Source organism: Coregonus lavaretus (assembly GCF_964263955.1).
Source record: "Coregonus lavaretus genome assembly, chromosome: 27".
In the NCBI taxonomy this organism is placed as follows: domain Eukaryota; kingdom Metazoa; phylum Chordata; class Actinopteri; order Salmoniformes; family Salmonidae; genus Coregonus; species Coregonus lavaretus.
This window is the reverse complement of record NC_140014.1, coordinates 33,930,144-34,002,232: the sequence shown is the minus strand read 5'-3', so window position 1 is coordinate 34,002,232 and position 72,089 is coordinate 33,930,144. Positions and strand designations below refer to the sequence as shown.

The 72,089-nt window shown below is 45.3% G+C and overlaps 1 protein-coding gene across 1 annotated transcript; it reads right to left on the bottom strand.

The window, feature by feature from the left end:
- Nucleotides 1-59,315: 59,315 nt before the first annotated feature.
- Nucleotides 59,316-68,731, bottom strand: LOC311102670 (dapper homolog 1-like; the record flags this gene model as incomplete). The annotated part of the gene is made up of 4 exons (XM_084144033.1): nucleotides 59,316-62,050; nucleotides 63,367-63,522; nucleotides 65,763-65,892; nucleotides 68,387-68,731. The coding sequence occupies 4 exons, from the start codon at nucleotides 68,729-68,731 to the stop codon at nucleotides 60,009-60,011; spliced, it is 2,673 nt and encodes an 890-aa protein (XP_084000159.1). The 3' UTR covers nucleotides 59,316-60,008.
- Between the last annotated feature and the right edge of the window lie 3,358 nt (nucleotides 68,732-72,089).

Genomic DNA, 72,089 nt, shown 5'->3' with positions numbered 1-72,089 from the left:
ACAGACAGTACATACATAAGTGTGTTGTAAAATATTTTTGAATATTGTTTTTATACTCAGAACACACAAATACACGGTAACAAATATATTTCATTTTTCCCACAAAAACAATGTACATAGTGTACATCCCATTCCCAACCAACACAAAGTTGCACATACAGTGGTCTACATACAAAACAGAATAATTTAATGTATATAGTTACAGTAAAAAAAAGAAAAAAGAAAAAAAAAGAAAACTATGCTGCATCCTCTCTTCTGTTGCGGTCTGGCCACAGCACCTCATCCACATCACAAGCAATGTTTTCCCTGGCCAAGCAGCGGGGGAAATATCGCCTAGCATGGCAATTCCAGCCATGAAAAGCATCAGCTGCTATATCTCCACATACGTCTTCCATAGCTTGGAGAAGAGGTATACGCGTTTGTGGATTTCGGTCATACACTTTCCATCTCCAGGCAGAAAAAAATTCCTCAATAGGATTGAGGAATGGAGAATATGGAAGGCGATAAACAACTAAAAAGCGTGGATGGGCAGTGAACAAGTTACGAACCAGAGCAGCCCTGTGGAAACCTACGTTGTCCCAAATGACAACGTACCTGAGCTGCTCTGGGCCATCTACCTGATCTGGTGGAATGAGTGTGTTGTGTAGGGTGTCCAGGAATGTGATCAGATGGGCGGTGTTGTAGGGGCCAAGGGTAGCATGGTGATGGATGACGCCGTGGTGGGTAAGCGCTGTTCCCTCCGCGCTGGCCAGCGACTTGAACAATGGCACGCTAGCCGATGATATTCCTTCCCCTCTTTCGTCTTTTTGTGAGGTTGAATCCAACCTCATCAATGAAGATGAACTGGTGCTCCACTGCAGCCACCTCTAGCTCAAGGACTCTCTGAAACACACATTTTACATTTTAGTCATTTAGCAGACGCTCTTATCCAGAGCGACTTACAGTTAGTGAGTGCATACATTATAATTTTTTAGAATTGTTTTTTTATTTGTATTTTTTTATACTGGCCCCCCGTGGGAATCGAACCCACAACCCTGGCGTTGCAAACGCCATGCTCTACCAACTGAGCTACCTCCCTGCCAGCCATTCCCTCCCCTACCCTGGACGACGCTGAGCCAATTGTGCGCCGCCCCATGGGTCTCCCGGTCGCGGCCGGCTACGACAGAGCCTGGATTCGAACCAGGATCTCTAGTGGCACAGCTAGCACTGCGATGCAGTGCCTTAGACCACTGCGCCACTCGGGAGACAGTGACAATATCAGAGTTAGACATGGAGTGGTCACTATTGTGAAGCACAATCATTATGATTACAATACTGAAATATGTATAATTTATACAGTGTTGAGAGTATGCATCAATTGTGGGATTGTATAGGACTCACTTGCACATAGTTATATTGCAATTCTTTGACTCTTTCTGAATTGCGTTCAAATGGCACCCTGTAGACCTGCTTCATCCTGAGATTATTTATGCGCAAGACATGGTCCAGTGTTGATAAGCTTACCCTGTTTTCTATTATTTTTCTTTGTATTTGCCGTAATGTTATGGCGTTATTTTCTAGGAACATTTTCATGATTTCAGTTTCCTGTTCAGGAGACAGAACACGTTCCCGACCACCTTGTGTTGGTAATCTTTCAGTTCTGCCAAACAAATAGTAAAATGCTGTAAATACAAAGTAGAAATACATTTCCCAAATACTTGAAACATACTTTATTTTTACAGTCCTACAGAACAGTCCACATGCAATACTGTACTACTGTACTCATTGAGTACTGTATTGATATGCAGTACTGCAATTTTCTAGTGAGAGTAGATTTCTTACCTATTCTCATTTCGGAATGTCCGGATGATGGATGCTACAGTGTACCTGCTCAAATTTGGCTGTACTCTTTGCCCAGCCTCCCTCATTGTTAGACCATGGTTGACCACATGATCAACCAAAGTGGCTCGGATCTCATCAGAGATTACGGTCCTTGGCCTTCCTCGTCCGCGTCCTTGTCCTCCCCGTCCTCCTCCTCTTACTCTCACTCCTCTGGCTCTGCCTCTGTTTCCAATGTTGGCATCCATTGCTCCAAAACAGAAGAGCTCACCTGTTGCCCTGTTATGCAAAAGCTCTGATTGCTAATTGTAAAACTGTGTGACGGGTGTCTGCCCATGTGATGAGTCAGTGTGCATATTTGAATGGCAGTGTGTTCATTGTGAAAACAAGAGATTTTCTGCATGAAAATTGTGCCAAATGCAAAGATTTGTGTGTAGTGTTTTGAAAAAGGTGTGTTGTAGAACTGCAATTTGAGTGTAAAGCAGGAATTGTGCTTGTAGTTTAGCAGAATTGGTTCAGGGGGTTGGTGCATGAGTTACATGTTGTGGTCATTGTGTCTCAAGTACCAGTATTTGTGTGTAAACAATTGAGAAAAACTGTAATGTGTCAGTGTAAAACATAAATGGGGGTTGTTGTAGTTGATGGTTTGTGTGCATCCATCTCCTCTACTGCCCCACTAAGACAGTACTTATGAACATATTAGGGGGATGAGATCGCCTCAAAAGTCCAGAAAGGAGCAATCTGTGATTGGTACATCCATTTTTGGACTTTTAAATTAAGGATATATACCCATTGATTCTTGAACAATATAACTTACTGTATATATGCCTCATTAGCTTAGTTCAACTGTTGTACCCCATTAAAAACACATAGAAGCTTGTAATGCAATATAAGCTTGTATAATATACGCTAAATGTAATTGTAAACAAACACTGTATAGTCTTAAAACATCATTGATGGTCAGTCCTTGAATCCATAGCTCTGTCCATGAATTTGAGAGTGGTTTCATCCCTCAGCTGTTTACCAAAACCTCTCAGTTTTTGTACCAACTGCAGATTACCCCTTTAAGCAGCTAGAATAGATGCTCAATTGCACTGATATGAATGTGTCAGTTTGAGTGGATGTTGAACCCCAGGGCACAGAGGATGGCTGGAATTACTGGGCCTGTGTCCGAAATGGCACCTTATATAGCACATTACTTTTGACAAGGGATAGGGCTCTGGTCAAAAGTAGTGCACTTTATAGGGAACAGGGTGCCATTGAGGACGCAGCCTAGGGCTCTATTACAGATGGCTGGAATTACACTAGCTCTAATTAGAGTCAGGACCCCATGCAGGTTAATCAGCTATCAGCTACACGGTGCACTTAATCTTCATATGAAACTGAATTAATCAGGAAATATCCTCATATCCTAATACCTCTAGTCCTGTCTGGCTGTGTGTTCACTCCCATTCACTCAAATTACAACCAAATCCCCCATACCCCTCCAGGACATTGGGAGTAGCAGACTTCAATTCAAATAGTATTACAAAAAACTTTAAGGATTTGCTCTAGCCTGCCTGAAGGGCCAGAGAGACGGGGCTTGCAGTTTAGCGACTATTCTATTGTTCTATTGAGCTAGGTATTCTCCATCAAGCACAGGTAATGTATTCAAAATGATTTCAAATAATATTTGAACCCACAGGAAAACAGTCCCTGGGAGATAGAAAGACTGATTTACAGAGTGGAAAGTTTATAACGCGTCATATTGTCCTGTCTAATCATCCCAAATTAAAAGAATTTGCCCTGAACATCAGCTTTTCTCCCCCGTCTGGGAAAGAGAATGCACTCTGATAAGAGAGGATAGGAGGAGGAGAGGAGAGAGGAGGAGGAAAGAGGAGGAGGAGAGAGGAGGGGGAGAGAGGAGGAGGAAAGAGGAGGTGAGAGAGGAGGAGGAGAGAGGAGGGGGAGAAAAGGAGGAGGAGAGAGGAGGGGGAGAGAGGAGGGGGAGAGAGGAGGAGGAGAGAGGAGGAGGTGAGAGGAGGAGGAGAGAGGAGGAGGTGAGAGGATGAGGAGAGAGGAGGGGGAGAAAAGGAGCAGAGGAGGAGGGGAAGGAGAGAATTATCATGCACACATGGTTCTATGTCTGTCTTCTTGACTTCCTCTCCTGCAGGCAGCAATCACTGTCATCATCTTTCCCTTGCGGCTGTGTGTGTGTGTGTGTGTGTGTGTGTGTGTGTGTGTGTGTGTGTGTGTGTGAATGCACGTGCTATCACTCCCCATCTTTATGTGTTTTGGAGCCGAGCCCAATGATCCCTACCTGTCTAAAAACCCAGTCTGTCTGTCGTATTCACAGTCATTACAACAGTCAAATCAACCTCTCGGGCTAATTTCTGAGCGTCGTTAATATAGAGTGACTTAAAAGCCTGTACTGCTCCAGGACTAAGAGTATTTAAAGCTACTGAGCAGCGCAGCACATTTGATATATCCATTAATCTCTCAGTGCTGTTGTGTAAGGCTGTCTGTAAGGTTGGGTTTGAACTCTCCCCAGACACGTGTGTGTGTGTGTTTTTGGTTTTACTATCCTTGTGGGGACCAGAAGTTTTCACAAGGATAGTAAAACAAGGGAAATTGGGGACATTTCACAGGTACCCACAAGGAAAAAGGCTATTTTAAGTTTAAGGGTTACAGTGAGGGAAAAAAGTATTTGATCCCCTGCTGATTTTGTACGTTTGATCACTGACAAAGAAATTATCAGTCTATAATTTTAATGGTAGGTTTATTTGAACAGTGAGAGACAGAATAACAACAAAAAAATCCAGAAAAACGCATGTCAAAAATGTTATGAATTGATTTGATTTTAATGAGGGAAATAAGTATTTGACCCCTCTGCAAAACATGACTTAGTACTTGGTGGCAAAACCCTTGTTGGCAATCACAGAGGTCAGACGTTTCTTGTAGTTGGCCACCAAGTTTGCACACATCTCAGGAGGGATTTTGTCCCACTCCTCTTTGCAGATCTTCTCCAAGTCATTAAGGTTTCGAGGCTGACGTTTGGCAACTCGAACCTTAAGCTCCCTCCACAGATTTTCTATGGGATTAAGGTCTGGAGACTGGCTAGGCCACTCCAGGACCTTAATGTGCTTCTTCTTGAGCCACTCCTTTGTTGCCTTGGCCGTGTGTTTTGGGTCATTGTCATGCTGGAATACCCATCCACGACCCATTTTCAATGCCCTGGCTGAAGGAAGGAGGTTCTCACCCAAGATTTGACGGTACATGGCCCTGTCCATCGTCCCTTTGATGCGGTGAAGTTGTCCTGTCCCCTTAGCAGAAAAACACCCCCAAAGCATAATATTTCCAACTCCATGTTTTACGGTGGGGATGGTGTTCTTGGGGTCATAGGCAGCATTCTTCCTCCTCCAAACACGGCGAGTTGAGTTGATGCCAAAGAGCTCCATTTTGGTCTCATCTGACCACAACACTTTCACCCAGTTCTCCTCTGAATCATTCAGATGTTTATTGGCAAACTTCAGACGGCATGTATATGTGCTTTCTTGAACAGGGGGACCTTGCGGGCGATGCAGGATTTCAGTCCTTCACGGCGTAGTGTGTTACCAATTGTTTTCTTGGTGACTATGGTCCCAGCTGCCTTGAGATCATTGACAAGATCCTCCCGTGTAGTTCTGGGCTGATTACTCACCGTTCTCATGATCAACGTTAGGTGGTTGGTAGCTGCTGTACTTAATTTCGGCTACTGATTGCAGTCTGCCAGTTTGGCTTTATACATAGCTTGGGCTTTGTCGAGTAAGGCTTAAACTATGTATTTAGATTGTAGTTAGGTACTATAGGTAGGCATCGTGGGCTGTATATTATTAAGTAGTATAGGTAGGCATCGTGGGCTGTTGTGGGTAGCTGTTGTGTAGTTATTGTAGGTTACTTTTGTATTCGGCGGTGCCGGATGTAGCACGAAGCTAGCTAGCTAACTCACCTCCTGGATTAGCTGGCGAGTAGCTATTAGCAACGGTAGCAACTAAAAACAATATCCTTTTAGCCAGCTACATTCGTTCGCAGCGACGCCGTTTTTCAAACAAAGTCAACACAGTAGCCATTGCTAGCCAGCCAACACTACCAGCAGGCTGTACTGTGGTAGCTAAATACAATATCTTTGTGCTAGCTACCCAACGTTTAATCATTGCTGCGTTATGAAAGGTAAGCTCGGCTTCTTATATGGTGTTGAGTTAAGCTTAAACCATGTATTTAGATTGTAGGTAGGTATTGTAGTTTGGTATTATAGGTAGCTTACTCAGGTAGTTATTGAAGGTTATTGTAGGTAATTATTGTAGGTAAGGACTGTATTCGGCGGACTCCGGCGAAGCACGAGGCTAGCCTACCCACTACTTGGACCAACAAAGCTAGCTAGCTAGCTAGCTAGCGGGTAGCTACTGGTAACTTTTTGCAACTGTGGTTAATTGTTTCCAATGTTATTTCATGCTTAAGAGTACCTGTGATTGAGCCAGCTAGCTGCTACCATTCAGCTGTTTTTCTAACCTCATCCGAGGCATTAACGTTAGGTGGTTGGTAGCTGCTGTACTTAATTACAGCTACTGATAACAGTCTGCTGTAGTTTACAACAATTCTAATTTCTAAAGTGGAAGTTGGGAGAGTTTTACTCGGGTGGTTCAGTGAAACACTTATAGTTTCTGAGGTGGAAGTTGGGAGAGTTATATATATATATATATATATTTTTTTTTTTTGGTGAGGGAGGCCTGCTCTCTCCTTTCCCTGATGTTTAGTTCATTTCATCCCGATCTCCTCTGCATTATTGTAGCCATCTGCTGCAGCCTGTCAACTATGCCTCTGCCTATCCCTGTTCTCTCCTCTCCGCACAGGCTACACAAACGCCTCACACCGCGTGGCTGCTGCCTCTCTAACCTGGTGGTCCCTGCACGCACCACACACCTGGAGTTCCAGGTCTCAGGCAGCCTCTGGAACTGCCGTTCTGCCGCCAACAAGGCTGACTTCATCCCAGCCTATGCTACCCTCCAGTCCCTCGACTTCCTGGCACTGACGGAAACATGGATTACCACTGAAAACACTGCTACTCCTACTGCTCTCTCCTCGTCTGACCATGTGTTCTCGCATACCCCGAGAGCATCTGGTCAGAGGGGTGGTGGCACAGGAATCCTCATCTCTCCCAAGTGGTCATTCTCAATTTTTCCCCTAACCCATCTGTCTATCTCCTCATTTGAATTCCACGCTGTCACAGTCACTAGCCCATTTAAGCTTAATATCCTTGTCATCTATCGCCCTCCAGGTTCCCTTGGAGAGTTCATCAATGAGCTTGACGCCTTGATAAGTTCCTTTCCTGAGGATGGCTCACCCTTCACAGTTTTGGGGGATTTCAACCTCCCCGCGTCTACATTTGACTCATTTCTCTCTGCCTCCTTCTTTCCACTCCTCTCCTCTTTTGACCTCACCCTCTCACCATCCCCCCCCACTCACAAGGCAGGCAATACGCTTGACTTCATCTTTACTAGATGTTGCTCTTCTACTAATCTCACTGCAACTCCCCTCCATGTCTCCGACCACTACTTTGTATCCTTTTCTCTCTCGCTCTCCTCCAACACTACTCACTCTGCCCCTACACAGATGGTAACGCGCCGCCGCAACCTTCGCTCTCTCTCTCCCACTACTCTCTCCTCTTCCATCCTATCATCTCTTCCCTCTGCTCAATCCTTCTCCCTCCAATCTCCTGATTCTGCCTCCTCAACCCTCCTCTCCTCCCTTTCTGCATCCTTTGACTCCCTGTGTCCCCTATCCTCCCGGCCGGCTCGGTCCTCCCCTCCAGCTCTGTGGCTTGATGACTCATTGCGAGCTCACAGAACAGAGCTTCGGGCAGCTGAGCGGAAATGGAAGAAAACTAAACTCCCTGCCGACCTGGCATCCTTTCACTCCCTCCTCTCTACATTTTCTTCATCTGTTTCTGCTGCTAAGGCCACTTTCTACCACTCTAAATTCCAAGCATCTGCCTCTAACCCTAGGAAGCTCTTTGCCACATTCTCCTCACTGCTGAATCCTCCCCCCCCCCCCTCTCTGTGGATGACTTTGTCAACCACTTTGAAAAGAAGGTTGACGACATCCGATCCTCGTTTGTTAAGTCTAATGACACTGCTGGTCCTGCTCACACTGCCCTACCCTATGCTTTGACTTCTTTCTCCCCTCTCTCTCCAGATAAAATCTTGTGACTAGTGACTGCAGGCCGCCCAACAACCTGCCCGCTTGACCCCATCCCCTCCTCTCTTCTCCAGACCATCTCCGGTGACCTTCTCCCCTACCTCACCTCGCTGATCAACTCATCCTTGACCGCTGGCCATGTCCCTTCCGTCTTCAAGAGAGCGAGAGTTGCACCCCTTCTCAAAAAACCAACACTCGATCCCACTGATGTCAACAACTACAGACCAGTATCCCTTCTTTCTTTTCTTTCCAAAACTATTGAGCGTGCCGTCTTTAGCCAACTCTCTTGCTATCTCTCTCAGAATGACCTTCTTGATCCAAACCAGTCAGGTTTCAGGACTGGTCATTCAACTGAGACTGCTCTTCTCTGTGTCACGGAGGCTCTCCGCACTGCTAAAGCTAACTCTCTCTCCTCTGCTCTTGTCCTTCTAGACCTGTCTGCTGCCTTTGATACAGTGAACCATCAGATCCTCCTCTCCACCCTCTCCGAGCTGGGCATCTCCGGCGCGGCTCACTCCTGGATTGCGTCCTACCTGACCGGTCGCTCCTACCAAGTGGCGTGGCGAGAAGCTGTCTCCGCACCACGTGCTCTCACCACTGGTGTCCCCCAGGGCTCAGTTCTAGGCCCTCTCCTTTTCTCCCTATACACCAAGTCACTTGGCTCTGTCATATCCTCACATGGCCTCTCCTATCATTGCTACGCAGACGACACACAACTAATCTTCTCCTTTCCCCCTTCTGATAACCAGGTGGCGAATCGCATCTCTGCATGTCTGGCCGACATATCAGTATGGATGACGGATCACCACCTCAAGCTGAACCCTGGCAAGACGGAGCTGCTCTTCCTCCCGGAGAAGGACTGCCCGTTCCATGATCTCGCCATCACGGTTGACAACTCCGTTGTGTCCTCCTCCCAGAGTGCGAAGAGCCTTGGCGTGACCCTGGACAACACCCTGTCGTTCTCCGCCAACATCAAGGCGGTGACCCGATCCTGCAGGTTCATGCTCTACAACATTCGGAGAGTACGACCCTGCCTTACACAGGAAGCGGCACAGGTCCTAATCCAGGCACTTGTCATCTCCCGTCTGGATTACTGCAACTCGCTGTTGGCTGGGCTCCCTGCCTGTGCCATTAAACCCCTACAACTCATCCAGAATGCCGCAGCCCGTCTGGTGTTCAACCTTCCCAAGTTCTCTCACGTCACCCCCCTCCTCCGCACACTCCACTGGCTTCCAGTTGAAGCTCGCATCCGTTACAAGACCATGGTGCTTGCCTATGGAGCAGTGAGGGGAACGGCACCTCCGTACCTTCAGGCTCTGATCAGTCCCTACACCCAGGCGAGGGCATTGCGTTCATCCACCTCTGGCCTGCTGGCTCCCCTTCCTCTGCGGAAGCATAGTTCCCGCTCAGCCCAGTCAAAGCTGTTCGCTGCTCTGGCACCCCAATGGTGGAACAAGCTCCCTCACGACGCCAGGACAGCGGAGTCACTCACCACCTTCCGGAGACATTTGAAACCCCACCTCTTTAAGGAACACTTGGGATAGGATAAAGTAATCCTTCTACCCCCCCCCCCCCCCCCCCCAAAAAAAAAAAAAAAAAAAAAAAAAGTACAATTGTAAAGTGGTTATCCCACTGGCTATAGGGTGAATGCACCAATTTGTAGTCGCTCTGGATAAGAGCGTCTGCTAAATGACGTAAATGTGCCCTTGAGCAAGGCACTTAACCCTAATTGCTCCTTTAAGTCGCTCTGGATAAGAGCGTCTGCTAAATGACTAAAATGTAAATGTAAATAATTGCAACTCCACGAGGTGAGATCTTGCATGGAGCCCCAGGCTGAAGTAGATTGACATTATTTTGTGTTTCTTCCATTTGCGAATAATCGCACCAACTGTTGTCACCTTCTCACCAAGCTGCTTGGCGATGGTTTTGTAGCCCATTCCAGCCTTGTGTAGGTCTACAATCTTGTCCCTGACATCCTTGGAGAGCTCTTTGGTCTTGGCCATGGTGGAGAGTTTGGAATCTGATTGATTGATTGCTTCTGTGGACAGGTGTCTTTTATACAGGTAACAAGCTGAGATTAGGAGCACTCCCTTTAAGAGTGTGCTCCTAATCTCAGCTCGTTACCTGTATAAAAGACACCTGGGAGCCAGAAATCTTTCTGATTGAGAGGGGGTCAAATACTTATTTCCCTCATTAAAATGCAAATCAATTTATAACATTTTTGACATGCGTTTTTCTGGATTTTTGTTGTTGTTATTCTGTCTCTCACTGTTCAAATAAACCATTAATATAAAAAAAATTATAGACTGATCATTTCTTTGTCAGTGTTCAAACGTACAAAATCAGCAGGGGATCAAATAATTTTTTCCCTCACTGTAGGTTTAGGGTTAGGGTTACAATTAGGGTTAGAATTAGGGTTAGGGTTAGCTTTAGGGTTAGGGGTTAGGGAAAATAGAATTTTGAATGGGAAAAAAGTGTTTGTTCCCCAAAAGGATAGTAAAACAAAAGTATGTGTGCGCGTGTTCTCTAAAACAATGTTGGAGGTGGCTTATGGTAGAGAAATTAACAAAACATTATCTGGCAACTGCTTTGGTGGACATTCCTGCAGTCAGCATGCCAATTGCACGCTCCCTCAAAACTTGAGACATCTGTGGCATTGTGTTGTGTGACAAAACTGCACATTTTAGAGTGGCCTTTTATTGTCCCCAGCACAACGTGCACCTGTGTAATGATCATGGTGTTTAATCAGCTTCTTGAAATGCCACACATGTCAGGTGGATGGATTATCTTGGCAATGGAGAAATGCTCACTTACCAGGATGGGTAACACTTCACTTGACACCCAGCGTCATAACACTTTATGACACGGTCATAACCATGTCATGATATGTCATAACAGCTGACATAACCTGTGATAATATGGTCATAACACTGTCATGACACATACAGTATCAGTCAAAAGTTTGGACACACCTACTCATTTAAGGGTTTTTCTTTTTTGTTACTATTTTCTACATTCTAGAATAACAGTGAAGACAACAAAACTATGAAATAACACATATATGTAAGGAATACTCATGGAGAAAAAGGTGTAGATTCATGCGCAGAGCACGGCAGGTGTTTATTTCGCCTTTGCAGAAGGCAGGAATCGTGGTCACAGGCAGGCAATGGTCATACACAGGTAGGCAAACAGGCAGGAGAATCAAAACTAGGACTGAAGGCTATAACTGGTTCTCACAAACGAGCTAGGAAAAGGCTTAGTAGAGTCAAAACGAACAATACCTCACAAGGCACAAACAAAATGAACTGAACTAAATAAGGAGCTGATGAGACCAGTATCTCTATTTGCACATCATCTTTTGCACATCTATCATTCCAGTGTTAATACTAATTGTAATTATTTTGCACTATGGCCTATTTATTGCCTTACCTCCATAACTTGCTACATTTGCACACACTGTATATATATTTTCTGTGGTATTTTTGACTTTATGTTTTGTTTTACCCCATATGTAACTCTGTGTTGTTGTTGTTTTTATCGCACTGCTTTGCTTTATCTTGGCCAGGTCGCAGTTGTAAATGAGAACTTGTTCTCAACTGGCTAAAAAATAAAAAATAAAATAACACAGGTGAAATCAATGAAGAAAAATTAAAGACAGGGCTACGTTCAAGAACACAAGGTTGACTAAGAAAATAAATACAGAACCTTACAATATGGAATCATGTAGTAATCCAAAAAGTGTTAAACAAATCAAAATATATGTTATATTTGAGATTCTTCAAAGTAGCCACTCTTTGCCTAGATGACAGCTTTGCACACTATTGGCATTCTCTCAACCAGCTTCATGAGGTAGTCACCTGGAATGCATTTCAATTAACAGCTGTGCCTTGTTAAAAGTTAATTTGTGGAATTTATTTCCTTCTTAATGCATTTGAGCCAATCAGTTGTGTTGGGGTGGTATACAGAAGATAGCCCTATTTGGTAAAATACCAAGTCCATATTATGGCAAGAACAGCTCAAATAAGCAAATAGAAACGACAGTCCATCAGTCAATACGGAACATTTCAAGAAATGTGAAAGTTCCTTCAAGTGCAGTCGCAAAAACCATCAAGCGTTATGATGAAACTAGCTCTCATGAGGACCGCCACAGGAAAGGAAGACCCAGAGTCACCTCTGCTGCTGAGGATAAGTTCATTAGAGTTACCAGCCTCAGAAATTGCAGCCCAAATAAATGCTTCACAGAGATCAAGTAACAGACACATCTCTACATCAACTGTTCAGAGGGGACTATGTGAATCAGACCTTCATGGTCGAATTGCTGCAAAGAAACCACTACTAAAGGACACCAATAAGAAGAAGAAACCTGCTTGGGCCAAGAAACACGAGCAATGGATATTAGACCAGTGGAAATGTGTCCTTTGGTCTGGAGTCCAAATTTGAGATTTTTGGTTCCAACCGTTTTTGTGAGACGCGGTGTGGGTGAACGGATGATCTCCGCATGTGTAGTTCCCACCGTAAAGCATGGAGGAGGAGGTGTTATGGTGTGGGGGTCCTTTGCTGGTGACACTGTCTGTGATTTATTTAGAATTCAAGGCACACTTAACCAGCATGGCTACCACAGCATTCTGCAGCGATACGCCATCCCATCTGGTTTGGGCTTAGTGTGACTATCATTTGTTTTTCAACAAGACAATGACCCAACACACCTCCAGGCTGTGTAAGGGCTAGTGACGGAGTGCTGCATCAGATGACCTGGCCTCCACAATCCCCCGACCTCAACCCAATTGAGATGGTTTGGGATGAGTCGGACGGCAGAGTGAAGGAAAAGCAGCCAACAAGTGCTCAGCATATGTGGGAACTCCTTCAAGACTGTTGGAAAAGCATTCCAGGTGAAGCTGGTTGAGAGAATGCCAAGGGTGTGCAAAGCTGTCATCATGGCAAAGGGTGGCTATTTGAAGAATCTCAAATATAAAATATATTTTGATTTGTTTAACACTTTTTTGGTTACTACATGATTCCACATGTGTTATTTCATAGTTTTGATGTCTTCACTATTATTCTACAATGTAAAAAAGTATTTACAAAAATAAAAAAACTTGAATGAGTAGGTGTGTCCAAACCTTTGACTGGTCCTGTATGTCACAACAGGTGTAAATATATGGGTCATGACAGTGTTATGATCATATTATGACAGGTTATGACAAGTTATATCAGCTGTTATGACATTTATGACATGGTTATGACCGTGTTATGACGCTGGGTTTCAAGTAAGGTGTTACCCAGGGATGTAAACAAATATGTGCATTTTTTAAAAGTGCGTATGGAACATTTCTTTACATGTTGCGTTTATATATTTTTGTGTGTGTAAGTATGTGAGGGTTGGTCTGGGGTCTGGGGTTCACATTGACTTCCTTTTGAGGCTTTGCTTTTGTTTTTGTTTTGGGTGGCAGAGAGAGATAAGAAGACCTGGGTTGATTATTAGCAGGGTCAGTAACCTAACCTCTGCCTGCTGGTTATCCTGCTCCATCTAAGCAACCCTCACAGCCCCTCCATGGTAATAATCCAAGAGGTTATTAGTTCAAGGGTTTTTATATCAAAACCATTTGACTTGTCTCAGCCATGCAACTCTGATCACCCTCTTTCATTCTCATGACAGGCTGGTTGTGTCACAGCTGTACTCTGTTGGTCTGTTGTTCAGCTGAAAATGAGTCCAACAGGTTCTCTCTAATTTCTCTTCATATCTAACCACCAGACCAGTGCCCCAAATATTTTTAGCAGCCAATGTGTATGATCTCATACAAGACTTTGGCAATGGGTAGACCTCCTTTGATGGATCTCTTTCCAAGGGGCAGAGTTGGGGTCAGTCAGAGGACAGGGTGAGTTCCTCTGTGATTGAGTAATCTGTCTACCTGTCCTTTTCCCAACTACCAAATACAGCCATCAACCAATAATATTCCCTCTGTAGTAATGCTCCTCATTTCATATGTCTTATGGGTAACACTATTAACAGTAACATCCCACTAGGCACAGACGTCAGTTCAACGTAATTCTGTGACTCGGTACCGGTACCCCCTGTATATAGCCTCGTTATTGTTATTTTATTGTGTTACTTTTTATTTTATTTGGTCAATAGTTTCTTAACTATATTTCTTGAACTGCATTGTTGGTTAAGGGCTTGTAAGTAAGCATTTCATGGTAAGGTCTACATCTGTTGTATTCGGCGCATGTGACAAATACAATTTTATTTTACTCTACATTGTTACGTTCTCCCCTCGGGTGTAGTTCGTCTGAGGAGGAGACGTAAATGCCCGTGCCTACGCACACAATGTAAACTAGATGGATGGGGAAGAAATGTGGGGTGTAACTAACTAAAATAACCAGACACAACAACCAGAACTCAATGTTAGCCCTCGGGGGACATTTAGTAAGATACTAAACAAAATAATACATAACACCCATAAAGAAACAATTATAAAACAAAGACCAATCAAACAAACCAGGGAAGGTAAGAGAAGGGAATGTTTGGGAATGTTTGGGAACTGGGTCCAAGTAATGAAAATAAACAAATGTCCCTCCTCTTCCACACACCTAATCCTTCCTAACACACTCTAAGCCTTCACCAGCTCTCCTACAGTAAGGGAAAAAAGTATTTGATCCCCTGCTGATTTTGTACGTTTGTCCACTGACAAAGAAATGATCAGTCTATAATTTTAATGGTAGGTTTATTTGAACAATGAGAGAAAGAATAACAACAACAAAAATCCAGAAAAACGCATGTCAAAAATGTTATAAATTGATTTGCATTTTAATGAGGGAAATAAGTATTTGACCCCCTCTCAATCAGAAAGATTTCTGGCTCCCAGGTGTCTTTTATACAGGTAATGAGCTGAGATTAGGAGCACACTCTTAAAGGGAGTGCTCCTAATCTCAGCTTGTTACCTGTATAAAAGACACCTGTCCACAGAAGCAATCAATCAGATTCCAAACTCTCCACCATGGCCAAGACCAAAGAGCTCTCCAAGGATGTCAGGGACAAGATTGTAGACCTACACAAGGCTGGAATGGGCTACAAGACTATCGCCAAGCAGCTTGGTGAGAAGGTGACAACAGTTGGTGTGATTATTCGCAAATGGAAGAAACACAAAATAACTGTCAATCTCCCTCGGCCTGGGGCTCCATGCAAGATCTCACCTCGTGGAGTTGCAATGATCATGAGAACGGTGAGGAATCAGCCCAGAACTACACGGGAGGATCTTGTCAATGATCTCAAGGCAGCTGGGACCATAGTCACCAAGAAAACAATTGGTAACACACTACGCCGTGAAGGACTGAAATCCTGCATCGCCCAAAAGGTCCCCCTGCTCAAGAAAGCACATATACATGCCCGTCTGAAGTTTGCCTTGGGGGTGTTTTTCTGCTAAGGGCCAGGACAACTTCACTGCATCAAAGGGACGATGGACTGGGCCATGTACCGTCAAATCTTGGGTGAGAACCTCCTTCCCTCAGCCAGGGCATTGAAAATGGGTCGTGGATGGGTATTCCAGCATGACAATGACCCAAAACACACGGCCAAGGCAACAAAGGAGTGGCTCAAGAAAAAGCACATTAAGGTCCTGGAGTGGCCTAGCCAGTCTCCAGACATTAATCCCATAGAAAATCTGTGGAAGGAGCTGAAGGTTTGAGTTGCCAAACGTCAGCCTCGAAACCTTAATGACTTGGAGAAGATCTGCAAAGAGTGGGACAAAATCCCTCCTGAGATGTGTGCAAACCTGGTGGCCAACTACAAGAAACGTCTGACCTCTGATTGCCAACAAGGGTTTTGCCACCAAGTACTAAGTCATATTTTGCAGAGGGGTCAAATACTTATTTCCCTCATTAAAATGCAAATCAATTTATAACATTTTTGACATGTGTTTTTCTGGATTTTTTAGTTGTTATTCTGTCCCTCACTGTTTAAATAAACCTACCATTAAAATTATAGACATTTCTTTGTCAGTGGGCAAATGTACAAAATCAGCAGGGGATCAAATACTTTTTTCCCTCACTGTACCTGTTACCACAAATACAGGGGTGACACCCGCCCGGCTAACCTAGTGTGTAAAACAATGGGTTATCTACGTGTGAATGTACACCCATGGGCAGAACTACCTTTCCCTTCTCCAGGACCCAGGTAGGGTGGAATACAGCAGGAGGACAGGCTGGAACACAAACAAAGTTAAATCAAAATAACCAAATCCTCAGCCAAATAACCAAACAAAAAGTGCCCCCTCTCTCTCTCTCTAGCTCACACTGCAAACAGTTTATATACTCTAGTCAATCAGTCACTCAACCACAGCTGCCAGGACTCCGGACCGAAGCCACGCCCACCATCGTCAGCCGCAACTCAGCACACCTGTAATAACCAGAACACACAAACAGAACAACCACTCTGAACGACACACACACACTACAAAGGAAGATTGGGAGAAATAAAAAATGTCACACGTACACGCCCCCCCCCCCCCCCCCCCCCAAAAAAAAGAGTAAACCCCTGGGTTTATGATAAGAACATTACATTACATTTATATATATATTTTTTATAATACCAAGTACTTACTTCCAACACATCCCCCCATAGTTGTCAACCCCCCGTTCTATTATTTTACTCTGTACTGGCAGAAACTGTCAGGGGTTACAAAAGCAGACACCTCAGAGGCACGAGGGGTTAAAGGCACCTGCCAATAACCTTTTAACAAGTCAAGCTTAGTAACATAAGCAGCCGATCCAATGGCGTCTATACAGTCGTCCATGCGAGGTAAAGGGAATGAGTCAGGTATAGTAACATTATTCACTTTTCTATAGTCAGTGCAAAACCTTTGAGTCCCGTCAGGCTTTGGAATCAGCAGACAGGGGGGAACTCCAAGGACTGCCACTGGGGATTGCCATCTCATTTTCCACTAAATAAGTTACCTCTTTCTTCATCACTCCCCTCTTGGTTGAATTGACGCGATAAGGGTGCTGTTTGATTGGAGCAGCATCACCTACATTTATATCATGTTTCAACACATTTGTACAACTGGGAACATCCTTAAAGAGACTCGGAAAATCAGAGATTAGTAATCCAATATCAGCCCTCTGCTGATCATTCAAGTGCAACAAATGGGATTGGAGAGACGCTACCATCTCCAAATTACATAAACGAGCACACTGCTCAGGAGTATTTTGCATCACCAAACCGTCCTCATCATTTACGCTGACTCCTGGGTGAGTAACCATGCTTACAGAAGCAACAGAGGATACAACAGGATTTTCACTGGTACATTTACATTTACATCATTTAGCAGATGCTCTTACCCAGAGCGACTTACAAATTGGTAATGGGGGATTCGATACCAACTCTAACATGATAGGCTTTAATCATGTTAATGTGACATAACAAATGGGCGTCTACGGTCTGGCGTTTTGATAACATAATCAGTATCACTGAGTTTTCGGTCCACCACATATGGGCCAGAGAAACTGGAAGAGAGACACGAGCTGGGTACCGGCAACAACACCAAGACTTGGTCACCTGGTTGAAAAGAACGAGACACTGTTTTTACATCAAAGTGACGTTTCATTTTCTTTTGTGTGGAAGACAGATTTTCTCTGGCTACAGCACATGCATCATGCAACCGCTCCTGGACTTGGCTAACATAGTCTAGTATATTAGTAGAGGACCCAACTGAATCATCAGCCATAATTTGCTCTTTCAGTACCTTGAGAGGCCCTCTCACTGTGTGACCAAAGATTAGCTCAGCTGGGCTAAACTAAAGAGACTCTTGTACGGTCTCCCGAATAGCAAACAGCACGTACATCACCCCCTCATCCCAATCTTTTTCTGTGTCCAAACAGTATTTACGCAACATGGCTTTTAGCGTCTGATGCCAACGTTCCAGCGCACCCTGACTCTCCGGGTGGTAAGCGCTTGACATCTGATGGGAGACTGACAAGGACTTCAACACACTTCAAACAATCTCGATGTAAAATTAGTGCCTTGATCCGTCTGTACGATTTTTGGAAATACAAAGATAGAGAAATACTTAATCAACGCCTTCACAATTGCCTTACTGGTGATTTTACGCATAGGAATCGCCTCTGGGTACCTTGTAGCAGTGCACATTATTGATAACAAGAATTGATTACCCGACTTAGTCCTGGGTAATGGACCAACACAATCGATTATTACTTTCTCAAACGGCTCTCCCATGACCGGAATCGGGCAGAGAGGAGCTGGGGAAATTACCTGGTTAGGCTTCCCCACCGCTTGGCACGTACTAAATGTGCGGCAATAACGAGCCACATCCTGTTTCATTCCCAGCCAGAAGAAATGACGGAGGATTTGATCGTAGGTCACCCCTAGATGACCAGACCAGGGAATATCATGAGTTAGGGACAACACCTTCGTCTGAAACGTGGCAGGAACTACAATCTGGAAAACGAAACTCCAATCATTTTCTAGGTCAGCACGGGGAGTCCATTTTCTCATCAAAACACCCTTCTCAAGGAAATACGTCACACCTTTCCTTTTTGCCTCCCTCAAAGGTAACATGGAGGAAAAACATTTGGCCAAGCCCACATCCTCTTTCTGGGCAGCTATTAGCTTCTCCCAAGTAACTGGCAACCTTAAACAGTCCACCGAGGAAGCCATTGTCTTGTCTTTATTACCATCATCATAATCAGAACTCACTGGGAACACAGGAGTAGAACACTGGATATCTTCCCCATTCAACATAGGTGCATGGTCATGGGAGAGCCGTTTGAGAAAGTAATAATCGATTGTGTTGGTCCATTACCCAGGACTAAGTCGGGTAATCAATTCTTGTTAACGATAATGTGCACTGCTTCAAGGTACCCAGAGGCGATTCCTATGCGTAAAATCACCAGCAAGGCAATTGTGAAGGTGCTGATTAAGTATTTCTCTACCTTTGTATTTCCAAAAATCGTACAGATGGATCAAGGCACTAATTTTACATTGAGATTGTTTGGAAGTGTGTTGAAGTCCTTGTCAGTCTCCCATCAGATGTCAAGCGCTTACCACCCGGAGAGTCAGGGTGCGCTGGAACGTTGGCATCAGACGCTAAAAGCCATGTTGCGTAAATACTGTATGGACACAGAAAAATAATTGATCAACTGTTGTAGCCCCAATGACTAGGTTACTCAGTCCTTCAGTGTTCTTTGAGTGGACCGCTGAGTATCCATCTGCCTTTGACTCTGTAAAAGCACTATTGTGTATTTCTCCTGTTCTTTCTGCCCTTAATTTCAAGAAACCATTTAAATTGGAGGTGGATGCCAGTTCAGTGGGTGCAGGTGCTGTACTATTACAGGAACACGATGGTCTAGATCACCCAGTTTGTTAATTCTCTCGCAAATTCAACAGCTGTCAGTCACGTTATTCCACTATCGAACAGGAGACTCTGGCGCTGTTGTTTGCCTTACAATTCTTTGAGGTTTATGTTGGCTCCAGTGTGTTGCCTGTTGAGGTGTATACAGACCACAACCCTTTCATTTTTTTGCGCCGCGTGTACAACCACAACCAACGTCTTATGCGTTGGGCGTTGGTTATACAGGGTTATAATTGAGAAATTCATCATATATAAAGGGTGCAGAAAACGTGGTTGCGGATGCTCTGTCACGTGCCTAGTTCAGAGGAAAACAATAAAATAATAGGACAGGGGCTGACAACTATGGGGGGATGTGTTGGAAGTAAGTACTTGGTATTATAAAAAATATAAATATATAAATGTAATGTTCTTATCATAAACCCAGGGGTTTACTCTTTTTTTGGGGGGGGGGGGGGGGGGGGTGTTACGTGTGACATGTTTTTCTTTCTCCCAATCTTCCTTTGTAGTGTGTGTGTGTGTGGTTCAGAGTGGTTGTTCTGTTTGTGTGTTCTGGTTATTACAGGTGTGCTGAGTTGCGGCTGACGATGGTGGGCGTGGCTTCGGTCCGGAGTCCTGGCAGCTGTGGTTGAGTGACTGATTGACTAGAGTATATAAACTGTTTGCAGTGTGAGCTTAACAGAGAGAGGGGGCACTTTTTGTTTGGCTGTTTGTCTGAGGAGTTGGTTATTGGTTGTTTTGATTTAACTTTGTTTGTGTTCCAGCCTGTCCTCCTGCTGTATTCCACCCTACCTGGGTCCTGGAGAAGGGAAAGGTAGTTCTGCCCATGGGTGTACATTCACACATAGATAATCCACTGTTTTATACACTAGGTTAGCCGGGCGGGATGTCACCCCTGTATTTGTGGTAACAGGTAGGAGAGCTGGTTCAGGCTTAGAGTGTGTTAGGAAGGATTAGGTGTGTAGAAGAGGAGGGACCTTTTGTTTATTTTCATTACTTGGACCCCGTTCCCAAACATTCCCTTCTCTTACCATCCCTGGTTTGTTTGATTGGTCTTTGTTTTATTACTGTTTCTTTATGGGTGTTGTATATGTTGTTCAGTACCTTGCTAAACGTCCCAGAGGGCTAACATTGAGTTCTGGTTGTTGTCTGGTTATTTTAGTTAGTTACACCCCACATTTCTTCCCCATCCGTCTAGTTTACATTGTGTGCGTAGGCACGGGCATTTACGTCTCCTCCTCAGACGAACTACACCCGAGGGGAGAACGTAACAGCATCACATAGAATTTTTAGGTTTAAATTATGTGGAAACAACGTTGATTCAACCAGTTTTTTGCCCAGTGGGATACTATCGGTTCAGTTTTTTATGACTATTGAAATGTTTTAAAGTCATGTCCCCCTTAGGATATACATGCATTATTTTAACTAATAAAATAATGGTATTCAACAAAATATGCATATTTTGCCATCCCTACAGTATAAGGTGTGAATGGTACATTGGGAAAGAGGGGGGTGGATGGAACATGAAGTCCATACAGGATTTGTGTGTGCGTGTGTGTGCATTAGCAAGCTAGCCAGTCCAGATGGCAAGGCAGACCTAGAGTACCTGTCTCCACAAGCAAAACAGGGACAGGGAGAGATGTTTCTGCCTGTCTGCACTGCTGTAAGGGGAAAATGCTTTCATGCATATTTGATGTTCCTCTTACCTAGGAGTTAATTAAGGAGATCTGTTTTTGGCTCCTTGGCAAGCTCTGACAGGCCTCCCAGTCAACGTTGCATGATGATATCTCCCATTCCAGGCAGCCGGATGTGATGGGCAGATCTGCTGCTCCCAGTCCATACAGTGTGATGCTGCCCCCTAGACAGTGGGATCCTTGATGCCTACCAGACAGTGTGATCCTTGATGCCTACCAGGCAGTGTGATCCTTGATGCCTACCAGGCAGTGTGATCCTTGATGCCTACCAGGCAGTGTGATCCTTGATGCCGACCAGGCAGTGTGATCCTTGATGCCTACCAGGCAGTGTGATCCTTGATGCCGACCAGGCAGTGTGTTCCTTGATGCCGACCAGGCAGTGTGATCCTTGATGCCGACCAGGCAGTGTGATCCTTGATGCCTACCAGACAGTGTGATCCTTGATGCCTACCAGGCAGTGTGATCCTTGATGCCTACCAGGCAGTGTGATCCTTGATGCCGACCAGGCAGTGTGATCCTTGATGCCTACCAGGCAGTGTGATCCTTGATGCCGACCAGGCAGTGTGTTCCTTGATGCCGACCAGGCAGTGTGATCCTTGATGCCGACCAGGCAGTGTGATCCTTGATGCCTACCAGGCAGTGTGATCATTGATGCCTACCAGGCAGTGTGTTCCTTGATGCCTACCAGACAGTGTGATCATTGATGCTGACCAGGCATTGTGGTGTAATGATGCCTCCCAGGCAGAATGATGTGATAGGCAGATCAGCTGCTTTGGCACAAAAAAAGATGATATAAAAAAAGATATGACTCAATAATAGTACCTCTCCATTTGTCATGGTCTGTTTTGTCATGGCGGCATGCGATGGACAGCTAAGATGGGTGGGTAGTGATTGAGAAGATTGAGCGACTGGCTGTCTAAAACCAATAATCAGTAACAAATGTATGCACTCACTAACTGTATGTCGCTCTGGATAAGAGCGTCTGCTAAATGACTCAAATGTAAAATGAAACAATGTGATGGTTCGTGTCACGACTTCCTCCGAAGCTGCCTCCTCTCCTTGTTCGGGCAGGCTTCAGTGTTCCTCGTCACCGGCCTTCTAGCCACTACCACTCCTCTTCTCATTATTTCATTGGTTTTGTGTTGTTTTTTGAACACACCTGGTTCATATCCCCTCATCAGTCCCTGTATAAGTATTCCCTCTGCCCCCATGTCTTTGTGTGTGATTGTTTCCATGTGGAGGCGTCGATAGCTCGGTGAAGCTCTATGTACTTTATCGCCGGGATATTCACCCGTGTGTTTAGTTTTCCCCAGTGCGCCGTTAAAGTCGCACTGTAGTTGTTTTACGCATTGCTGCGAACCGCTGTATTGGCCGAATAAACCATTATTCTGTGATTTACACCTCCTGCACCTGACTCCGTCCAAATCACCTGCTACAGAATCACACTCCCAACAGCATAGCGTCAGCAGGAGCGGGGAATATGCCTGGAGTCGTTGAGTGGGTCCGGGAGCATTCCAACATGTTAGCCAGCTTGGGCGAAGCGAGGACCAGACCCTGCTGAACCAGCTGAGCGACCGAATCCAGCCACCCACACACCAGCACCCAGAGGTATTCACCTGTCTCGACCGAGGGAATACGACAGGACAGCGGCCTGCCGCCAGGGTTTCCTCCAGCAGCTGGACCTCTATTTCAACACCATCAGCCCTGCTCCATCGGATCGGGAGAAGGTGTCCGCCCTCGTCTCCTGCCTCTCAGGGAAAGCCCTGGAGTGGGCCAACGCGGTCTGGAGTGAAGGAGGAGACGCGTTGGACAACTACGGAGAGTTCACTCGCCTCTTCCGGGCAGTCTTCGTTCATCCCCCCAAAGAAAGAGGCGGGTGAGCGTCTGGTCCATCTGAGGCAGGGGACGAGGACCGCGCAAGACTTTGCCCTGGAGTTTAGAACCCTAGCGGCTGGGTCCGGGTGGAACGAGCGGGCCCTCATCGACCACTTCTGATGCAGCCTGCGTGAGGACGTCCGTAGGGAGCTAGCCTGCCGCCATATCACGTTGACCTTCAACCAACTGGTGGACATGGCCATCCGGTTGGACAACCTGCTGGCTTCGAGAGTACGTCCTGGAAGGGGCCTGCCCGTTTCACCCCCCTTCAACCCAGATCATGTTCTGATGGAGCTGGGTGGTGCAGCGTTCCGGGAGAACGGAGGACGACGGATCCAGTGTCACTCTTGTGGCAAGAGAGGACATTCTGCTGCACAATGTCGTCAGAGTTCTTCTGGTTCTGGAGGGGGCAGGGGCACTCTCGCGTCACCCCAGGTAGCGCAAACCCACACTTGTTCAGAGCCCTCTGCTGCGCATTTCACCATCCACGTCCACTTCCCTGATTATACGGTAGTTCCCAGTGTAAGGCGCTGGTAGATTCAGGCGCAGCTGGGAACTTTATGGACAGGTCTTTAGCTCTTAGTCTATGTATTCCATTGGTTCCCCTGTCTATTCCATTACCCATCAAAGCACTTGACAATCAACCATTAGGGTCAGGTTTTGTTAGGGAGGTTGCAACACCAGTCACTATGATTACGCAGGAGACCCATAGTGAGCAAATCACCTTTCACATTATTGAGTCCCCTGATTTCCCTTTTGTGTTGGGCCTTCCCTGGCTAGCACTACACGACCCCACATTTACATGGCCACAGAGGGTTCTCACGGGGTGGTCGCGAGAATGTCAGGGTAGGTGTCTAGCTGTTTCCGTTGGTGCGACCACGGTGGAAAGTCCAGACACTACCTCCACTGTGCGCATTCCCCCCGAATACCTCAATTTGGCGCCCTTGTATTGATTACCGTGCACTTAATCAAACTGCCATTCGCTATAGTTACCCTCTACCCCTAATTTCCTCTGTTATCGAATCAATGCATGGGGTGCGCTTCTTCACGAAATTAGATCAGATCTCAGGAATGCGTACAACCTGGTGCATGTCTGGGAAGGGGACGAATAGAAGACAGCATTTAGCACAGCCACGCGGCATTATGAATACCTGGTGATGCCGTACGGGTTGATGAATGCTCCATCTGTCTTCCAGTCCTTTGTGAACGAGGTGTTTCGAGACATGCTTGGTCGCGGTGTGGTGGTATACATCGATGACATCCTGGTGTTTTCTGCTACATGCGCGGATCATGTGTCCCTAGTTCCAGAGCGCTTGGCCTGTTGGAGCATGACCTGTATGCCAAGGCTGAAAAAAACAATCTGTCGCCTTCCTCGGATACCACATCACCATCTCAGCTGTGGAAATGGAGGGAGACCGCATTTCAGCCGTGCATAATTGGCCGACTCCAACCACGGTAAAAGGAGGTGCAGCGCTTCATTGGCTTTGCCAATTACTATCGGAGGTTTATCCAGGGCTTTGGCAAGATTGCAGCCCCCATCACCTCTCTGTTGAAGGGTGGGCCATCCCGGCTCCGCTGGTCTGCTGAAGCTGACAGGGCTTTCAGTAACCTGAGGGCTCTGTTCACCTCAGCCCCGGTACTGGCCCATCCCGATCCATTATACCGTTCGTAGTGGAGGTGGACGCTTCAGAGATAGGGGTAGGCGCTGTCTAATCCCAATGCTCGGGTACGCCACCCAAGCTCCGCCCCTGTCCCTTCTTCTCTAAGAAGCTCAGCCCAGCGGAGCAGAACTATGTTGGTGATCGGGAGCTGTTGGCTTTAGTCAGAGCCCTGACAGCGTGGAGGCACTGGCTCGAGGGGGCGAAACACCCTTTCCTCGTCTGGACTGACCACCATAACCTGGAGTACATCTGGTCAGCGAGGAGGCTGAACCCTCGCCAGGCCAGGTGGGCCTTGTTATTCACCCGGTTTGATTTCACGCTATCCTATATACCAGGCACGAAGAATGTGAAGGCAGAAGCACTGTCACGGCTGTACGACACAGAGGAGAGGCCCATTGACAACACCCCTATACTCCTGGCCTCCTGCATTGTGGTGCCGGTGGTGTGGGCGTAGGACGCGGACATAGAGCGGGTGTTACGCACTCCAGCCATCTCCACCTCAGTGTCCCGCTGGGCTTCGGTACGTGCTGTCTAGTGTCCGTGATTGTCTTATCTGGTCTTGTCTCCTCTGGTCACCCAGGCATCGGCCGTACAGTGCGCTGCCTGACCGGGAAGTACTGGTGGCCTACCTTGGCTAAGGATGTGAGGCTAAGGACATGTATGCCTCCTCCTGCTCGGTGTGCGCCCAGAGTAAGGCACCTAGGCACCTTCCAGCGGGTAAGTTACAACCCTTACCAGTACCACAACAGCCATTGTCCCACTTATCCATTGATTTCCTAACTGTTCTTCCCCTCTCTCAGGGTAACACCACCATCCTGGTTGTTGTGGACCACTTCTCTAAAGCCTGCCGACTCCTTCCTCTGCCCGGTCTCCTCACGGCCCTGCAAACTGCGGAAGCCCTGTTTACTCACGTCTTCCGGCACTACGTGGTGCCAGAGGACATAGTGTCTGACCGGGGTCCCCAGTTTACGTCCAGGGTCTGGAAGGCATTCATGGAACGTCTGGGGGTCTCGGTCAGCCTGACCTCTGGGTTTCACCCCAAATCTAATGGGCAGGTGGAACGGGTGAATCAGGATGTGGGTAGGTTCCTGCGGTCCTACTGCCAGGACCGGCCGGGGGAGTGGTCGGTGTTCTTGCCATGGGCCGAATATGCCCAGAACTCTCTCCGCCACTCCTCCACTAACCTGTCACCTTTTCAATGTGTTTTAGGTTATCAGCCGGTCCTGGCACCATGGCATCAGAGCCAGACCGAAGCTCCTGCGGTGGACAACTCGTTTCGTCTAGTTAAAGATCATATCATCACCACCTTACCCGACACCCTAGACCCTAGACTCTCTTATTCAGAGGGGTTGGGTTAAATGCGGAAGACAAATTTCGGTTGAATGCATTCAGTTGTGTAACTGACTAGGTATCCCTTTTTCCTTTCACTTCAATTGGCATACCGCCCCAACAGATCTACAGATGACGCAATAGCCAATCGCACTGCACACTGCCCTTTCCCAGCTGGACGACGAATACCTATGTAAGACTACTGTTCATCGACTACAGCTCAGCCTTCAACACCATAGTGCCCGCCAAGCTCACCACTAAGCTCAGGCCCTGGGTCTGAACCTCCTCCCTGTGCAACTGGGTACTGGACTTCCTGACAGGCCGACCCCAGATGGTGAAGATAGGCAACAACACTTCCTCTACGCAGTGGAGAGGCTCTAAAGCTTCAAGTTTATTGGTGTGCACATCACTGACAACCTGAAATGGTCCAATCACACAGACAGTGTGGTCAAGAAGGCGCAACAGCTCCTCTTCAACCTCAGGAGGCTGAAGAAATGTGGCTTGGCCCCTAAGACCCTCACAAACTTCTACAAATGAACTATGGAGAGCATCTTGTCGGGTTGTATCACCGCCTGGAACGGCAATTGCACCGCCCGCAATCGCAGGGCTTTTCAGAGGGTGGTGCTGTCAGCCCAACGCATCTCTGGGGGCACACTGCCTGCCCTCCAGGACATCTACTGCAACCGGTTTCACAGGAAGGCCAAGAAGATCATCAAGGACCTCAGCCACCTGAGCCATGGCCTGTTCACCCCGCTACCATCTAGAAGGCGGAGACAGTACAGCTGCATCAAAGCTGGGACTGAGAGACTGAAAAACTTCTATCTCCAGGCCATCAGACTGTTAAATAGTCACTACTAGCCGGCCTCCGCCCAATACCCTGCCCTGAACTTTAGTCACTGTTACTAGCCGGCTACCACCCAGTACTCAACCCTGCACCTTAGAGACTGCTGCCCTATGTACATAGTCATTGAACACTGGTCACTTATATAAAGTTTACATTCTGTTTTACCCACTTCATATGTACTCAGTGGCACAACACTAAACAATACATAAATTGCACTATAACGGTGACAAACGGTGCCCACAAACTGTTAGGGCCTACATAAAGCTGTCCCAACAGCAGAGCTTTCGTTTCAGCACCATGGAGTGAATCCTCACCACCGCTACACCTGGCTATCAGCGGAGACTTGTCTGGCAGTGAAACAGTTCATTCAGCCTCATTTACTGCCTTTTAAAAAAACATAGCTGATATGGCTGACTTGCTTAAACAAATGTGGTTTCTACTGATGTACAAACTATGGCATAAGGGAACAATGAGCGGATAAGAGGCAATCCATCATTTCGATTAAGACATTAATGAGCAAGCTAATACGGACGTAGTCAATATAACTATTTGTTCAGCACTTTTGAAATGTACAGCGACAGAATTCAGAACATGAGCAGTTCTTACAGTGTTCTCCCTGTACACCAAGTCAGAACCGTAGGATAAATAAAGGGGGCATATAAGCAGACAATGAAAGCTCTTACAATATTTGATGATTACATTTCTCTAAAATAGGCTATAGGCTACATGTGCACCACCAAGTCAGAACAGTAGGCTACATTATGAGGGGAAAAGGGACCAAATTATTAGGGTGAGGCACATGGGCTACTAACAGCTTACTACACAACATACACTTAGTATTACTTTCTTAGCTACATTATAGATATCTCCCTGGCATATTACATCATTTATGCAGCAGCATATAATACATTTTTGGACTCACCGCTGTCCTCACTTGAACAGGAAAGTGGCGCGGCGGTTCTTCTTGTAGTCAAATTTTGTCATGAAACTTTGTCATCAAAGTCTGGCATTCTCTGGATTTTATGGTGCTTTCAAGACAACTGGGAAAAAAGAGATTGATATGTGACACGTATTAATGCCCAAATAACATGCAAAACAGGCAAAAACATATGTATAAATATATATATATATATATAAATATATATATATATATACATATATATATTTGTTTGCTAAACCCTGAATGATGGTTCGCCACTGTATGTACTGTATATACTGTATTGTAGTCAAGGCTCATCCTATATAACTACTGATGTACACACCTTTTCTATTCATATACTGTCCATAATGTCTATACACACCTCATACATGTATATATTTATATTCCAGACTCTGACATTGCTCATCCTGATATTTCTTAATTGCTTACTTTACATTTTTATGGATGTGTGTGTATTGTTAGGTATTACTGCACTGTTGGAGCTAAAAACACGAGCATTTCACGGCACCTGCGCTAAGGTAAAGGGAAAGGGGGATACCTAGTCAGTTGTACAACTGAATGCATTCAACTGAAATGTGTCTTCCGCATTTAACCCAACGCCTCTGAATCAGAGAGGTGCTGAGGGCTGCCTTAATCGACATCCACGTCTTCGGCGCCCGGGGAACAGTGGGTTAACTGCCTTACTCAGGGGCAGAACCACAGATTTCTACCTTGTCAGCTCGGGGATTTGATCTTTCGGTTACATTTACATTTACATTTTAGTCATTTAGCAGACGCTCTTATCCAGAGCGACTTACAGTTAGTGAGTGCATACATTTTTTTTATTTTTTATTTTTGGTTACTGACCCAACACTCCTACCCGCCAGGCACATCTGCAAAATATGTCTACGCGACCAATACAATTTTATTTGATATGCGCACACGCATGCGTACACTCACACAGGGGTGGGGAGGTGGGGGGATCCTGTCACCCTCCTCTCCTCTCCAAAAATAGAGATGAAGCCCCATTCAGAATGTAACTGTTCAGAAAATTGTTCAGTGCACAGGTCAACATGAACCTAGCTGTTGGTTTAGTGTCTTTGCTGTTGAAGCTGACACTGCTGTTGTCATTGAGGGGATGTTGTGGGGGTTCTGTTTGGGCAAACAGTGGGGAGGGTGGGTGTGGTGGGTTGGAGAGAGAGAAATGGAGGTGAGGGAAGAGAACCTCCACTCAATTCCCATCGGGAATCACACTGCCCAGCAAACCCAAAGTCAGAACAATTTACCTCCACTTGGCACAAATTCCTCTCTGGAAGTCAGTTCACTGCCTTTTCCCCTTTTCCACAATCAGCCGTCACAGACTAAACAGTCTCGGATAGAGGACATAGGCCATTAGCCTAATTCAAGTGATTTAACATGCTAGCTCCACTCCACCATCTGGGATTTGGGAACGGTTCAGGGAGTGTAAGCAGCACTGTGTTATTAGCAGCTAATCCATCTAATCTCCCTTCGTTCCGAATCTGGTTTCATAACCCACAGATTGCATGGGCAAGATTGCACAGATAGGCAGACCAGGCAGACCAGGCGGCCGGGAGGGAAGAGAGGGAGGCAGACAGACAGGGCAGGCCTGGGTCATATTCATTAGGGCACACCGTAGCAAAACTTTTTGCAATGGAAAGCGATAACAAGCGCTTCTTATTGGCCAAGAGTCCGTCCCTGTTTCAGTCAATTATATTTCATTTGGTGCCTATGAATATGACCCAGGGCAGTCAGGGGATGTATCGAGATTTCCTTCCAGGACCTGGAAAATGAATCCCAGACCTGGTGGCTTCCAACGTACGACAACGTGTTCCGGTTCCCATCAATATCCAGAAACTTCGCACAGCCATTGAAGAGGAGTGGTACAACATTGCGCAGGCCACAATCAAAAGCCTGATCAACTCTATGCGAAGGACGTGTCGTGCTGCATGAGGCAAATGGTGGTCACACCAGATACTGACTGGTTTTCTGATCCACGCCCCTACCTTTTTTAAGGTATCTGTGACCAACAGATGCATATCTCTGTATTACCAGTCATGTGAAATCCATAGATTAGGGCCTAATGAATTTATTTCAATTGACTGATTTCCTTATATGAACTGTAACTCAGTAAAATCTTTGAAATTGTTGCATGTTGCATGTATATTTTTGTTCAGTGTACTTTGTCCCTCGCGGTCAAAGACCTGGGGTTTATTCATTAGGCACCAAATGGGGAGGGACTACCCCAGGGAGGGAGTACCTGGACCAATAAGAAACGCTCATTTTCGTTTTTCCATTGCAAAACGTCTTCCGTTGCACACCCTAATGAATACGATCAGACCCAGGCGATGCAAATTAAAAATAAACAAAAACCCTGACTGTGAAAAAACACTCTTATCATACACATTTAATCAGTCAATGGGGAAATGAAAGTGTACTCTCTACACTGAGAAACATTATTTGAATGACTTTATATGGACCCAGTTCAATATCAATAATACATTTCTTCACTTCATAACCCTCTTGTGTAAAGGGATTTTCCACATAGGCTCACAGCATAAAAAGTTGGATGAAAGTTTAAGAGAATACTTTAGGGTCCCTCAATCTCAACTTCTTCTCCAGATCTCTGGAAGGTTTCCAACAAGAGTTGTAAAAACTGTTTAAGTGTGGAGCGCCCAAGAAATGCAACAGTGACTCTCATGAGTAGCCAAACCTTTCCTGGCCACTTCAAAGCCGCTCAGTATCTGATCTCTGCTTCTTCACTCATACTCACTGTTTTGCCTCGACAAAGCAACCTTTTCATCATAACCCAACCCCAAACCTCTGCAAATCGCACCAATAAAGAATGAACTACATTCAGAAATGGGCTAGGCAGGCTAGCCTAACGGTTAGAGAGGCGAGCCAGCAAGCGAGAGAGTTGCCAGTTTGAATCTGAGGGTTGCTGGTATCAAATCTTAGATGTCATTGCGTGCCGTTGTGCCCTTGAGCAAGGCACGTAACCCTCCAAAACAACAGCGCCCCGTGCGCCCAGTGTGGCAGCCCCCCGCACATCTCCAAAACCTGTATGTGTGTCTTTCGGGGGGGGATTGATCCCCTCGAAGGGAAAACATCTTTGATATTCTTAAAGGCCCAGTGCAGTCAAAAGCGTGAGTATACCAACTACTACCATATCCCGTTCAAAGGCACTTTTTTGTCTTGCCCATTCACCCTCTGAATGGCACACATACACAATCCATGTCTCAATTGTCTCAAGGCTTAAAATCCTTCTTTAACCTGTCTCTTCCCCTTCATCTACACTGGATTTAACAAGTGACATCAATAAGGGATCATTGTTTTCACCTGGATTCACCTGGTCAGTCTATCATGGAAAGAGCAGGTGTTCTTAATGTTTTGAATACTCAGTGTACATTTCCACACTATGAGGTTGGAATAATACTGTGAAATTGTGAAAATTATGATAATGCCCTTTTAGTGTAAGAGCTGTTTGAAAAGACCACTTGAAATTTCAGCCTGTTTTGGTAGGTGGGATGGAGTTTTGGCCTGCCTGGTAACATCACCATGTGATAAATGAGTTAATAGACAAATATGAAAGAACGTTCCAAACCTCTCTGCCAAAAACAGTCCTAGAGAAATTGTTCTTTGCTTAGAATCTATTTTTGTTTATTTTTGACCATTTTAATTGAAAACAGTAAGGTACTTAATTGTTAACCATAAATGATTTGATATGGAGATACAAAATTGTTTTGTGTATAGCCGCCTACTTTATGTATTTTCCCTGACCACTTCTTGAGGGTCCCACAGCAGCATCAGATTGGCTCCCAAATGTCACCCTATTCCCTATATAGACTAAATAATGCACTACGTTTGACCAGAGGGACCTGGTTAAAAGCAGTGCACTATTTAGGGAATAGGGTGCCATTTGGGACGCAAAGTTAGAGTGACTGGTTCCTGTGACTGTTAGGCCCTTTTCCCAGAGTCCAGGGGCCATTTCAAAGCAGTGGCCAGCTGACATTTCCCCTCCCCTCCCTCCTTCCCTTCCCCCTCTCCCTCCCGTCTTCCATCCCTCCCTCTTTCCCAGCAGTCTCTTCCTGGCCACCAGTTCTCACTACTCCTCCTTTCATCCTCCCAGTTAATCAACAATACCCTTCCTCGTCCCAGCCTCTCCTACACACCGCCCCCTGCTATCACCTCACAGTAGGCAGCTCATCACAGCTCCATGTGCTACCTACAGGAAACACTGCCTTCTAGAACACTACAGAATAATCACTAACTGAGTTCTAGAACACATCAGAATAATCATCAACTGTTCTGAGACTGAGATAATATGACATTTGAAAAGGCAGTAATCTGTAGTGAAGAACATATTGTTAGAATAGTAATAATAATAATAATAATAATAAGTGAGGTCAAATGGCTGGCAAAATACAATATAATACAAATATACAAAAATTACAAATACATTCAAGAAAAACAATCACATTCATCAGCAAAGAGGTCCCCAATCAACATTTTGAACTGCCCGAGAGGCACCAGAACATCCAGTTGTAGGGAACTCTGTAGATTTACTCTTATCCAGAGCAACTTAGTCATTGAAAATAATCAATTTTCTGTGGCTTAATGGGGTTACTATATTAACTAAACTACCATGTTCACATCCTGTCAATGCTCTACCATAAATTACTTTCCTTTGCTCTAAATAGACTTCCTTTCAGCCATTCCATTGTATCTATCTAGCCTACTTCTTTTGCCAACAGGTTGAATGAATCCCTGCAGCAAGGCCTTGGAGTGCATAAGCATCCATATACAGTGTAGAAAGTGTTAATGGCATCCCCTTCAGCCCACTGAGAGGTGCTACAGAAATAAACCATTTAATTCTTGTTCACAGGGCATTGAGAAAAACCTTGAACATGTGCCCTTTCTGTCACAGTTCAATCATCTCTCTTCCTCCCTCCTCTTTCACCTCCTCCTTCGCTTCCACTGCAGTCATCCATTTGTTGGTTCTTTTCAGCTCTTTTTGGAGTGAGCCTTAATGGCGTGGAGAGGGCATGTAATCACTGTCGCTATTCAGCTGAGACATTCAGAAATGTGATTATCCAGGAATGAAAGAAATCACCTATGTGGAGAGGCGAGGACATTAGAATGGAAAGCGTGCAGCTCTGTGTTATAGCAGTAGCCCCCACTATGGTCAGCTCTGTGTTATAGCAGTAGCCCCCACTATGGTCAGCTCTGTGTTATAGCAGTAGCCCCCACTATGGTCAGCTCTGTGTTATAGCAGTAGCCCCCACTATGGTCAGCTCTGTGTTATAGCAGTAGCCCCCACTATGGTCAGCTCTGTGTTATAGCAGTAGCCCCCACTATGGTCAGCTCTGTGCTATAGCAGTAGCCCCCACTATGGTCAGCTCTGTGTTATAGCAGTAGCCCCCACTATGGTCAGCTCTGTAGGACCAGCTCTGCCTACATGACTCCTGACAATTTGCCAAAAGATTTCTGATGGAAGTAGCTCATTTTCAGCATAGAAATCCCCAATCATCTCGTTATTTGAAAGTGAATATGACAGAACAATACATAAAACTTATTATTTACAAAGTCAATAAAAAAATACTAAAACACTTCTGAAAGGACAATACAAAAATGATCCACAGTATATGCAAACAAACAAAGTTGGATTGGGGGCAACATAGGCCAGGGCACTAACTTAAAATAAATTAACCCACCCAACCCATGTTCTGACATCTCTAACATGGAAATTCCAAAAGCTGACCATTGCGCCTGAGAGAACAACCTGCACAGAGCAGAGAGATGAGAGCAGAGCAGAGCGGCTTCAAGTCCCCCACAGCTGTAAAGTCCCAAATGGAGCCGAACATTTATAAAAACGTATTTCCCCCCAGTTTGCTGGCTTGCATGACTGCTCTGTTGGGTGACTTCCTGAGTCAGACGAGAAAAAGGCAGCAGACTGCAGGAGGCCCAGTCTCAGGCCCCAGCCAGACTGGAAACTCTCAACCCAGCCCCTAGCAGCTTATAGTTCCTGCAACGTGGTCTCGGGGCAATTCATATTATTCTGTATGTAAATCTGTGACACTCCATTAGGTATGATATATTACATTACGTAACATTATGAATGGAATAGGGGTCATACAATATCATACGAATTATAGGATGTATAGTATTATATGTCTTACCTGATCGTACATTAGCATACGAATTGGATGATGTAACTTTTCATACATCTTGGAGGATGTATAGTATTATACGTCTTTCTCTGAGACCAGGTTGCTTGCTGTGCCATAACAACAAAGGAGAATTAAGGGAAGGATTTATGGGGAACTAAAACGACAAAGGTTAGGTGAATTTAAATAGCAGGTTAGGTGAATTGGGTTAAGTTTAGAACAAGGATTAGGGGAAGGGTTAGCTAAAATGCTACAGTTGTCCATTATGCCCACCCATCCTCCCCGACCAACCTCCCTACTTCCGTTTCTGTCTGAATTAACTAGACCATAAGTAGGTATCATATGTCTTGGAGGTGCTCAGGAATACGTAAAGTATGTTTTGTATGGCTCTGAGGCCAGGCTGCATAGCAACTCTCCAGATGACTAGTTACCAGACCTGGGTTCAACTACTATTTGAAATAATTTCAAATACTTTAGCAGGACTGAGCTTGCCTGGCACAATGGAACCAATAGAATAGTAGCAAAACTCAAATTCCTGCCCATCTTTTACTCCAGACAGGCTAAAGCCAACATTAACAGCATTTTAATGATTTCAAATAGTATTTGAACCCAGCTCTGCCATTTCCAGCTAGGCTAGGCTACTGGGGGACTTCCATCCGGACTGAAGAACAAAACAGATCAGCTTCATTTCCTCATTAGGGGACGATTAGCCCCCAGGTACAGTACAGTACATCCAAACAATGTAAGAGGACAAATGAATGTCATAAATAAATGTAAATGAATGACGATTTTTCTCCCTAGTAAAAATCTGTCATTATAATGACGTTTGTGCTGATGAATGGAACAGACACCTTCTGGAAAACACTGCCGAATTATAATTAAAATAATTTTAGGGGCCCATTGAGGAAATACCCTATTCTTTCTGGCAGGCTTCACAGGGAGGGATTGGGAGTAATTATAGTAGTACTGCAGTATGATGTCACACCTAAACACATAACCCTAGAAAATATAGTGCATTATTTGAGTATGTACAGTATTTTCTGCTATTATTTGTCTTGTCTTGTTGTCTGAAAAGTGCAACTGGAAAATGTCTCTCAGGTCAAACTCTTTTCAAGTCAACATCTTTTGAAGCACATCCAGACTGAAGTCAAACTGAAACCTAGAACCACAGAAAACATACCAATCCCTGGAATGCCAAAAGAGTGCATCAAAGAGCATGTTCTCCAAGCAAAAGGGAGCACGAAAACCCAGCACTGAACTAAATGGAGCTATTGAAGTGTTACAAGTTCAGATGAAATACAAACTCAAGCAAGGTTTTAAGGAACAGAGATAATAGCTCAGAGTCAGAAAGGGTTTATTATGAATTTAGCCAAAAATAAAAACTTCACTCTGGGAAAAGCTTCACTATGTAGACACAACAATTGATATTTAAAAATAATACTTTTAAATGGTAATAACTACTATCCATGTTTAAAGGTGAATGAAGCACTGTTCAAATCTTCTAAATGTTCTGTCATAACTGGCTCATTTGATGTGACCAAACCTCAAATTTGTCCCCAGTTGAATTGTGCTGGGGTTGCCATGATGCCGTCAATCCCAAAACATAGGGAAATTACTGGCATACTCCTTTCACCTCTATGGTACCCAGCAGAATCCTTCATATAGTTCTTTAACCATTCACATGGACTGAAGGAATTATTGTGGTGAACTAACCAGTTTAATAGGGAGCCAACATGATTATGTATTTCAAGCAATGCAATATATAATGATTTCCAGTGTTCCACTCTGACTTGAAGTCATTTTCCAATCTCAAAAGCATTCAGACAAAAGCCTCTTTACAAATTTACACACACACACACACACACACACACACACACACACACACACACACACACACACACACACACACACACACACACACACACACACACACACACACACACACACACACACACACACACACACAACCACTACCATGAAATATAAAAACTTTAACTATGTTCCCCAAAAAGAGATGCCATCCAGGACCTCTATACCAGGCGGTGTCAGAGGAAGGTCCTCAAAATTGTCAAAGACTCCAGCCACCCTAGTCATAGACTGTTCTCTCTGCTACCGCACGGCAAGCGGTACCGGAGTGCCAAGTCTAGGTCCAAAATACTTCTCAACAGCTTCTACCCCCAAGCCATAAGACTCCTGAACAGCTAATCATGGCTACCCGGACTATTTGCACTGCCCCCCCACCCCATCCTTTTACGCTGCTGCTACTCTGTTAATTATTTATGCATAGTCACTTTAACTCTACCCACATGTACATATTACTTAAACTACTTCAACTAGCCGGTGCCCCCGCACATTGACTCTGCACCGGTACCCCCCTGTATATATAGCCTCCCTACTGTTATTTTATTTTACTTCTGCTCTTTTTTTCTCAACACTTTTTTTGTTGTTGTTTTAGTTTTAGTTTTTTGTTAAAAATAAATGCACTGTTGGTTAAGGGCTGTAAGTAAGCATTTCACTGTAATGTCTGCACCTGTTGTATTCGGCGCATGTGGCCAATAACATTTGATTTGATTTGATTTGATATCACAGAAATCTGTGTGGCACAACATAAGTGAAAAATCATACACATCATTTACTCAGATTTTAGTCTAGAACATCATTGTTAATAAATAGAAATCAGCCCAGCCCAGCCATATTAAGGTGAATACCAGTCATTGATTCCCATTAGGGCCGGCTGGGACAACTCCCATTGACCTCCCTAGTCCCTCTAGTCCAGCAGAAGGGAAAGGCACTCAAGCTTCTTGGGGAGCCATGTGTGTATCCCAAATGGCACCATATTCCCTATATAGTGCACTACTTTGACCAGATAGGGTGCCATTTGAGATGAAGCCCATCCATGTTAGTGGGCTGTTCCTGAGAGCACCACCACCATCACCAATAGTTATCATTTGCAACTGCCTGATTATCATAATGACGGGGTCCTTGTTGACAGCCAGAGTGAGTGCACGGGAGATAAGGCTCAAATTGACCTGCAAAGTATTGTAAGACCCTCCAACCGCCCTTCACAGGGGCAGGGGAGGGCCTCCTCCCCTCCACCTCTCACCAACCCCTCCACCTCTTCCCTCCTCTCCAACCTCTCCTCTCCCACCTCTCCCCCCCTCTCCCACCTCTCCCCTCCTCTTTAACCTCTTTCCCCCCTCTCCAACCCTCCACCACTGCTGCTGCCTTCGTTTGAGCTAATTTACGACAGCGAAAATAAAGGGACATTACCGAGCTGAAATATATAATTATAGCTATTACATATGTCCCTCGACCGACTACTGACAAAAGTTCCTGTGTAGAGTTTTTATAAGTCCAGTTCTCAGGAAATTACATTGTCACATTTGTGCACTAAATGGGTATAATATTAGTTACTGTACATTTATTTGACCAACACAACGTAACTTTATTTTTCCTCAACCTTAAGGAGATTGTGTCTGCAATGGAGGACAGGCAGCTCTGGAGGACCCACCTTTCATCCCTTCGATCCCAGACGATGATGTAACTTTACATTCTTCTACTTTCATCAGTGAACTGCCATCAGCTGTCAGATAGTAGCCTAAAGGGAAGGTCAGAGAGAGGCTATGTTAGAGAAACTCAGTTTTTTTCCTGACAGACCTTACTGTTGAGGTTGACTGGCTGTCACTCCCAACTGACTCACAGTCAGCTGAGCGCTCCACACACCAGACATGGGTTCAATTACTATTTGAAATCTTTCAAATACTTTGGGCATTTACTTTAGCCTGCCTGGAGTGCCAGGTAGGCGGGGTAAGGTTGACACTTTTGGGCCCTTTCGGTTGGTTCCATTGGAACAGGCAAGCTCAATCAAGCACAGCTAAAGTATTTGAAATTATTTTGAATAGTGTTTGAACCCAGGTCTGCCACACACACCCACACAGCCAGTCAATACGCACAGGTGATGTTGCCACTCAGTCAGACAGATCAAACACCACAGCTACAACTGCATTCCTCCTCTCAAACTAACAGGATTACTGTACTCAATACTGATGGGCCAGCCAAACTTAACACCCTTGATCGTTAATGCCACGCCGGCAGCATGAGAAAATGAACAAGATTGAGGTCACTGGGGTATGAGACGTTAAGGGACTTTTTGTGTGAATTTATTGAGTAAACCTGACTCAAAGTTTGTGGATTGCTTTCAAAGCGAGGAGAAACGACATCAGGGGATGTCACATCATGGATTACTACATCATCAGCCAGGGAGTGAAAGAGAGTGAGAGAGACTTCTATGATATAAATAGAGGCTACGTCCCAAATGTCACCCTATTCTCTATAAAGTGCACTACTTTTACCCAGAGCCCTATGAGCCATGGTCAAAAGTAGTGCACTAGGGAATAGGGCGCCATTTGGGATGCAACCAGAAAGTGACCGAAGGCAACAGATCAGTCAGAGAACACTAATGGCTCCATGTGGTCTTCTTATCTAAGAAGACATCAGTAGTTTAGAGTTGTGCTGTTCATAGTGCACTTAGTTACCATAAATGGCATTCTTTAGACCAAGTTAAACCAGGAAAACCCATGTAAGGTCAGTAGACTGTTACAGAAGCCACATGCTGTTTACATGACTATGCTGTAAGTCATCACGATTATGCAATTTGGGTTAAAGCCCTTTGTGTGGAACAAATCAATTTTCTAGAGCTTTTCTGCTGTATTTCTACACAGGCCATATCTGATCTCTACCTCTTTGTCCTCGCGCGGTAACTAATCATGTTGCCGATGGTTGGCTTTTTACATAAGTGTTCTTCTCACCAGCAACGCTTGTACTTGGCTTCCTACCCAAAGCTCAGGCAGCTTCACACTACTACTTTCATTAGGCATGCCCTGACTGCAGAACAGAGCAGAGCAGAGCAACGTCCCCCTAAACCACCAACATCAAATGGAGCCGTGGTCAAAAGCATCCTCAAATCCCCTTGAAGCCAACCGGTTATCTCCTCTCTTCTCCATGGAGACTCTGATTGCATGTAAATGAAGAGAAGAGTCCTGTTGAGACCAACCTCCACACCCCCCCATCACCCCTCCTCCCTCCACCTCACCCCAGAGGCCTATATGACCTCTCGGAGGCCCCCTCTCTCCCTCCAGGGTGCAGACAACCCCTCCCTAGCCGACCACGGCACAACCCTCAGCCTCCTGATGATACACCAGGGAGAGGCTGGGTAAAACCTATTAAAAAGACAATGTGCTTCACCATAATCACCTACAACCCTCTCCTCTCCTCTCCTCTCCTCTCCTCTCCTCTCCTCTCCTCTCCTCTCCTCTCCTCTCCTCTCCTCTCCTCTCCTCTCCTCTCCTCTCCTCTCCTCTCCTCTCCTCTCCTCTCCTCTATCCCTCCTTCTATCTCCTGTCTCTCAGACAACAGGCCTGCAGCAGCATTCTAGTCCGAGGTCAACCAGGGTGCTCATTTAAATAGAGACGTATTAATCCATTTTCTAGAGTTATGACCTGTCTGATGGAGCCTTCACTTCCTAGTGCCAATTCCACCTAAATAACCAGCCCCCTGGACCGAGATAACAGGAGAAATATAACCCCGTTATTGATCACTGGTCTCTCTCTTTTCTCTCTCTCTCTTTTCTCTCTCTCTCTTTTCTCTTCTCTCTCTGAGGATTCAGAGTGAACACAGCAACTATATAGAGAGAGTAAAAAGAAGTGAAAACCCCTGTTTGCATAGCAGTTTTGGCAAGAACATCTAAGCGAACGCTTACAAAGAAAGTTACAGTGGCTGGCCAACCAGACTTTCCATTGTGTTCCGCAAGTTTCAACATTACGTTTTGAAAAGCCACAACTAATAACTTATACAAATTGAGTCATATATGTCATAATATGCGGGAATATATGACTTTAATTATCTCTGTTTCCTTTTGATATCTTTATCTGATAGCTCAACTAGCAGGAAGATAAAGACCATAAAGACATGTCGGTGGATGTTGTGGTTTTTGGGGATGGGACGTCACTCGTCTGGGGTTTTAGGTTTGTTATCCATCCCATCCTGTGATTTACAGACTCAATCTATCCATCATATCTTCCCTCAGTTTCCTCCCATTAAGTTTATGGATGCTGACACTGTTTGAAGATCAATGGGAGAAAGACAGACTAGCTGCAGGCCCAGGGAGAGAGAGAGGAGCCGACTGGCGGGGCCAAAGCTGCCTCAGTAAAGAGCTTTCTCAGGTCTCTCTCTCCCTCTCTGGCCTCTCTCCATCTCTCTCTCTCTCGCTCTCTCTCTCAGCCCGCCCTCTCTCTCTCAGCCCTCTTTCTCCCTCTCTCCCAGTCTCTCTCTCTCTCGCTTTCTCTCTGTGAACAGGGCCCATTCCTATCCCTCCGAGGCAAACCCATTAGACAGACAGTGAAAACTGTCCGCTAAGCCTGTGTTAAGCAAACACAGGGCTGCAATTACTGACAGAAGGGCCCATTAGCTCAGTAGGGAAGCTGTGAGAGAACAGGGAGAAAAGCCAGGGCAAAGGAGTAGACATGAGCTTCTTGATGAGTAGCGCAATCAAGGGTCCATGTTGAAGTGGCACAGCCGCCACATGAAGTCTGAGAGAGAGAGAGAGAGAGAGAGAGAGAGAGAGAGAGAGAGAGAGAGAGAGAGAGAGAGAGAGAGAGAGAGAGAGAAATGCCAAATTGGCTTTTTACCAAATGACCATACGAAAGATCACATATTCACCCTGCACACCCTAATTGACAAACAAACAAACCAAAACATGCTTTGTTGATTTCTCATGCTTTGTTGATTTCCAAAAACCTTTTGACTCAATTTGGCATGAGGGCCTGCTGTACAAATTGATGGAAAGCGGTGTTGGCAAAAAACACACACATTTCTTTCCACAGGGCCATGAGGTGAGACAGGGATGCAGCTTGAGCCCCACCCTCTTCAACATATATATCAACGAATTGGTGAGGGTACTAGAACAGTCTGCAGCACCTGGCCTCACCCTACTAGAACCTGAAGCCAAATGTCTACTGTTTGCTGATGATCTGGTGCTTCTGTCTCCAACCAAGGAGGGCCTACAGCAGCACCTAGATCTTCTGCACAGATTCTGTCAGACCTGGGCCCTGACAGTAAATCTCAGTAATACAAAAATAATGGTGTTCCAGCTGCCAGGACAACAAATACAAATTCCATCTAGACACCATTGCCCTAGAGCACACAAAAAACTATACATACTTCAGCCTAAACATCGGCGCCACTTCCACAAAACTGTGAACAATCTGAGAGACAAGGCAAGAAGGGCCTTCTACGCCATCAAAAATAACAAAACATTTGACATACCAATTAGGATCTGGCTAAAAATACTTGAATCGGTTATAGAACACATTGCCCTTTATGGTTGTGAGGTCTGGGGACCGCTCATCAACCAAGAATTCACAAAATGGGACAAACACCATCTTGAGACTCTGCGTGCAGAATTCTGCAAAAACATCCTCTGTGTACAACGTAAAACACCAAATAATGTACGCAGAGCAGAATTAGGCCGATACCCGCTAATTATCAAAATCCAGAAAAGTGCAATTAAATTCCACAAACACCTAAAAGGAAGCGATTCCCAAACCTTACATAACAAAGCTATCAGAAAATTGTGATAAATAAAAAAGTATACCAGTTTAATTTAAGGACCAAAGGATTGACAGCAATCCCATATAGATTGCAAAATAGTTGGTAAGATATTTTTGACGTACCGATTCCATGGCATAGTGTTTATGAACTGATACGCAAAACGACGCCGGATTCAAAACTTAGAATTTGTCCATTTAAATTATTATGCAAAATTCTTGCTACCAATATAATGTTATTTATATGGGGTATACAATATTTCCAGCTCTGCATATTTTGCTGCGAAGAGACATAATCATTAGATCATTTGTTTTGGTACTGTCCATTTGTAGCTTGTTTTTGGTCACAGGTCCAGGAATGGTTGAAAGATTGCAATATTTACCTGGAGCTAACCCTGCAGATAGCACTACTGGGTGATCTGAAAAGTCATAGTCAATCGATCAATAATATAATAATACTTTTAGCAAAGATGTTTATTTTCAATTTACAATCTGTAGAAACAATGAGAATAGAAGGGTTCAGAACATTTGTGAAACATCACAGTACAGTTGAAATAGAAATCCAATATGGATGGTGTTAAGAGATAGATGGGAGGTGTTGAATGGAGCTGAAAGATGGGACTAATAACAACTAACAACATTTACATTTACATTTTAGTCATTTAGCAGACGCTCTTATCCAGAGCGACTTACAGTTAGTGAGTGCATACATTTTCATACTGGCCCCCCGTGGGAAACGAACCCACAACCCTGGCGTTACAATCTATAGAAACAATGAGAATAGAAGGGTTCAGAACTTTTGTAAAACATCACAGTACAGTTGAAAAATATATGGCAAATAGAAATCCAATATGGATGGTGTTAAGAGATAGATGGGTGGTGTTGAATGGAGTTGAAGGATGGTACTAATAACAACTAACAACAACTAATAACAACAAGATAACTAATGTAAAGCATACTGTGTCCATAATAAGTATATAGGTTATAGGTTGAGAGCTTTTGTGAAAGAGCACAGTTAGAAAGATATGGCATATAGAAGCAAACCGGATGGACATCATAAAAATGATCAGAGAGGTTGAGGGTAGAGGAAGTTCAGGAGTAAAAAACAAACAAAATAGAATTATTGTAAAATTGACTGTCCATAAAATGTATATAGTATGTATAAGCTGGAAGTAGAGGCCTAAGCGTTGTTGTTCACTAGTTTACTTCAATTAGGGAAGGGGTGCTGGGGTTGGAATGTAATAAAGGGAAATATATTTAAAAAAAGGATATGTATATATTCACTACCGTTCAAAAGTCTGGGGTCATTTAGAAATGTCCTTGTTTTCGAAAGAAAAGCAATTTTTTTTGTCCATTAAAATAACATCAAATTGATCAGAAATACAGTGTAGACATTGTTAATGTTGTAAATGGTCATTAAAAATTTTTATCATTAAAAAAAACTTTTGCAATTATGTTAGCACTGCTGAAAACTGTTGTGCTGATTAAAGAAGCAATAAAACTGGCCTTCTTGAGACTAGTTGAATATCTGGAGCATCAGCAATTGTGGGTGGGATTACAGGCTCAAAATGGCCAGAAACAAATAACTTTGTTTCTTCTGAAACTTGTCAGTCTATTCTTGTTCTGAGAAATGAAGGCTATTCCATGCGTGAAATTGCCAAGAAACTGAAGATCTCGTACAACGCTGTGCACTACTCCCTTCACAGAAGAGGCGAATCCGGGATGCTGACCTTCTAGGCAGAGTTGCAAAGAAAAAGCCATATCTCAGACTTGCCAATAAAAATAAATGATTAAGATGGGCAGTCTGAGATATGGCTTTTCTTTGCAACTCTTCCTAGAAGGTCAGCATCCCAGAGTCGCCTCTTCACTGTTGACGTTGAGACTGGTGTATTGCGGGTACTATTTAATGAAGCTGCCAGTTGAGGACCTGTGAGGCGCCTGTTTCTCAAACTAGACACTCTAATGCATTTGTCCTCTTGCTCAGTTGTGCACCGGGGCCTCCCACTCCTCTTTCTATTCTGGTTAGAGACAGTTTGCGCTGTTCTGTGAAGGGAGTAGTACACAGCATTGTTGGAAAAGGACCCATAAGTAAGCGTTTCACAGTTAGCCTACACCTGTTGTCCGCGGCGCATAGGACACATAAAATTTGATTTCATTAAAAGGGTAGAAGTAATCCCCTTCCTCAGCTGCCAGTTCAGCTCCCAGACAGACTGTGATACTTAGTGTGAACTGGTGAATGGGACATAATGATGGCTGAACCAATCACCAGCAGCAAGCTGAGGAGGTTGACATAGCATGGTAGCTCCTCCAGGGTTACTGATACCAGCCAGTATGGCTGGATGTGCATGTGGATACATAATAGGTTTGAATCTCAAATGGCACCCTATTCCCTATTTAGAGCTCTATGGCCCTGGTCGAATGTAGCGCACTACATAGGGAATAGAGTTCCATTTGGGATGTACTGTAGCCCAGGGTTACTGATACCCGGCAGTGTGGCTGGATGTGGATGGATAATACATCTGTGATAAGACATAGAGTCATAGAGGTAGCTGGGTAGCTAGCCTAGCGTCCCAGGCAGTCCTTTCTGCTGGCTGCTGTGGTTTTGATATGCCTTTTATTACATGCCTGTCAGGCATCTGCTACCTACCAAACAGTAAAACAGTAACAGTAACAGTAGCTAGAGATCCTGACAGATTTTTCCAAAGCCTACAGGCATACTACAGGCATACTACAGGCAGTCTACAGGCAGTCTACAGGCAGTCTACAGGAGGTCTACAGGCAGTCTACAGGAGGTCTACAGGCAGTCTACAGGAGGTCTACAGGCAGTCTACAGGCATACTACAGGCAGTCTACAGGCAGTCTACAGGCAGTCTACAGGCATACTACAGGCATACTACAGGCAGTCTACAGGCGGTCTACAGGAGGTCTACAGGCAGTCTACAGGCAGTCTACAGGAGGTCTACAGGCTCCCTACAGGAGGTCTACAGGAGGTCTCAGTGAGGTTTTTTCAGAAGCACTGCATTTCCAATGAGAAGATTGAAGACGCTTCAAGACTAGAAAAACAACCTTTGGAGGGGTTGATGTTGACAAGCCAGTGGCCTATGGATAATGGTGACTAGATCAAAGCCTTTCTTGGTCCTTCTCAGGAAGGCAGTAGCAGCGATGCTATCCGCAAAATTTGTTGACAGACACTGGGGGACAGACAGAGTAAAGAAAAAGGTTCCAATTTATTGTCACTGAGCATCCTATCTTTGAGAGCTATTAATAGACTATAGCTGTGTCTTTTCCTACCAAGGAGATAATTAAACCCTGATTGACCACAATGAAGACATGCACTTTCCACTCCCCATTTACTTTTACAGTGAACAGCAGCGGTGCGTGGGTAAAATCACATATTAGCCATATTACAACCTATGTGTTGTGATAATTGCGTTGTTTCCTCTATAACAGGCCGAAGGTCGAGACAATAAGAAGACACAATGGCAGAATAAATTCAACCACACCTTTGTTTCATCACAAAACTGGAGAGCAACATCTCTCCGGTGGAGTCCAAAAGGCACATTATCTTGCACGTAACAAACAGTTACATGACCTACAGCATGGTCAATCAAGTTAATGTTTCCGAAATTTTTGGACTACTAAACAACTATTAATTTAGAACCGCAAGTCGCAAAGAAAATGAGCTGCCTCCACTATTCCAGCACCATTTCAACTTCAACATTTCAACATCATCAAATCACCTAAGGTATGCTTAGTCTAATACAGTGACAACTAAAAGATTCCAAAAACAATTTAGTCCAATCAACATAAACTAAATATCATGTGGCTGTCCATGGGGCTGATTTCTCTGTGTGTGTATGTGTGTGTGTGTGTGTGTGTGTGTGTGTGTTTGTGTGTGTTTGTTTGTGTGCGTAAGTAGAAAAAGCATGTTGACACAATACTTGTAGAGAAACGCCAATGCCTTTCTCCTCTCTTACATGTTGACGAAATGGTCTATGACTCTGTCATACAGTACACGTGTTTAGTTTTTGTTGTCCTAGGCTTTCTGGCTAAAATGCTTGCTCGTTAACCTAACTTCCTTTCATGGGCAACGATTAGCCAACTAGTTAACATTAGCCTACTACATCTAGCTACATATTGAATTTCCATCCTCTCAGGCCAGAGGCACAATATATGAATTTATGGTTGGATCAGAATCGGCGTTATAATCATTGGCCAGTATGGAGAATTAAGTAAAAAAGTCCAAATCTCCACCGATGGCTAATTTAGGAAAGTGCAAATTTCTGCTAGCTAACTAGCCACTGGAGGACAACAACACAACGAGATGCAACAAATCACCTTTTTTCTGTCAATTACTTTTGGCTTTTGATGTGATGTGATTGGTGTGAAGCAAAATCCAAACTGGCTTTCCTTGACACTTATTTTTGATGCGCCAGGACCATTCACAGATGAGATCACTCAGTTTAGTTCAACGCTGATTGACTATTATTGTATACTTTTTTTATCAAGTGCTCGCTGGCTTCCCTTGCATTCAATGCAACGGGCGGCAACAATATCATACAATTTTTTGACCAGACAGCATCAGATAGATGGGCAACACATACAGAGACAGAGGGGTGCCGTTTCGTTCGCTCTGATGCGTTCTCCGGTGAGATACATTCAGCCTCTTCCGAATTGAAGGACAATTATGAAACACAGAGAGACGAAAGATTAATTATTTTATAGTCTGGCTTCCCTTGGCATCTATGAATACACGCCACTGCTCTCACTGTGCTACAAACATAATCAATTTGGACAAATGTAATCAATGTGGGCACCAGACGTGTCCGTAAATCATCTCCACAATTGTATAGCTAATCTCATGCTATTTTACACATTTTGTCATGAGGCTGAGAGGAAATGTTGCTGTTTTAGAGCTAATTTCCTGCTATTCTATACATTTTGGAGTTTTAAAGCTAATTTATTATAAGGAAAATACAAAATCATGGCAGCAACGTGTTAATATGCTATCTGGGGTGGCTGAACTCCGGGAGGAGTCAGTGAAGGCTGCTCTTAATGGCAGTCAGCATAGAAAGCTTTAAAATACTGACTTGACTAGGACGTCTAGGTCCTTGGCTTGGGAGCAAGATCTTTTCAGTTGCAGGGCACCCATACAGCAGACAGAAGATGTAATGATTTACCACCAGCTATAGTTATAATTTCTGAATCAATCCCCAACAATAGCCTCTCATTAGAGGACAGATATATACTGTAGACAGAGATGTCCTTCCTTATACACCAGCTGGTCCCCAGCAGTCAGCATACACAACATGCCTCAGAGCCACATGCCATCCGATAATCATCTCCCTCCCTCCCTCCCTCCCCAGGTCCACATCAAACCCCCTTTGGGACCCTTTTGCTTTAAATCCGTGCAGCCTCTGTGTGCGTGTGTGTTCCTACCAGTTGTCTAGGTATTAAGTTATCCAACGTGGCCCTGCAGTGACCTGGAAGACAGGCCCCTGTCTAAAAGGCCAGCATTCTGCCAGCGTCCCAAATTACACCCTATTCATATAGGGCTCTGGTCGAAAGTAGTGCACTATGTAGGGAATAGGATGCCATTTGGATGCAGCATTCTGTTTCATCTCTGTTGAAGAGTCTGAGAGTCATTGGGCCCTGGAGGGCTGGAGGGCCACCACAGACTATGGCTAAATCAACACTGTCCAGATGCCACACATAGCACACAGTCTTGAACTATCTCTCAGCTCCTCAATCTCCCTTTTCCTTGAGGAGACTGTTGACCTTGAGCTAAGGCTACCGAAGTGAACATGCTCCACCTCTGCACCGCACAAGTGCAACTGGCCTTAGCTACTTGTACTGAGCTAGTCTGAACAAAGGTTATGATAAATCAGTGGTGATTGGTAATGATAGAAAGTCGGTAACTTCAACTATGAGAATAAACAGTGAATATCCCATCAATAACATTCACTTATGCCAAGACCACCAGGAGGGATTTGATTAAGTCTTCCGATGGCTGCCAAACCATGAAATGTTTTGAGGGCTATTGTCGGCCATCCTTATAGGGAAATGATGGTCACCTGATAGGTCACCTGACTAGGAGGCCATCTTGGTTCCAAGCGTTGACATTCTTGATATGTTCACATTGAAGAATTCATAACACTTCCAGAAAAGGAAAGGTGATAGAAACTCCCATAAATTACTGCAACAACAAGGTTCTGATGACGATAATATGATAAACTACAAATACATTAGGAAAACTTTAAATACAGCTAGACATATCCCTACATCTAGCTGTGTGTCATGGTCCTACAGCTGGACTCATTAAAGCAGTGGAAGTTTACAATTAGTTAAATGCATTTGCGATCTAGTCGCATGGTATTTGTTTTTATTGCAACATTAAGCTAGGTGTGTCAGTGTTATTGCTGTCTGAGCCACAAAAATGAAAGCTACTTTGGGAGGACATTTTTGTGGCTGGGATTGAACTCTTTATGAACCAGTTACAGGGAATGTAATGATATGTGGTTGATACTAATTGCACAACTGTATACTCACTCACTTTTCCTTGAGCAAGGCACTTAGCGGCAGGTAGCATAGTGGTTGAGAGCGTTGTGCCAGTAACCGAAAGGTCGCTGGTTCTAATCCCCGAGCCGACTAGGTGAAAAATCTGTCGATGTGCCCTTGAGCAAGGCACTTAACCCTAATTGCTCCTGTAAGTCGCTCTGGATAAGAGCGTCTGCTAAATGACCAATTATTAATTATTATTAACCCTAGGGGCGCCGAACTACTATGGCTGACTCTGTAAAACAACACATTTCACTGCACTTATCCGGTGTACAGTGGGGGAAAAAAGTATTTAGTCAGCCACCAATTGTGCAAGTTCTCCCACTTAAAAATATGAGAGATGCCTGTAATTTTCATCATAGGTACACGTCAACTATGACAGACAAATTGAGAAAAAATAATCCAGAAAATCACATTGTAGGATTTTTAATGAATTTATTTGCAAATGATGGTGGAAAATAAGTATTTGGTCACCTACAAACAAGCAAGATTTCTGGCTCTCACATACCTGTAACTTCTTCTTTAAGAGGCTCCTCTGTCCTCCCCTCGTTACCTGTATTAATGGCATCTGTTTGAACTTGTTATCAGTATAAAATACACCTGTCCACAACCTCAAACAGTCACACTCCAAACTCCACTATGGCCAAGACCAAAGAGCTGTCAAAGGACACCAGAAACAAAATTGTAGACCTGCACCAGGCTGGGAAGACTGAATCTGCAATAGGTAAGCAGCTTGGTTTGAAGAAATCAACTGTGGGAGCAATTATTAGGAAATGGAAGGCATACAACACCACTGATAATCTCCCTCGATCTGGGGCTCCACGCAAGATCTCACCCCGGGGGGTCAAAATGATCACAAGAACGGTGAGCAAAAATCCCAGAACCACACGGGGGGACCTAGTGAATGACCTGCAGAGAGCTGGGACCAAAGTAACAAAGCCTACCATCAGTAACACACTACGCCGCCAGGGACTCAAATCCTGCTGTGTCCCCCTGCTTAAGCCAGTACATGTCCAGGCCCGTCTGAAGTTTGCTAGAGTGCATTTGGATGATCCAGAAGAGGATTGGGAGAATGTCATATGGTCAGATGAAACCAAAATAGAACTTTTTGGTAAAAACTCAACTCGTCGTGTTTGGAGTACAAAGAATGCTGAGTTGCATCCAAAGAACACCATACCTACTGTGAAGCATGGGTGTGGAAACATCATGCTTTGGGGCTGTTTTTCTGCAAAGGGACCAGGACGACTGATCCGTGTAAAGGAAAGAATGAATGGGGCCATGTATCGTGAGATTTTGAGTGAAAACCTCCTTCCATCAGCAAGGGCATTGAAGATGAAACGTGGCTGGGTCTTTCAGCATGACAATGATCCCAAACACACTGCCCGGGCAACGAAGGAGTGGCTTCGTAAGAAGCATTTCAAGGTCCTGGAGTGGCCTAGCCAGTCTCCAGATCTCAACCCCATAGAAAATCTTTGGAGGGAGTTGAAAATCCGTGTTGCCCAGCGACAGCCCCAAAACATCACTGCTCTAGAGGAGATCTGCATGGAGGAATGGTGTCACGGTTTCGGCCGAGGCTGCTCCTCTTCCTTGTTCGGGCGGACTTCGGCGGTCGTCGTCTCCGGAGTACTAGCTGCCACCGTTCGATGTTTTTTGTTCTTTTGGTTTTGTCTGTGCATAACACCTGTCCCTTATTTGTGTCTTGATTATTCTCCTTATTTAGTTGGTTTGTTTGGGGCAGGTGTTATGCGTGATTGTTATTGTCAGTTTGCCTCCGAGTAGTTCTCTCTCTCGTTTATTTAGTATTTTCGAGAGTTCGCACTGCGTGCGCCTTTTCTTGTTTTTCCGCACTGTGTGTTGTGCGTAATTGTTCGTGCCGCCCGGTTGGGTTGGCGACTCATTTCCCGTGTTGGGATACATATATATACTAAAGTCCGTTGAAGAACCTCCTTGTCCCTGCGCTTGATTCCTGCACCACATCCACACTCAACACTCTGACAGAATCACGCATCATCATGGAATCAGCAGGAGCGACCGCGCCGACCGCCGATCTGGACGAACGGCTTCGTGGTCAGGAGGACCGTATGAACCAGGTGTGTCACGCCCTGGATAGGGTGATGACCACCCTACACCGATGGGAGACCAGCGGGGTGCCCACACCTCCAACCACCGACCCAGCTCCAGCGGTCAGCCCTCCGGGTACATCTCCGGAACCCAGTGGGATTCGGCTCTCGCTCCCGAGGGCGTACGACGGCTCCACCGCCGGGTGTCAAGGGTTCCTGCTGCAGGTGGAGCTCTACCTCGCCACCGTCCACCCGGCGCCCTCGGGACACGAGAGCGTCTCAGCCCTCATCTCCTGTCTCACCGGCAAGGCGTTGGAGTGGGCCAACGCCGAGTGGAGGAGAATGGACGCCGCAACCACGAACTATGCGGAGTTCTCCCGCCGCTTCCGTGCTGTATTCGACCATCCACCAGAGGGGAAGGCGGCGGGGGAGCGTCTGTTCTACCTCCGACAGGGGATGAGGAGCGCACAGGACTTTGCCTTGGAGTTCCGGACCCTAGCGGCTGACGCAGGGTGGAATGAGCGGGCCCATATCGACCATTTCCGCTGCAGCCTCCGGGAGGACGTCCAGCGAGAGTTGGCGTGCAGGGACACGTCGTTGACGTTCGACCAGCTGGTCGACATGGCCATCCGGCTGGATACCCTGCTCGCCACCCGTGGGCGTCCCGGAGGGGGGGGTCTGCCCATTCCACTCTCCAGCACCTCTGAGCCTAGCCCTATGGAGCTCGGAGGTGCTGGCGCTAGGGAACGCAGGAGGAGGAGCCCGAGGGGGCCCGGCCCTTGCACCAACTGTGGTCGTGGAGGGCACACTGCGGCTAGGTGCTGGGGCGGGTCCTCCAGGGGAGGAGATGGCAGGTCTAGCATTGGGGGGTCCCCCCAGGTGAGTAGGCGCCCTGCTTACCCAGAGCTTTCTGTCGCGCACCTAACCTTGCCTGTTTGTTTCCCACAGGTTGCACCTCGTTCCCAGCATAAGGCGCTGGTAGATTCAGGCGCAGCTGGGAATTTTATAGATCGCCAGTTCTGTTTAGAGTTAGGGATTCCCCTCCTTCCTGTTGATAAGCCTTTCCCCGTCCATGCCCTAGATAGCCGTCCGTTAGGGTCTGGGTTGATTAGGGAGGTCACAGCACCACTTCAGATGATGGCGCAGGAGGGTCATGAGGAGAGTATTCAGCTTTATCTGATTGACTCTCCTGCGTATCCGGTGGTGCTGGGTCTTCCCTGGTTGATGACTCATGACCCTATTATTGGGTGGCGAGAGAAAGCTCTTAAAGGGTGGTCTGCTCAATGTGAGGGGCGGTGTCTGGGTGTTTCCATAGGGGCGACCTCGGTGGAGAGTCCGAATCTAATGCCAGCACTGCAGATTCCCCCCGAGTATGAGGATTTGGCACTGGCGTTCAGTAAGACTAGGGCTGCGCAGCTGCCGCCTCATAGACGGGGGGATTGTGCGATAGATCTCCAGTCAGGCACAGCTCTCCCGCGGAGCCATGTGTATCCCTTGTCTCAAGAGGAGAAAAAATCGATGGAGACGTACATCTCTGAGTCTCTTAGACAGGGGTACATACGGCCCTCCGTTTCACCCGTTTCCTCAAGTTTCTTTTTTGTGAAGAAGAAGGATGGAGGTCTGCGGCCGTGTATTGATTACCGCGGTCTCAATCAGATCACAGTGAAGTACAGCTATCCACTTCCTCTGATTGCGACTATGACGGAGTCACTGCACGGCGCGCGGTTCTTTACAAAATTGGATCTTAGGAGCGCATATAACTTGGTGCGCATCCGTAAGGGCGATGAATGGAAGACAGCGTTTAGCACGACTTCAGGGCACTACGAGTATCTAGTCATGCCATATGGGTTGATGAATGCTCCCTCAGTCTTCCAATCCTTCGTTGATGAGATTTTCCGGGACATGCAGGGACAGGGAGTGGTTGTGTACATCGACGACATTCTGGTGTATAGTCCTACCCGTGCTGAGCATGTAGCCCTGGTGCGCCGAGTATTGCGGAGGCTGTTGGAGCATGACCTATATGTCAAGGCAGAGAAATGTCTGTTTTTTCAGAAGTCGGTCTCCTTTCTGGGTTACCAGTTATCTGCGTCAGGGGTGAAGATGGAGGTAGACCGGGTGTCAGCTGTGCGTAATTGGCAAACCCCAACCACTGTGAAGGAGGTGCAACGGTTCTTGGGTTTTGCGAATTACTACCGGAGGTTTATCCGGGGTTTTGGACAGGTGGCAGCTCCCATAACGTCTCTGTTAAAGGGGGGTCCGGTGCGCTTGCGGTGGTCAGCTGAGGCGGACAGGGCATTTGGGAGACTGAAGGACCTGTTTACCTCGGCGCCGGTGTTGGCGCATCCGGATCCCTCTTTACCGTTCCAAGTAGAGGTGGACGCGTCAGAGGCCGGAATAGGGGCCGTTCTTTCCCAGCGTTCTGGTACTCCACCTAAACTCCGTCCCTGTGCGTTCTACTCTAAGAAGCTCAGTCCGGCGGAGCGGAATTATGACGTAGGGGACAGGGAGCTGTTAGCCGTGGTACAGGCCCTAAAGGTGTGGCGGCATTGGCTCGAGGGGGCTCAACACCCTTTCCTCATTCAAACTGACCATCGTAACCTGGAGTACATCCGGGCAGCTAGGAGACTGAATCCTCGCCAGGCTCGTTGGACTATGTTCCTGGCCCGGTTTGTGTTTAAGATCACATACATCCCTGGGTCCCAGAACGGGAAGGCAGATGCTCTGTCCCGGCGGTATGACGCGGAGGAGAGGTCAGTTGAGTTCACGCCCATACTACCGGAGTCTTGTCTGGTTGCTCCGGTGGTGTGGGAGGTTGATGGTGAGATCGAGCGGGCGTTACGCACCGACCCGAGTCCTCCTCAGTGTCCTGTGGGTCGGACGTACGTTCCGCTCGAGATACGCGATCGCCTCATTTGTTGGGCTCACACGTCTCCCTCCTCTGGTCATCCGGGTATCGGCCGGACAGTGCACTGCCTTAGCACGAAGTACTGGTGGCCAACGTTAGCTAGGGATGTGAGGATTTATGTTTCCTCCTGTTCGGTGTGTGCCCAGTGTAAGGCGCCCAGACATTTGCCCAGGGGTAAGTTACAACCCCTGCCTATTCCACAACGACCCTGGTCCCACCTCTCGGTGGATTTTGTTACCGACCTTCCCCCCTCACAGGGAAACACTACCATCCTGGTCGTTGTGGATAGGTTCTCGAAGGCCTGTCGTCTCCTTCCCATGCCGGGTCTACCCACTGCCCTGCAGACCGCGGAGGCTCTGTTCACCCATGTCTTCCGGCATTACGGGGTACCCGAGGATATAGTGTCTGACCGAGGCCCCCAGTTCACCTCGAGAGTGTGGAGGGCATTTATGGAACGGTTGGGGGTGTCGGTAAGCCTTACCTCGGGTTACCACCCGGAAAGTAATGGGCAGGTTGAACGTGTCAACCAGGATGTGGGTAGGTTTCTGAGGTCATACTGTCAGGGCCGGCCGGAGGAGTGGGCGAGATATGTGCCCTGGGCGGAGATGGCACAGAACTCTCTTCGCCACTCCTCCACCCAACTAACCCCGTTTCAGTGTGTGTTGGGGTACCAGCCGGTGCTGGCACCATGGCATGAGAGCCAGATCGAGGCCCCCGCTGTGGATGAGTGGGTAAGGCGCTCGGAGGAGACGTGGGACGCTGCACACGTCCATCTGCAGCGTGCCATACGTCGACAGAAGACGAGCGCCGACCTACACCGCAGTGAGGGGCCAGTGTACGCACCTGGAGATCGAGTCTGGCTCTCAACCAGAAACCTGCCCCTCCGCCTGCCCTGCCGGAAGCTGGGTCGGCGGTTTGTGGGGCCGTTTAAAGTCCTGAGGAGATTGAACGAGGTGAGTTATAGGTTAGAACTACCTGTTGACTACAAAAATATTAACCCCTCGTTCCATGTGTCTCTCCTCAGGCCGGTGGTAGCTGGTCCACTCCAGGACTTTGAGATTGAGGAGACTCCTCCGCCCCCGTTGGACATCGAGGGGGCTCCGGCGTACACCGTGAGGTCCATTCTGGATTCTAGACGCCGGATGGGGGGTCTTCAATATCTCGTGGAGTGGGAGGGGTACGGTCCGGAGGAGCGGTGCTGGGTGCCAAGGAGGGACGTGCTAGACCAGTCCCTACTGACCGATTTCCATCGGGGTCATCCTGCGCGCCCTGCTCCGCGTCGTCCGGGTCGTCCTCGAGCTCCGGGTCGGCGCACGGCTGGAGCCGCGCGTCAAGGGGGGGGTACTGTCACGGTTTCGGCCGAGGCTGCTCCTCTTCCTTGTTCGGGCGGACTTCGGCGGTCGTCGTCTCCGGAGTACTAGCTGCCACCGTTCGATGTTTTTTGTTCTTTTGGTTTTGTCTGTGCATAACACCTGTCCCTTATTTGTGTCTTGATTATTCTCCTTATTTAGTTGGTTTGTTTGGGGCAGGTGTTATGCGTGATTGTTATTGTCAGTTTGCCTCCGAGTAGTTCTCTCTCTCGTTTATTTAGTATTTTCGAGAGTTCGCACTGCGTGCGCCTTTTCTTGTTTTTCCGCACTGTGTGTTGTGCGTAATTGTTCGTGCCGCCCGGTTGGGTTGGCGACTCATTTCCCGTGTTGGGATACATATATATACTAAAGTCCGTTGAAGAACCTCCTTGTCCCTGCGCTTGATTCCTGCACCACATCCACACTCAACACTCTGACAAATGGGCCAAAATACCAGCAACAGTGTGTGAAAACCTTGTGAAGACTTACAGAAAACGTTTGACCTGTGTCATTGCCAACAAAGGGTATATAACAAAGTATTGAGAAACTTTTGTTATTGACCAAATACTTATTTTCCACCATAATTTGCAAATAAATTCATAAAAAATCCTACAATGTGATTTTCTGGAATTTCTTTTCTCATTTTGTCTGTCATAGTTGACGTGTACCTATGATGAAAATTACAGGCCTCTCTCATCTTTTTAAGTGGGAGAACTTGCACAATTGGTGGCTGACTAAATACTTTTTTTCCCCACTGTATGTGACAATAAAACATATATATAAAAATAAAAAAATTAACCTCCATGAATGCTCGTAAATGACATATTTTACAGCCTAGAGATACCACAAAGAAATTACGAGACAAATAGTTGTAGAAAACCATACTTGAGATTAGTACAAGATGTTCGTTTTAGACACTAGTTAGACTTCCCTCGGCTGTTTTCAGGCGTTTGGACTCTGACGATAGAACAATTAAATGAATATACTAGTTCTTATACACATGCAATATACAGTGAGGGAAAAAAGTATTTGATCCCCTGCTGATTTTGTACATTTGCCCAATGACAAAGACATTATCAGTCTATAATTTTAATGGTAGGTTTATTTGAACAGTGAGAGACAGAATAACAAACAAAAAATCCAGAAGAACGCATGTCAAAAATGTTATAAATTGATTTGCATTTTAATGAGGGAAATAAGTATTTGACCCCTCTGCAAAACATGACAGTACTTGGTGGCAAAACCCTTATTGGCAATCACAGAGGTCAGACGTTTCTTGTAGTTGACCACCAGGTTTGCACACATCTCAGAAGGGATTTTGTCCCACTCCTCTTTGCAGATCTTCTCCAAGTCATTGAGGTTTCGAGCCTGACGTTTGGCAACTCGAACCTTCAGCTCCCTCCACAGATTTTCTATGGGATTAAGGTTTGGAGACTGGCTAGGCCACTCCAGGACCTTAATGTGCTTCTTCTTGAGCCACTCCTTTGTTGCCTTGGCCGTGTGTTTTGGGTCATTGTCATGCTGGAATACCCATCCACAACCCATTTTCAATGCCCTGGCTGAGGGAAGGAGGTTCTCACCCAAGATTTGACGGTACATGGCCCCGTCCATCGTCCCTTTGATGCGGTGAAGTTGTCCTGTCCCCTTAGCAGAAAAACACCCCCAAAGCATAATGCTTCCACCTCCATGTTTGATGTAGGGATGGTGTTCTTGGGGTCATAGGCAGCATTCCTCCTCCTCCAAACACAGCGAGTTGAGTTGATGCCAAAGAGCTCGATTTTGGTCTCATCTGACCACAACACTTTCACACAGTTCTCCTCTGAATCATTCAGATGTTCATTGGAAAACTTCAGACGGGCCTGTATATGTGCTTTCTTGAGCAGGGGGACCTTGCGGGAGCTGCAGGATTTCAGTCCTTCACGGCGTAGTGTGTTACCAATTGTTTTCTTGGTGACTATGGTCCCAGCTGCCTTGAGATCATTGACAAGATCCTCCCGTGTAGTTCTGGGCTGATTCCTCACCGTTCTCATGATCATTGCAACTCCATGAGGTGAGATCTTGCATGGAGCCCCAGGCTGAAGGAGATTGACAGTTATTTTGTGTTTCTTCCATTTGCGAATAATCGCACCAACTGTTGTCACCTTCTCACCAAGCTGCTTGGCGATGGTCTTGTAGCCCATTCCAGCCTTGTGTAGGTCTACAATCTTGTCCCTGACATCCTTGGAGAGCTCTTTGGTCTTGGCCATGGTGGAGAGTTTGGAATTTGATTGATTGATTGCTTTTGTGGACAGATGTATTTTATACAGGTAACAAGCTGAGATTAGGAGCACTCTCTTTAAGAGTGTGCTCCTAATCTCAGCACGTTACCTGTATAAAAGACACCTGGGAGCCAGAGATCTTTCTGATTGAGAGGGGGTCAAATACTTATTTCCCTCATTAAAATGCAAATCAATTTATAACATTTTTGACATGCATTTTTCTGGATTTTTTTGTTGTTATTCTGTCTCTCACTGTTCAAATAAACCTACCATTAAAATTATAGACTGATCATTTCTTTGTCAGTGGGCAAACATACAAAATCAGCAGGGGATCAAATACTTTTTTCCCTCACTGTATCATGTAAATAAATTATTATACATATAAACCTTTTATGACACGATGCATAGTTATTGTAGACAAATCCTTGGATTTGTCCAAAATGGCACCCTATTTCCTATGCAGTGTACTACATTTGACCAGGGCCAAAGTAGTGCACAACATAGGGAATAGGGTGCCATTTGGGAAACAGCCCTTCTTAATTTGAGCTGCCCTTCTTTTTACATTATAAACAAGGGTCAATTTGGACCTCTTATTAAAATGGAAACAGAGGTTGCGTCCTAAATTGTAACCTATACCCTATATAGTGTACTAACAATCACTTGACTGGTCGAAAGTAGCGACATAGGGAATAACAGGGTGCCATTTGGGTCTCAGCCATGGTTTCATAAATTAGTTTGCCTCCATCGAGAATGACTTTTGGAATAATTTACAGCCAGAAACAAAACAATTATTCCCAACGTAACAGTCATGTGTTGTTGGTTGGGCCGGGATCTCATAAGAGATGTGGAAGTTTAAACAAAGCATATTAACGTGACTGGGATGAAAGCTAACCCAAAGCAGCAATGTCTGACCCAAAACAACGGGTCAGAAATTATCCTGTTATCTATTCCGAACACACGTTCGCACGCACGCACGCACACCCAACGCACGCACACCCGACATAGGCACACCCAACGCACGCACACACGCTACCTTGGCTTTCATTTCTGCAGGGTAACGAGAAAGAGGGTCACTGGAAAACTACAAATTGCATGTGTCATTGCCTGACTCCATGTTGTTATATAGATATGAAAAATTCAACATGTAAACTGGATGATATTTGCCCTGAGGACATGGTGCCGACAATAATCTGAAGGTCAAACGTGAATGCATAATGTACAGTACTGCTGCCATTTGTACATATCCTCCCACTCCCTATAAATATCCTATACAATTTTCTGTAACTAATTAAATCCCAGACAGCGGCTGAAAATTGACTTATTTTTTCTGTCTTTCCTCCCACCTCTTGTAGCCAGGCAAGGTTGTGGATTGGAATATTGAGCCTGAGAGGGTTGACTGCCTAAGTGTCACACACAGACAGGGTGTCATGTTAACACTGTGACAAGATCAGTGAGTTTAGCGTTTGAGCGAGACAGACACACCAAAGAGAGAGCATCTGGGCACAAACACAGACAGGACTGTGATACGGCCCAATATGTGGAGTGAAAACACTATTTGTTTAGTTGTCTATAAGTCATTTGTGAATCTGAAGCAACGCTTCAGTACTGGAGATTCTAGAAAGATCTAAATACTGAACAAAAATATAAACGCAACATGCAAAGTGCTGGTCCCATGTTTCATGAGCTGAAATAAAAGATCCCTGAATTTTTCCATATGCACAAAAAGCTTATTTCTCTCAGATTATGTGCACACATTTGTTTACATCCCTGTTAGTGAGTATTTCTCCTTTGCCAAGATAATCCATCCACCTGACAGGTGTGGCATATCAAGAAGCTGATTAAACAGCATGATCATTACACAGGTGCACCTTGTGCAGGGGACAATAAAAGGCCACTCTAAAATGTGCAGTTTTGTCACACAACACAATGCCACAGATGTCCCAAGTTTTGAGGGAACGTGTAATTGGCATGCTGACTGCAGGAATGTCCACCAGATCTGTTGCCAGAGATTTTAATGCTAATTTCTCTACCATAAGCCGTCTCCAACGTCGTTTTAGAGAATTTGGCAGTACGTCCTACCGGCCTCACAACCGCAGACCACGTGTAACCACGCCAGCCCAGGACCTCCACATCCGGCATCTTCACCTGCGGGATCGTCTGACCAGCCACCCAGACAGCTGATGAAAATGAGGAATATTTATGTCTGTAATAAAGCCCTTTTGCGGTGAAAAACGTATTCTGATTGGCTGGGCCTGGCTCCCCAATGGGTGGGCCTATGCCCCCCCAAGCCCACCCATGGCTGCGCCCCTGCAGAGTCATGTGAAATCCATAGATTAGGGTCCAATTTATTTATTTAAATTAACCGATTTCCTTATTTGAACTGTAACTCAGTAAAATCGTTGAAATTGTTGCATGTTCCGTTTATATTTTTGTTCAGTATATGAAGGTGGTGAGGTTCTGGAATACGCATTAGTACTGTAGAACATAGAAATACAATTATATTTCTATGCTGTAGAATGACCTAAGGTAGATAAGGTTCTAGAATGTCCAAGTTACATTGATTTATTGAGACAAAATTGAGTGAAAGATCACATTGAATATGATAATGTCGAGTTGTCAACAAACTATGCTACCTCAGTGCACAATTCAGAAGGGGTGACAACCAAATATTGATTTTAAAGCAGACATTTAATAAAGCATAAAAAAGGTTAAGTACCAGTATTAACACACAGACATTTTATACAACAATTGACAATGTACAGCTAGCTACTTGGTATCAACAACAGATGAAGGTAAAGCAGTTGCTCATGCAGATCTTATGTGTACATATATCAAAGCGTTACCATGGTATCATCAGCAGTTCAAGTAGGAACATGTCAGTTTTCAGAATAGACTACGTCTTTATATGCATGAATATTCCTTACAGCCACTTTTAAGTAATACTATGCTTCAATCATCAATCATCAGTCAAATATGTATCCAAGAAGTACCAACCAAATATATTACGTTTTAAATATCTTTAATCCAAAAAGTAAACCAGAACCATTAAAAGCATTTACAGATTTTTTGCCATGTACTATAGCAAGGGTAAAGTCCATAATAAATACAAAAAATGGCTACATACAACAAAATAATGGGGCTACTCAGATGCTTTTCACCCTGTCCAATGTTTGTCAGAAAGTGCAGGGAGAGGGAGTCTGCTGGACATTTTGTACCAACCCAATTAAAATGTTTCTTTAAATGTCTCGGAGACTGACTTTAGCAGAGACTTACTGTAAATAAGAAAATCAGCCTAGGCACTTGTTGGGCAGAGAGAGAGCAGCCAATTTGATTGGCTTAGTCGCTGCTTCCTGCCCGACACCATAAAGTCCCTCCCTTATACAGTCGTCATCAGTTTCAGCGAGCCCGCAGAACGGAAGCGGAGGATCTTCTTCTTCAGGTTGTGAGAGGCCTTGATCTTGACGAAGGCCTTAGCCTGGGCAGCGGTTACTTCCTGAGGCCCAGCACCCTGCCCTGCAAACTGGGGCCAGTTCATCCCTCCGCTCTCCTCAGAGTCACTGCTGGTAGTGCTCTCCGCAACAAAGTCCACCTCACTCAGGCTGGACTCGCTGTCCCCGAAGCAGTTGGTGGTGTAGTTGCTCTGCTCGTCCTCACTGGTGTCCATGATGGTGGAATGGAAGAGCGAGGCGCACTCTGCAGAGTACTCAGAGTCGCTTCCGGCCACGTAGGCGTAAGGGCTGGTGAACTGCACGTTGGAGGGCAGGTACATGGTGGTGGTGGTGGTGGTGGTGGAGACCTGGCTGAGGAGCTCCCTCTTCTGCCTGCGGTGGGCTCTCCTGAGGGCCTCATCGTAAGGCACCTCAGTGATGGCTCTCAACCTTCCACGGTTGTAGTCCTGTCCGCTTGTCCGCTTGTACTTGGGCTTGGCCACCACCACCTCCCTGCCATGGTGGCTGTGATGCCTGGTCACAGTGGACCTTGTTGTGGACACCATGGCCGTGTGTTTCTCTAGGACCCGGCCCTCGGGGATAGATGCTGGGACGGTGCGCTTGGCCCTGGAGGATGCCCCCCTCTTGGAGGAGACTTTGTGCACATGTTGTACCTCCTCAGGCTGACGAGACTTCCTAGACCCTCCAGATCGGTGACCCGTCTCCCTTGTCCCTGCCGCCACTGATGACACAGGCTCAGCGTGTGCGTGCATCCCCCTGTGTGGTTTCAGGGAGGCGCTCTTCACCTTCACAATCTTGACGTTCTTGCCCCCCTTGCGGAGCTTGACGGCCTGCCTCTGGGCAGGGATGTACTGGGCATTGACCATGTGACCCTGACCCTCATCCTGGCTCTGGGAGGAAGACCCCAGACTCACCAGCTCCAGCATTGGCCTCTTTTCCATAGTGCTCTGGGCTGTCTGGACCGCGTTGCTCTTAGGGCTTTTCTTGGGAGTGCCTGTTTTGGTGAGGTCTCTTGGCAGTGTCTGGGAGGGTTTAGTACTGATTTCCTCTGGAGCAGCAGGGAAATAAGATTGCTTTCTCTCTTTGGGGGAGGAGTTGGCATTAGGGGCGCCCAGGTCTTGGTAATCCTTAGACAGAGGACCGGTCGACGATGGAAGTCCTTTATTGGTTGATGCCTTCTTTTTCACCAGACTGTTGGTGGTCACCAGACTGTTGATGTGAATGTCACTGCTGTTGATTGTGGCATATCCGTTCTGAGGTTGGCCCAAAGACTGGGACACAATCCCATTTTCTAAGAGGATTTCCCCTTTGCTCTCCACTGACCACTGTCTCTGTTGGGAGCCTGTTCCTGGATCATTGTTACTGGCACCTCCTGCATGTAAACACGTCTGCCAGGCTGGTTTGAGGTCAGGAACAGGAGCAGTCCACAGTCCCTGTGGCTGCTGGCTAACACTAGCCTGCCTCACACACAGACTACCTTGCCTTAGGATGCTCTTGGAGGGGTCTGTGCTGATGCTCGTCCGCGGCTTGTTGGTCCTCATGGGCTGCGCCCTCCTCTGAAGCAGGCCGAAGATATAATTGTCCAGTCGTTTATTAGCGAGCGAGTGGGAGGCAGACCAGGAAGTGCTCTGGGGCACCAGAATAGGCTGCTGCTCCAGTTTCTGACAGTCACCGGAGCCCTCGCTGCAGCCGGTGCTCTTTGACAGCCCTCCGTCCTCTTTGATGTGGCCGGCCAGAGACTGTAAGAAGATGGGGCTCTGTACGGCCACGGCGTGGAGGGGGCTGGGATAGCGATACACGTCACTGCCGTTCTTGGCGATCAGGTCACAGTGGTACTTGGACTGGATGTCCTGAGTGGAGGAGGTGTCTGTAGAGGGGGAGTAGGTAGCGGAGAGGGACCTCCTGACTGTTCCTGTCATCTGCTGCTCCTCACACTGGCCCTCGCACTCAGCACAGCTGCCCAGCTCATCTGAAAACCAGACAGGAGACAGAATATAAGGACTCCAGAACAACAGATACACCACTAGTCATTCATATGGAAACCACACACGACTACAGTATAAAACCGTGATGGTAAAACATTTTAGCGGCCCCCCTCTTGACAGCGGATAATTATTTTAAAAATGGAGTTCTCCACATTTTGCCATGGGGCGTAGAGAAAATGTCGTTGTTTTAAAGCAAGTTTCTTGCAATTCGACTCATTTTGCCATAGGGTGGAGAGAAATGTTTGCAGTTTTGAATATGATATCTGCGTGAAAATTGCACCTTGTGTATTATACTATTCTAACTCTCAACATTAAGTTGAGATCCCGACTGAGTCCCCCCCGACTGGAAGTTGATCTGCGGGCCTACAAGTTGCGCATCCATGGTATAAAACAACAGATACCACCAGTTTCCATACCATTTCCTAGTTTCAACAATAATGCCACACAGAAGCTTACAGTAGGCATGTAGTGTTGACAGGGTGAAGCAAAGCAAAGCATCCTCTCAACATGCTAACGAAGGGGGCAGTTGGTTTAGACGTGTTAATGGACCTTCTGTTTGTGTCTTATCATCATAAGTGGCTGTTAGTTAGAGCTGAGCCATCTGCCTGGCCTGGCTGGGAATCTAGCTCAACTGACAGTAGCCATGTCCCAAATGACACCCTATTCCCTATATAGTACACTACTTTTGACAAGGGCCTATAGTGCTCTGGTGCACTATGTAGGGAAAAGGGTGCCATTTGGACATCAATAGTGTTTTGTGTTTCCTTCCTACTCTTTTTTTTTCTATCGCTCGTTTGAAACTTAATCAAAGTGTTGTCACAACAAACCCCACTAATGGCAATGACACCAAGGAAACTATTAGAAGTTGACTGGGGCCAGCTGGAATGGAGCATTGAACTAAAAGACGACACTGAGACCCAAGTTAAGTGGATAGATGGTGGGGGGGTGTGACAGCCTGACGGGGGTCTTTGGGGAAAGAAGGAAAGAGTGTGTGTTTACACAGCAAAGGACAACAAAAGGATTCAGCCTGTTTGTTGCTCCCTAGACAGACCATGTGACATAAAACACCAGGACCATGTCATTTCCATGGGCCCTAGGCTTTGCTGTGCTGTCCTATGTATGGCTAGGCTGTGCAGTGGTGGCCTAGACTGTGCTATGGGAGGCTGTGCTATGGGGGTCTATGTTGTGCTGTGCTGTCTTATGCTGCATTTCATTTTACTTCCTGAAATAACCGAATTGAAATGGAATTGGCCCAAACCCTAGTGCTACGGGGGCTGTGGTGTGGAGGCTTCTCCCTCACCTGCAGATTTGAGCCTTCCCTCGGAGGCACACAGCGATGTGTCGAGGGGACTGCAGAAACAGCTGCTGGACCGACAGCTGGACAAACACTCGCTGAACACCGAGTTGGATGAGTTGGAGAGCGACCCTGAAGCGCCGTCGCTCAGCTCGTAAAAGCCTGGAGAGAGAGAGACAGAGAGAGAGAGAGAGCGACACAGAGAGAGAGGGCAGAGAAACAGAAGGGAACATTTTAACACATTGATTTTACACGCCGCACGGAGGAAGCTGTCGTCCAGCAATTTATTACATGACAGGCTGCGGCTATTAAAAGAATTAAGGCAGAAAATCTCAAGCACTTAGAAAACAAGGCTTTTTGTGTAGATGGGGTTTATATTAGACTAGATGAACGTTTCTTCTATTTGCAGCATAGCATACCCTACATCCGCTCTGTAATTTCTTGGCACGCTTGACTGGTGGAATGCTAATTCTCTGTGTGAGATTGTTGCCCATTTAAAACTATATATCTTTTTTGCATTGCCAGTCATTTCTATGTCATGTTTGTGTTTATATGCTAAGACAGGATTTCTCAAACTTTGTGGCCGGAGACCCCTTTTGTGATAGTAAATTCATCAGGGACCCCATCAAATCAGAACACAACTCGAGTGAGATAAAAATATCATACAAGGAGTTTTACTATGACTTTGGCAGTGCATGGCCTGACAAACCAAGTCTTGGACCCTGGGAACCCAGTCTTCAAGCTAATTTCCTGCAATTCTACACATTTTGTCATGGGGCAGAGACTATTTTTGTTGTTGCAGCTTTAAGGCTAACATCCTGCATTTCTACACATTTTGAGGAAACCGTTTTGAAGCTTGAATTGCAGTGCATTTATGTTCACATTTTTTTAAGGGGAATACAAGAAGTATTGAGTTGGAAAATGCATAATTGGTGGAGTACTGTGAATATGTGGAATGGTGGAATGATAGAATGCAATTTTTTGTGGAAAAATATTGTGAAACTAATGGTTCAGCCTTCATATTGGTCAACAAAAGACAAACGTCTCTTGTTGTCAAATTGACTGGGGCTGAGCGATTTCTACGTTTGAAGCTTGCCCCAGTTAATTTGACAACAAGAAACGGTCCGTCTTTTGTTGACCAATAAGAAGGCTGCACCATTAGAATGAAATTGTTATTGTATGCCCAATAATAAATAAATAAATAAATATATAATTACATTATATTACACCCTATCAACTTATTCCACGGATCCTTTGGCCAACATTTGTTTAATCTGTTGTTAGTAATATTCATTTAAAAAAATGAAATGTTAAATATTTTATTATGTACACCACCCCATTCACGAAAATGTTTCGCTTCTACAGACAGTGAGTCACGTGGCTTGCTATATAAAGCAGGCAAACAGGCATTGAGGCATTCAGTTACTGTTAGATTAATCATTAGAATGGGCAAAACGAGTGACCTAAGTGACTTTGAGCGTGGTATGATCGTCGGTGCCAGGCGCGCCGGTTCCAGTATCTCAGAAACGACCGGCCTCCTGGGCCTTCTACGCACGACAGTGTCTAGGGTTTAACGAGAGTGGTGCGACCAACAAAAAACATCCAGTCAGCGGCAGTCCTGTGTGCGAAAACAGCTCTTTGATGAGAGAGGTGAAAGGATAATGGCAAGAATCGTGCAAGCTAACAGGCGGGCCACAAACAGGCAAATAACGGCGCTGTACAACAGTGGTGTGCAGAACGGCATCTCGGAACGCACAACTCGTCGATCCTTGTCACGGATGGGCTATTGCAGCAGACGACCACACCTGGTTCCACTCCTATCAGCTAAAAACAAGAAGCAGCAGCTCCAGTGGGAAGGCAATCACCAACACTGGACAAATTAGGAGTGGAGAAACATTGCCTGGTCCGACGAATCCCGGTTCCTGTTGTGTCATGCTGATAGCAGAGTCAGGATTTGGCGTAAGTAGCATAAGTCCATGGCCCCATTCTGCCTGGTGTCAATGGTACAGGCTGGTGGCGGTGGTGTAATGGTGTGGGAATGTTTTCCTGGCACACATTAGGTCCCTTGATACCAACGGAGCAACGATTGAACACCACAGCATATCTGTAGCTGTTCTGGAGGCAAAGGGGGGGGTCCAACCCGGTACTAGACGGGTGTACCTAATAATATATATATTTGTTATATATTTTTAGATCTGTCCATGGACCTCATTTGAGAACCCCTGTGTTAAAAACCCTATACCTTTGGGGGATTACACGTTTTGCAGTATCCTCAATTACTTCAGTTAAGTTGAAATGACTCAGTTGACAGATACTACTAATCATGTCTAGTTTTCACAGGGTAACATTCTGAGGTAGAACCTTTAGAATCCATTCTAATTCTATTGTAGAACCAGACTAACCTGAGCTTGGGCGGCTGTCTGTCTCCACATGCTCACGTGACACCTCAGTGTCCAATCGGAGGTCACTGATCTGCCTGTCCAGCTCCTGCAGCTGATTGATCAAACCAGCATCTCTCCTTCTCAGGCAGTTCTGGAGGGAAACACACACACAGGTAACACAGTTAGTTACAGTTGTACAGCAAGTACAGTTAGTTCTGCCTTAGCTCTTGTCCAGGGCGTTAGTGCAGCTTGCCTTCAGCCCTGGACTACAGCTAGTTATGCCTATGACATCTACAGCTGGCCCCACTGAGGGTGTCTCAGGGAGAGTTGGGATATGCAAAAATCACATTTCCAATTCACACATGCATATTAATACACACTTGTAAGTAAGTGGCCTTACCCCCAACCTATCTCCTTAATGCTGAGTGCCAAGCAGAGACGCATTGAGTCCCATTTTTACAGTCTTTGGTATGACACTGCCGGGGATCGAACTCCCTACCTTCCAATCTCAGGGCGGACACTAACCACAAGGCCACTGAGTTGTACATGTGTGAAATAGGACAAATATAAGCACCCACCAAATTATTATTATTATTATTATTATTATTATTATAGCTTAATCCTTAGTGTTGTTCTGTATAGCAACAGAATGTTTATCTCCTTATTTTTGGTTACATTTCTGATTAATTCTATAGCCTTGAATGTTGGTCATTGAAAGTAAGCCTCTAGTTACTGTGCTGCAAGTCTTCAACATCTTGGCGAGACCATGTCGCCCTATCAAAACCCATTAGTATCCCAACTAAATTAGAATCACGTCTTGTGGGAGCAAAACAATTCCTCGATCAAACATGCGGGTTATGTGGAACAGCCAGGGTCATACATGACATCACCCAGATCATGTGGTGGTTCCATTCCACCATTCCGCTCTAGAGTGTGGTTTGAATTCAAAGACCAACTGAAAATGTCAACCCTGAAGGCTCAGTGACAGTCAGACCCTATTTACATTCACTACATTTGTGACAATTATGTGGCAACAGATATAGGCGGTAGCCATCTCAGGAGGCCTGTCCCCTGTGCATTATGCATTTTAGCTACCATTTGCTCCATGACTGAGGCTAGTAATGACACACACACACACACTCCAGGCTATATTGAGCTGCAACACTTCCTCTCTCTCTTCTCTCTCTGCAGCAGATTGGCAGGCCATAAAACCAGGCCTCTGACAGGAGGCAGAGGGTGATTAATGTGCTCTGAGCATGCTATGGCTTCAGAAAACATTTCCACACAAAGTACCATTTGGGAAAGGCATCTCTAGCAGAGGCAGACCAATGGTTGTTTTGCTGAATAAAATTATCCCCCCACTGGGTTGACAGGGTAATTTAACAAACCAGTGAGAATGTGTAAATGTCAAAATGGTATTTTACTAGGGAATGTCTGTGTAGGCTGAGAGGGAAATGGTCTGTAATGATAGAATGAATTTGAAAACCAATCTGATTTAATTTAGGCCTACAATAAACCCTATGGGGTTAGGGTATAATACAACAATTGCAACTTTTTCCCAATACATTTTAATACTGAGTCCATTCATGATTTTTGCCCTTACTGCCTTTCTGCCTAATTGAACCCAGGTGTATTTTGGTCGGTTTAAATGGCCTAATCTCAAACAACCAGCCAATAACTCCCTGGCATCCTTTAACAGCAGCAGGGGGTGGGAGATCTGCTTGCAAAAGTTCATTTCAGTCTCCCCATCCATTGTAACTCATCAGTAAATCTCATTCAAGCGGCTGGACCCCCTCGCAGACCACATGAGTACATCAGGAGTTTCCTTCTCCCTTCAGGAAGTTTGATTTAAATAACACTCATTCCTTTCTAATAGCCATCTTGCTATTCTCTCCATTTCTGTGCGAACTTCGGCCTTTGGACGCCCAATTGCTTGCATTGGTTTATAATGCCAGATCGATCTAATGGAATCGTTCATTTATTGTAATCAGAAGAAAATAATTACATAGAACTTTTCCAAAATATTAGGTTACAAATGTATCCATGATTTTATCTGTGAGTGAGTGAAAAAAGGCTACAGCTGGTCATATGCTACTAAAGGGCCACAATTATAAAATGATTCTGGAAATCTAATTTACAGGGCTGTTTTTTTATTGTAAACCTTTATCATAGACATATCCCTCAACCTTTCACAGACTTCGCACCTCTTGTCTGCGCCTGCCTGGCGAAGCAAACAACGTCGCCAACTTTTATCAGTAGGCTTGTCTTGGCTATGTTCCGCTATGTTCTCATTTTCCCTGGACGTGAATGGACTGGAGCTGCGACTCAGTCAGAAAATAGACCTCTTGTTTAACAATTCGGATGGACTCAATCCAACGACACACTAATAGAGTGACTTGTATTTCAAATCAAATCAAATTGTATTTGTCACATGCGCCGAAAACAACAGGTGTAGACCTTACCGTGAAATGCTTACTTACAAGCCCTTAACCACGACAGCTTTTGAAATGTAGGCTAACCAAAATATTAGTTTATAATATATAACGGATGCAAATAAAACTCAGCCTAATTATGATGATAAGTATTAATGTTATCCAAAACACTTTGGTGGAATAAATACATGACTTTATATTCAGTCTACATACCAGCTGTTTTCTTAGCAATAAAATATTTTCTTCTAGAAGTTTTTCCTCCGAGTTCAAGTAATTCTCCTCACGGGTAACGCACATTGGATCTTCTGTTGGTATAGAATACTCCTGGTGATTCAACACATTTCTGACCAGTAATTCCTGTCGCTGTCTCAAGTATTCCAGCTCTCCGAGACCCGCTAGAGTGGCTTCCAATCTCTCCCGAGTTCGCACCCGATCCATCTCTGCCTCTATTCTTTCCCGAGAGTGCTTATCGCATTGTCTCCTTTCCCGCAACTGTAATGTGCAATCCTTGGAGGCCAGTATCTCTGCAACAGCAGCTGTTTGTTTCATTGTATCCATATCCAAGAAGCGATTATTTACAACATGTAACTGGCAACAGCGGGCCACATACATTCACTGTGAAGAGCCTAGAAAATCATGACGCGCATCAAAAACATTGATCTGTGGACGCACATACCATGGTCTAATCTTCCAGACCACTAAACGACTTATCCATAACTTTTCTGTCTGTTGGAGCGGCTATCCCAACAACCTGCATACACTGGACACAAATTGCGTGCGTAAAAACTGGTCCGTTTGTTATTCAAACACCGTCGCGCTCTCCAAGATGAAGCGATAAATCTTAGTGCTTTTCAGTTTGCAGAAATCAGAAAAAGTTGCATGATCAAAAGTTTAAATGTAATGTCAGGTAGGCAAGATGTAGATGCTTCTCTGGCAAGCAGCTCCACTGTTCTGAGGATAGTGGTGAGTAGTGTGGGACCACGTCTCTCTTTGGAGACCCATCTACTTTCTCCGTGGTAGTAACATGTCTTAGTGCCTGCCAGTCCTACCTTTCTCCCTAATTGATCTACCCTTCCCCTTTATGTGATATAAAATAATAATAACTTGGAGTTACACACTTAATATATGATTCCTTTAATCTTCTTCCAGATATAAAATGTGCTTTATTAAATATAATTCGCCTAACAATTGCAAGTAGGCTAATAACTTAAAGAGCTGAGATTCTGCTGTCAGCCTTGTGGCTATTGAATCTTTAGTAGGCCTACATATGAACTATAAATCAATCGATGACAATAAATGCAAAAACATTTGACATTTACATTTTAGTCATTTAGCAGACTCTCTTATCCAGAGCGACTTACAGTTAGTGAGTGCATACATTTTCATACAACTATTTAATGAACATTTACCCGTCTGGTGTTTGGAAAAGGTGTGGTACATTATCAGACTAGGCTAGGCCTACTGTAAAATCTGATTTGCAATTCAAATGGAAAAAACATTCGTGCAATTCGCACCTCTTAATTACGTTTTATTAACAATTCATTAGGCAATTACGTCATGTTTATTAAGACAGATATGGTATGCAATGGGTGTGCCTTTTTTCCCATGAGAATGAGGTTGTATTCTTTACCTAAAGATGAGGGCGCCATCCTGTGTTAAGAAATCACAGGGAAGAACAGAGAGCTTCTACAGGCTACATTGTAGATCTATTGATAAATACTATTTTCATGAAATTTAAAGGAGAGAGTTTATCAGTATGTACCAAGTTTACAAACACATTTTATTGACAGCTAAGTAATGTTTTAGTAATGGTCGTTGTATTCATTATGTCTTCAGTCCTTAAACTTCACAGTGCATATTAAATAACAATGGGAGCAGCTATAACACCCAGTCATGATAGCTTACCAGATGATATTACCCCTTTAATAAACAACCAACCTTCCTTTATTCCCTTGGGGTGTGCATGAAAAGAAAACATATAGGTTTTCAATACCAGCCTCTCTATCAATCCCTTGTGCCTGTTCTGCATCTTTACTATTGATGTGTGTATTTACCCAGGGAAGGTTTCCACACCATCCGATCACAGAGGACAGGAAATCATGTCTGAAGCTAATTTTAAACATACAGTCATGCCTAGAATATCCTTCTGGACAGCATTGTAAGCATCTGCTATCCCCACAGACACTTATTTCATTCTCTAACCTACATTTGTACATTGTTAATTAGGGTTTATGGTGCAGGTTGATACAAATTAAATCGATACAAATGTTGAAGAAAACATAAAATCACGGTATCAGTTTTCTGTATTAGAAAATAAAAAGAATGAAGAAGAAAGCCATGATGGAAACTGCCTCTGGACGGCATCTCTCTAAATTGGATTCACGATTTGCATAGCTGATGGATTAGCTCAGATATTTAGGAGCCAGCCGTTCCCATGCAGGCTAATTAAAACCACAGAAACACATCTCAAACCTATTCCAGTCAGTAGAGGACATACAGTTGATCTCACAGACAGTTGTTTGATATTAGCTGAAGTGATTTTCTGCTTGTGGAGTCAGGAGGACAGACACACACACACACACACACACACACACTATCAAACACAACTGTGGGGGGAGTTTCCAGGGCAACACAAAGCTAATCCTTCTCTCTAAACATGACAGGGGATTTAGGAAATGGGATTCATTGGTAGCTCTATGAGAAGCAGATGTTTGACATAGAAACTTGTGACCTAAACAAACATCCTCTGGACGACATGTCATCATCCAGCTAGCATTCCAACATGGACTCAAACAAACACACAAAGCAGTTTGAAGAAGAGAGAGAGAAAGAGAGAGAAATAAAATTAGAGAGAGACAGGAGGAAGGGTGAATCAATTTACAATTTACAATTAGCAACAATGAACCATAAATTGTGTGTGTGTGTCTCTAGGGGGCCGGGGCAATACCATATAAGGAAAAGGGGAACAGAAAGTGCCTGGGGATAAATACAAGCACCTTAAGGTTAATGAGATCAGTCAGTGGAGTGGGGCCCTTTGTGCTGCTCTCTCTAATCAAACACTATTGGCAACCAACTAGAACAGTCCAAGAACACTAGAACACTCCACTCTGTCGCAGCTTGCCAGGTTATGTCACTGTGACTGCACTAGTGCACCATATCAAAACCTACCAGCCATATTCAAAAGCAGTGAACATGCCTGGAGTGGTTGGTTTGCCATGGAAAACCTTTTAGTAGATCCACTTGAATTAGCACAGTAGTTCCACTTGCTATGCAAAACGTAGTTCAATTTCCTTAAGGATCTTTATGATTTGTAGTGACAGAAGGAAATGGGCTGGGATGTCTGTGCTCACAATGCTGTGATATAAACCCCTACAGGACCAGTGTTCTAATCCAGTTACTTGTTCTTGCATATATTAATGTCAGGCAGGCAGCACTCTGATGATGATGGGACTGTGGCCCCTCGATGAGAGCGTCATTATCATTATTATGACTCTGTCAAAATGGCCCCTGTCATACTGGCTCTTTTCAGAAGATTACAGACAAATTACCCGCTTTTAAAACACACACGCATGCACGCACAAGCACGCACGCACACACACAAACACACACACACAGACGAGAGTGGAGTTTGAGTTTCTCCGTCTATAATCCCAGTGATGAATTACCTCATATATTTAGTAAAGCCAATTTAACAAGAAAGGGAGGCCCTTATGAAGCCCTGGCAATAATACACAGAATAAATTAATACATCTAAATCAATCAAAAGCTGGCGGTTCAAATTCAGATGCCGTGGTACAAATTGAACAAGCATAGCACAGTACACCTTGAAGGTTTATTCACAAGAGGCTTAATATATGACTATATTCCAGACCCTCTTTTCTTCCCCTCCTATCGACTCTGAAGGGAACATTGTGTG